The 72,089-nt window shown below is 40.0% G+C and overlaps 3 protein-coding genes across 3 annotated transcripts; all 3 read right to left on the minus strand.

Annotated features, from left to right (window-relative positions):
- Positions 1 to 1,469: 1,469 nt before the first annotated feature.
- On the minus strand, positions 1,470 to 3,408 carry LOC115818974 (fibroblast growth factor 4B-like). Its single transcript, XM_030782506.1, has 3 exons — positions 3,114 to 3,408; positions 2,098 to 2,201; positions 1,470 to 1,646 (listed from the first exon to the last, which is right to left on the minus strand). The coding sequence occupies exons 1-3, from the start codon at positions 3,406 to 3,408 to the stop codon at positions 1,470 to 1,472; spliced, it is 576 nt and encodes a 191-aa protein (XP_030638366.1).
- A 4,172-nt stretch (positions 3,409 to 7,580) lies between these two features.
- Positions 7,581 to 15,210, minus strand: LOC115824002 (fibroblast growth factor 3-like). Its single transcript, XM_030788108.1, has 4 exons — positions 15,182 to 15,210; positions 9,071 to 9,252; positions 8,292 to 8,395; positions 7,581 to 7,952 (listed from the first exon to the last, which is right to left on the minus strand). The coding sequence occupies exons 1-4, from the start codon at positions 15,208 to 15,210 to the stop codon at positions 7,581 to 7,583; spliced, it is 687 nt and encodes a 228-aa protein (XP_030643968.1).
- A 15,017-nt stretch (positions 15,211 to 30,227) lies between these two features.
- On the minus strand, positions 30,228 to 58,912 carry ano1b (anoctamin 1, calcium activated chloride channel b). The gene is made up of 26 exons (XM_030788226.1): positions 58,805 to 58,912; positions 54,510 to 54,860; positions 51,660 to 51,758; positions 51,380 to 51,531; positions 50,374 to 50,428; positions 50,231 to 50,282; positions 49,627 to 49,682; positions 49,296 to 49,337; positions 45,716 to 45,780; positions 45,451 to 45,585; positions 44,223 to 44,383; positions 41,872 to 41,954; positions 41,591 to 41,602; positions 40,433 to 40,504; positions 40,074 to 40,151; positions 38,912 to 38,986; positions 38,515 to 38,716; positions 38,012 to 38,123; positions 37,826 to 37,883; positions 37,264 to 37,364; positions 36,732 to 36,874; positions 32,817 to 32,969; positions 32,405 to 32,457; positions 31,065 to 31,249; positions 30,604 to 30,709; positions 30,228 to 30,467 (listed from the first exon to the last, which is right to left on the minus strand). Exons 1-26 carry the CDS (start codon positions 58,910 to 58,912, stop codon positions 30,228 to 30,230), a joined length of 2,949 nt encoding a protein of 982 aa, XP_030644086.1.
- Positions 58,913 to 72,089: the final 13,177 nt, after the last annotated feature.

Raw genomic sequence — 72,089 nt, forward strand, 5'->3', positions numbered from 1 at the left:
TCATTTTCAAATATAATGATTTTGAAAATAAAAGAGCAGTCGTGAAGTCATGCAAAGAAAGGCAAAATTCTCCATCAGCTGTCATTCCACTCCAATACACTCAGCACATTTAGGCTGCCTGTGTGTGAAATTTGGTTTTAACGCTGAAAAACAAAGAACAGTATTGCTTAACGGTTGAGAAAAAATACATAGTCCAGTTATACGCTGTTATTCTGATGATGTGATGGGTCCAAATATGCATTCTCAAAATACTCTGACATCATCCTATCCATAAACATATTCAGAAGATGTACTCTCCAAACATGCCAGTAAAGGAGATATAATCCACAGATAGAGTAAAATCAGTCATTCAGAAAAGACTGAACTCTTCTTCTATAGTGTGGGAGGTGTCTTTGTGATAATTCACAAGCGTTCAAATGGACCAATCGACTGATCATTTAGCATGGATCAAAAAGCATAAAACACACACGTGTATGAATCTACTCTATCATAACAATAAAAGCCTTCTTCTCTGACACCACTGGGTTTCCTTCTGCCCTTTTCATCTTGACTGTACATAAGGACAAAGCGCAGTGTACTGGAGTCTATGACTCACTGGCTAACCTACATAAGTAGCGCTTAACACAGATCTGCGGTTATAACAGATGAAAGGCAAAAATTAGAGGCAACACAAGAACACCCATGAAAAACATTCTCTGAAGCAGATCCTGCCCTGTTGAGGGATCTCCATGGTATGAGGTAGAAATAAATGAAGCTAAATAGGTAATGCTTTACATGGCAGTGCTAGTAACTTGTAAGGTAGAACAAGAACTGTTACTGCCCAACACTTGGCTACAATGCACTTACTTTTCAACCGTCTTATATCTGAAGATCAGAATAATAATCGGTGGTAAGTTGAAGCCCGGGTTTATAAGGAATACAGAGGGTGTAAGGGCAGATTAATGTTTTATCTTTCCTGTTAGTGTTTTACTAAAATTAACTATACTGGGGCCAAGTTAAAATGAAATGGAAAAGGGTTAACATTGATAAAAACGTATCCCCTCCAAAATGTATTAGTATGTCCTGATAGGCAATATAGCTCACAACGTTCAGAATAACACTGGTTTAACTGAAAAAAACAAAAAAACAAAAAAACAATTCATGAGTTACGATGGAAAAGATAAGATATGATTCAGCTATAAGTTCCATGGTTTGACAGTGCAAAATCCACCTATTAAAAAGTTATCCTTTTCTAGATAGCAGCATATATTGTGATAAATCTGAAGAGATTTTGTCCTTGCCCATTGCCCTCTCTTAGCTCTAGTCAGTTTTTCAAAAGTATTAAAATGAAATCAATGGCAATAAATAAACAACTTTCACAATATTAATTCTTAAATAAAGAAATTAAATATCCTGCTCTAAAAATCAGTCGTAAAGTGCTTGGTTTTTGTGCTCCGTCCACACTGGAGGTAAATGTCCACCGTTTGAGCTCAGATTCGTGGTAAGAAGTGTGTCACCGTCATTGCAGGAGTGACACGGTTCCCTCGCTTTGTTTTGCCAGTTTTACTTAGTCCTATATACATCCCTGGATATGCTGCTGATTCATACGCATTGTAGTTATTGGCCAGTAGATTCTCTCTGAACTTGCACTCGTCATTGTAATGGCCCTGTGAAAGGAGAAAAAGACAGGAAAGACAAGAGAGTATTAATTTAGCATTCATGAGGGAGAATGAATATGACATCATCCAACTTTGGTTAAAAGTACAACTAGTGTCATTTAGGAGATACCTAGTAGAAGACACATTTTCCCTTCTTTAATGTGTGTTTTCAGTTAAACTTGAGGTACAGTCAGTCTACTTTGTAGCTAATTAAGCATTGCTATTAAGTGCTGTGTCCCTTAAGGGCATTGGTCCTGCAGGAGGCATTGGTGTTGGCCTTTTGAAATGGTCAAATTGTAATCAGGAGATTACAAATTGAACCTCTGGTTGCTTGAATGAGGTGATTAAGACCCAGCTGGAGCCAAATCCTGACACCTGCTGCAGCCCATGCAGGCCCTGGAGGGAAGATTTCCACTCCACTGTCTCCTGAGACTTGTAGGCACATAACTAACATACTTACAGAGCCGTACAGTTTCCCTTTGCTGTTCATCGCCACAAAGAGTCCACTCTGAACACCAAACAGTGTCACAACACCTCTCTCTACCGGTGATATTTCAAGAAGACCTGAAAGTAAAACCACAATTCATATTAGTCTTTATCTCTCTGGCCTTTGATACATTTGTCATGTGGTTTGTCAAAGGTGTAAAGATTACTGAAGGAGCAGAGACAACTCAAACATTTTTAAATGATTCATCACCACAGGTTACTACTCCGTAGCCACTTCATGTTTCAACAGTAACTGAGTCAATAATTAGGTTGTATTTTGGTTTAACTGAACGTTTTTTTGGCTGAATCCAGCTGTTTACCATGGGGTTTGACAAGTCTGGTGTGGGGACTGATAGACTGATTATGACCACCCCTCACAACCCTTTGTAATGGTAATGTACAAATTACAAGTAGAGTCATTGTTATGAAAATCATTTGAAACGTATATATTTCATGATGTTTGTCTAAGACTTTGAACATCTGGCCAAACATCAAAGAAATTGTAGACCTACCCATATCCTTTTATATTATTCATCCCCATGACTTATTTGCTCAACATTGCGTCTATGCAAGTTACGAAACGATAAATCTTTGAAAGATACATTCCAACACTAACAAATATTTGTGTTAAACTTCACTACACTTGACAGTTCCCTCTAAAAGTTTCTCAGCCGAGGACATGAAAGATAACTGAACATTCAGTCGCCTATGTTCAAGCCCCACTTAATATTCTGTGAAGTAAGACCCAACGTAACACCTGAGAACATAAAGTGTAATTCTATCGCGCTGATACTACTCATGTAAGCGAGTCTTTACATTTGACGCAGAGCATGCACCTATTCTACAAAGGACAGAAGTAACACGTTTAAAACTATTCAAACAAAGCTTAAAAGAGCTCGTTCTATAGGCTACATGCGATTCAGAGTTCAGAGAAAAAGTTGCGTGTCTATAGCCAAAGAAGTGAAAGCTGCACTATTTGCGTGCACTTACTGTATCGATTTTCGTTGTGGACCCCGTTAATTTTTCCATCTGGTAAAACTTGAATATGAAAGCCAATGCCAACATTGCAGTACAGTCGCCGAAGTCTTTTTATGCCCATTAAATAGTCCCCGTCCCGGTTTATGTCTCTTTTTTCCCATGGGTTCCGAGCCAATGAGCGGGAGTACAGTGTTTCCCAGTGTTGCATGGCCGAGTCGCTCTGCCGACCTGTAAGTGGAGCGCTGCGTACAGACCACGACAACAGTCCGAAAACAATTACTGGCAAAACGGCCGACTGGACGTTCATCCTGACCAGTGAAGTTGATGTTGTGGCACGAAAATACTGCTGTGTCCGTAGAAATTTTAAATCAGCAAGACGTGTCACGGGAAAGGTTGGATCTTACATCCGAGCGCAAAAGCGAATTTCCCATTGACTCTGCACAGAGTTTCCACAGTGCACAAACGACTCCTCAAAAAAGTTTATTCAGAATCGTTTGAGTGTTGCTTGTCTCCAGAACCCCTTGTTCGTCTGAACAAGCGAAGTATTTACCATATCGCCTTTCAAAACTTGCAGTATTTATATCTGCTTCGAAATTACATCACATGCCCCCCTGCTCGCCTTCATCTACAACAATACGGTCGTCAGATGCGAATGCGTAAGAATTTTCGGCCACCGCCTCCAAAGCAGCGCACACTTCATCGGGAGAAGGCGTTCCGAAGGCGCAACTCATTTTGGAGCACGCGCGCTTTTAAGAATTACAGTGTGTATGTGAGAGGAGCATATTAGTCTTAAAAAGCAACGGTCAGACAAAAACTCTAGATTGAATCGCAGACGGAGGGATATAATGTTAAAGGTTTCAGCTGATAAATATCATCTTTCCTAAAATTCAAATGTTTTATCTAAGCTCTTTCAATTTCGATGCAGTTTTTAGGCAATGACTTTTGACCTCAGGAATTCTTCATATAGTTGAAATGAATAGTAATTATGTAGGCAAACTTTGGCAAAGTTCCATAAAAGAAGGAAATCAAAACATCCACACGTATAATACCCTCTCCAGATTAACAGTGGAGTATGGATTCACTGACGTTAATTTTTTGGAAGCCCTGTTTACCAACGCAACCACCCCACTAAACCAGTCACTAAATTTTCCAGTAGTCTAGTCCAGGAAAAATTTCGATCAACACCAGTCGACATCAAAGGTCTATTCAAGGTTTGAAACCAAGGTGTGACCTGCAACACATAGAACAGAGTACGGGGCGCATAATACACAACCTGACTGGCATGGAAGTGTCAAGTGAGGCACCGGCTTTTTTGCACCTGTCTCGTGATGTGCCGATATCTTTAAAGCTGGGCAATTATCCCTGGGAGGAATTTGAGTGATTGTTGTGAAATGATTTCTTGTGAAAAATACACTAGCCACGAGCACTGGTGTAACACTTTTATTTTCATTTGTTAAATCATTCTTGCTTCCCATTTTCTCACTGAAGTCGAAGAAATAAGGACAATTCAGACAAGATGATTTTTTTCACCTCACCGTCGTATGGTGCTTTAATTTATAAGGCAAGAAAAACTCATTTTGCATACATTTGGTGAAACCCTTGTAACCATTTATGCTGAACGTTTCATCCATTATCTGAGCTTCAGTTTGATTGTTATTGCATCTTCGCTTGTGTGCGACATTTCAGATGACAATATAATGAAAGGTTAAAAGTAAAACACCTACTTCATAATTGCACTGTGGATGGTGAATAGTGAAAATGCGCAATGACAAGGACCAGCAATCGAGAAGAAAGGTTATTCCTTTACAATACCCCATGCAAAGGAATGCCTTAGTCAACCAACTGAAACATGTTTCTTTGATCTATTTGTGAGGAAGAAATAGCTATTGTCTGTGCATAATTGGAGTTCTGTAGACAATGTTCATGAAGTTTGCATGTCACGTAATTACATGTATAAAAAAGTTTAATCAGTGTGGGGAAGACTCGCATGAAAACGTTTTCTCACGCTCACGTCTGGGCAACTCTGAATACTTCACAACTCTTCTTTTGTGCCATGACCGTGATACAGAATGTTGTCAGACTTTGAGTTTTACCCTGAATTACTCACCCTGTCGCTGAGCGACGGTCTTTAGGAGCGTTAACGTACTATCCAGAGACCACCGGAGCTTATAGACAGACGACCCCCGAAATTTCACCATCCTTGGAAATTGACAGCGTTGAACAAAAGAGGTCTCCTCCATGTTCTGAGGATGCTCAAAATCAAATATGAGTTCATAGGATTAAGCATACTACATGTATATAAAGGTCGGAAACATTAATATCAATAATAATACCCCACACATACCGAAAGAAATATCTCCTGAAATTTAACGGAGAAATGATTAGCTATTATTACTATTACTATTATACTACAATATACTATAAATCATCTATTTTATGCTATAGATTTTTTTCTACAATATCGTGTCGCTATCCATGGTGCTGTCTTTACATTGGAGTGATTTCATTTACCAAGTGAATCGTAATAGCAACAATGGCAGACAACAATTTAATGTTTGAGAAATGTTTCCACATTGTACATTAATTGTTGAACCGTTTTCTCTGTATTTAAAGTATATATTTTAAGCTGAACAGTAAGACGAATTGCAAAGCATGTATTTTCGAAGAGTTTTCTGCCCCAAGATTTCCTCTGTAAAATAAAATGATGTTTTGCAAATATGAAACAAGTTGTTACTAGTTGTTATTAGAACATCCTCTATATGTTATTAGAACATATAGAGGATGGACATTCGTAAATCGAATTAGAATCACCCACGCAAGTCTTTAAGTTGCAAGTTCATTTTTAAAACATATTTACAGGTTTCTTACCACGTATTGCACAGAACAATCACAAATTAAAGGCAAACACTGTTCGCAGCAACCAGTGAATCATAGCGAGGATGAAAAAATGTATACCTTCGAACGAAAAAAGTTACTATTTTTTGGAAACAGAGGAAAACGAGTTATGTTTCTGAAGAAATTACAGACTGGTCATCTCTTGCGCGTAATGACAGCCCATGGTTTTCTCGTGCTGTTTTATAGTGTCTTATGAACAGCACTTGGTAGTATTATATGTCACGGTAAAAAAATCAAATCCCATTCTTCTCTAAGGATTATATACTTCTTTTACTTGCCCTACTTGATCAGGTGTGTCACTGTATGGGATAACCTTGAGACATAAACAACTTAAAAAGAAGAAACAAATCAAGGCATCAGTTGCGTGGTATTTCAAATGAAAAAGTCTTTGTCTCCATTTTATTGAACTTATTGCACAGTGGGCTCAGAAAAGCAACTCTGTTAAATCAACTGGGTGTTAATCAGTCATATTACACCATGGACTCTGGAATAAAGCCTCCAGATATTTTACAGCACATATTCGGAAAACGTCTGAATTTAAGATGCTTCAACGGATTGAAAAAAAAAAACACTGATTCAGACTGGAAAGTATACCATGAAGTTATGATTACTCTTGAGAACAGGCCTAAACCAAATCGATTCTATTCGTTCCAGAAAAATCATTTGCAGACAGGAAAATGAAGAAGATATGTTGAATAAAACAGAGGACCCAGAGAGTAAGCAGAGTAATATTATTCGAAGTACGTTTGATAATCGCTCTGGATTATCAACTACTGATATTAGTATGAAACAATTTATCGAATGTGGAGTTAACGCGCTCATATGAATGTGTCTATCATCGCATGTAAGAGAATATTTTCTGAGATTTACACGAGTATTCACGGTGTTTCTTTAATAACATTATAAGCAACTTTTGCAGGCACCTTCTTTAATTTGAATTTTAAAGGAAGATGTTTCAAAACCGTTTTTCCTTGCCACGCTGTTATCAAGCAGCAGAACTTCAGCAATTAGCTGCATGCGAATCTCTGTGGAGATGTTCTCATTGTCACCGGCAGGAGGCGGGCTAACTCCCCTTAATGTGGAGTGAAGACCCAGAATTCAGAACTGTTCAGAGGAGAGAGTTCTATATGGAGTATGGCATAACAGCTTTATATGACTTTGAGTGACAAACTAATGTCCAGCCAAACCTTGCCTCTTTTGGGTGTTTTTTTAATAACCTTTTAGAGAGAGAGAGAAAAAAAAATACTCAGAGCACACAAACATTGCTGAAATAGACTATCAATAACAACAGAAAATATACAAATTCTACTTTATTTAAAAAAAAAAAACTTGAATCAAGCCTCACTAATAGTGTTCTAATATTTACATAAATGCCTATACATGAATGCATACAAACACACACACACACACACACACACACACACACACACACACACACTACAATTCCGAATTACATACTCAAATAAGAATACTAACATTCCCAGCGAGACATACTGCAGTATTTCTCGTGTTTGCTTTGATGTTATGGTATGTGTTCTCATTTCAGGCAGTGTTCATGACAAATAGGCGTTGGCCTTTTAGTCTTCAGTCATCTGTTTTGTTGACTTGGGTCACACTGGCTCCGTGTCTCTGCATCCTGTGCTGGGTCTGACCTGCTGTACTGAGAATGGTCTCTCGGTACCATGTGCTGCTACCAAACAAAAGCACCATGTCATGGTCTTCATTTCCCAACAGAAGTGGAAGGAAGAGGGAAGCTCTCTCCATCCCCCGGGTCCTAAAACCCCTCCTTGGCTGGCCTTTGACATTGATGGAAACATACCACAGTCTCTCAGTACTTGAACTGTGTGTAAAACCACCAGCCAATGGTGTTAGTGTATGGTAGTGTCGGGAAGCATAAGTATTGTAGCCCAGTTCATGTATCCGTTCCACAAACTCACACTCATGACTGAAGGCATCCTAAAACAGTATGAATAGACCAGTAAATACAACAGCTTATAAAAGCTTGTAAAAAATAACCTGATTAATGACATAATGCTGAGGGAGGGTTTTCCCCATGGTGCTAAACAACATGTTATTTGACAATCATTAAATCAGTGTATTGATACCATTCTGTTTTTACATTTTTATGCACATACATCACAACGATGTATACTTAGACCAAAAAATACTTACGTTTCGATATTTCTGAGTAACAATACTCTTCCATTACTCCCATATTGTTGATGAGCAAAAGAAAAGGTGAATGCTACAGTATGTTGATTTTCAGAAGTATGAGGCTTTTGTAAAAACACCTACTGAGGCATACAGCCGCCCTCGATGGTTCATGGCCAGATATCTGCCTGAGAGCAACCCTTTTATGGCCACCACACCCACATCTACTGTTGTGATCTCCAGAATGCCTGAGGAGAAATAATAATTACATCATTCATTACCTGTACACGTCATTCAGCACAAACGTTACTGTGGCAGGGACTTCATACTAGAGAGTGGATTTACTTAAGGCCTACCTTCCTCTGGTCTATCACTCCTTTTTCGAACACAACTGAAATGTGTGACAAAATATATCTTTTTTCCCCCAAACGTCAAGCTGAACAGAGTTACATAAACAGAGCTAACACCTAACTGACGGCCATATAAACTTAAATGCTGTTCAACATTCACACCACACATTCAACCACAGAACTGCTGAAAAGCAAAGGGTAATTTGCCAAGGTCTCACTCATTCTTAATTCCACTCTCTCCAGTGACACGCTTCAGAGATGTTTCTTTGATGTTTCTTTGATTAGAACAAATAGCCTACTCGTCTACATTTGTAAATTTCCTGTATTCTTGATATCGTTTTATGGTGTATGTTTAACCACAGGTACATAAATTAAGTAACAATCAAATACTTGACTACAGAAGAAAATATCTCGAACAGAGCACCCTCACAGCCCTCTGAAACAACAGCAAAACTACCACCGACACCACCACCACCACCATCATCATCATCAACAACAACAATAACAACAATAACAACATGCAAGAGAAACGTTATAGGAGGTATCGTATATACATACACATGGAATACTTACTAAACGGGTTATTTTCTTCAGCAGTGCCGTCAATTTTACCGTTGGGGTGTATTCGCAGATGATACCTGGTGGCACAGTATAGTTTTCTGTGCCGGGGTGCTCCTCCAAGATGTTCATAAACCCCCCCGCGTCCACTAGCGTCCCTGCGCAGTCTAGCGTCGCATCTCTGGCCGGCCGAAGGCAACATTAGTGCCTTGCTTAGCATCGGACTGTGAATTTTAAATTCAACGGAACATACCACATTCAACAAGAAAAAAATAAAAATTATCGCCATTGTGACATGGCCGAGAATCTTAGTCCTCTCCTCTGATGTGAGAAAACAATGACCTTCATTTTTCAACACCGGATTTTATGATAAACCTGTCTTAAACTGGTGACAGTCAAACTACTCACGCATCAGACGCCTCGTCTATGTCTTTGGTTTGGCTCCGAAATTTACTACCTCCTCCAACTGTTTCATTCAAGAAAAACATCCATCCTACTAAATATTTTTATATATTTTTTTAAGTAATTCCCTGAAAGAGTCCACAAACATAACCGAACATTCAAAAGGAACCGGGAGAGCGTATTCAGCGCGTATCTGCGAGTCTAAAGAGAGTCACTTTACACGGTGTACCGCTTGATGTCAATGTGGAGGACCGGTGGGTTTTAAAAGGGAGGTCTCAGAACTTTCTTGTCCTAAGCCTCGTGTTTTTAATCACTTTAAGTACTCAGTATCTGTTGGAGATTTTGTAGCTTTGCTAAGATGCAGAAAATGTCTAATAAAAGGGAGTCAGTCCCACAAATATTTTAGAGCTTTAATAATACTGAGATTTTTTTTAAATTGAAGGCTACACTCTCTCTCCCACCATGATCCTGCTCTTGACTGTTTCCTGTTTTCAACAATAAAAGCCAGAACTCGACGGTAGTCAGTTATTAACCTCCAAATGACTTTTGATCTAATTGCTTCCACCTTTTTTTGAGTGATGACAACAATTTCCATAATTAACATTATAACTTAGCTACAAATCTCTCTGGCGTACTTTTAAAGACAGATACAGCAATCTATGTATTTCTGTTAACTTAGTCCAGTCTTTAAGCCACAGTTTAAAGTCCAATCGTTAGATTGTTCTGCATTTAATGGCTGCAGCTGCAAAGTGAGAACATCTGTATGAGGGACTGTATCACATGGTGGCTGGAACTTGTATCTGCAGTGAATTTCAGTAAAGGTTAGGCATCTGGAGTGAATATATGTTGATATTAGTACATGTTGGGTATTTGGAGTGAATACATTTTCTTAGTAAGCAGTGAGCATCTGGAGTGAATATACAATTTTAGTAAGACATGGATATTTGGAGTGAATACATGATTTTAGTAAGTCCTGGGCATCTGGACTGAATATATGATCTTAGTAAGAGTTGGGCATCTGGGATGACTGCACGACCTCAGTAAGAGATGTGAATCTGGAGTGAACACATCGTCTTAGTTAAACCTTCATAACATTTTTGACAGTTTTTTTTTATCATTGTTCGGACTCAGTTTACCTTAACTTAAGAAGTGTGATATTGCCTTAGGAGTTCTAGCAGCAAAGACCATAGAAGACATTACTTATTCTGTGTTTCATGAGAAAATTATTCACATATTATATTGAATCCAGAGGGATTCCCACTACTGAAACTGAGGGAACAGTGTCAGGCTTGCATAGGAATTATGTAATATCACCAGCTCTTGCTGTCGTGGTAACACAGATGTAATAGAAGAGATTGCAAATATTTTTCTTATGCTTAAATTAGGTGATAAGACGGAGTTCAGAAGTGACAATCACAGTTACAGAAGTAGAATTATTGATAGACTCTTTATATCTTCGGTGTAGCGTTACAGTTTCTCAGACTCTTACACACTGCTTATCGCTGCTAGGTTTCCAGTCCAGACAGAATCCTTTACCAGGATCATTTCAGCAATCTGATGATACTTGTCTTCAGTGTCAGTTTAATAAATGTTTACTCTCAGTGTGTCAAGGTTCGGAACAGAGAATCGGACCCAAAAGCAGTTTCAGTTCGATGTTTTAATAAAGAAAAGATCTCTCAACACAAAAAGTCTTCAGACTCTCCAGGGAAAAAACAGGAACACAAAAACAGCACACAAAATGGCTGTAGAACAAAACTCAGGCAGACTAACTAAAAGGCAGGCAAAATGACAATTTCAGAACAGGTAGTATTCTAACAGGCAACTGGCAGGAAAACAAAAACAGGCTTTCAGTCTAGACAGACTCAGTCAAGATACTGGGACAATCTGACAAACCAGAGACAAGCAGAGGAAGGTATAAATAGACAGAGTAATCCAAACAAAAATGAGAAACAGGTGAACTCAGAAGGCGGGAAACGGACAAAGACAGGAAGTAGAAACACAAGTGAGGGGCGGGGTCGGAGTGACAGGGAAAACCAAAACAAACAAAAGCACATGGTAAAACAAAAACACAGAGTGACCACCAGGAGGCCACAGAGTGACAGTCCCAGTGCAGGTGCTGACAGTACCCCCCCCTCAACGGACGCCTCCAGGCGTCAAAGCAGGGTGATGAGGATGCAGACGATGGAAGTCGCGAATAAGGGCCTTATCAAGGATGTGGCGGGCCGGAACCCAGGTTCGTTCCTCTGGCCCATATCCCTCCCAGTCAACCAGAAACTGGAGGCCACGTCCACGTCGACGGACATCCAGCAGCTTATGCACAGTGAAGGCAGGAGCCCCATCAATAAGACGGGGGGGGAGGGGGGGACACAGTGGGAGGAGAGAGAGGGCTGTGGCAGACTGGCTTGATCCGGGAAACGTGGAAGGTTGGATGGACCCGCCGAAGAGAGAGAGGCAGCCGCAGGCGGACTGCAGATGGGCTGAGGACCCGCTCAATGACATAAGGCCCAATGAAGCGAGGAGCCAGCTTACGGGAGTCGACTCTGAGGGGCAGATCCTTAGTGGAGAGCCAAACCCTCTGTCCTCTCCTGTAGCGGGGCGCCTTGATCCTACGTCGGTCTGCTAACCGCTTGACCTGGGCGCCAGAACGCAACAGGGAGGTACGGGCACGTCTCCATGTGGACCTACACCGCCGGATGAATGCCTGGACTGATGGAACAGAGGTGTCTGGTTCCTGAGAAGAGAAGAGAGGTGGTTGATAGCCTAGGCAGCACTGAAAAGGGGACAGACCAGTAGAAGCAACGGGCAGGGAATTGTGGGCATACTCAGCCCACGCCAGATGTTGACTCCAGGAGGAGGGATTCTGGGAGGCCAGGCACCTAAGGACTCTTTCCAAGTCCTGGTTGGCCCTTTCTGTCTGGCCATTGGTTTGAGGGTGAAAACCTGATGAAAGACTGGTAGTGGCGCCAAGAAGCCTACAGAATTCCCTCCAAAACGTGGACACAAATTGAGGACCTCGATCAGAAACAATGTCCAAGGGCAGTCCGTGTATTCTAAAAACATGATTTATCATGAGAGACGCTGTCTCCTTAGCAGAGGGAAGTTTAGTCAGGGGAACAAAATGTACACACTTGGAGAATCTGTCAACAATTGTTAGAACAGTGGTGTTACCATCAGATGGTGGAAGGCCAGACACAAAATCCAAGGCTATGTGGGACCATGGTCGGTTGGGTATCGGGAGTGGCTGAAGGAGTCCTGTGGGTGGTTGGTTGGAGGTCTTGTTACGTGCACAGGTCTGACATGCAGCAATGAAGGCCTGAACATCAACAGCCATTCTTGGCCACCAAAAGCGTTGACGTAGAAAGGCCATAGTCCTCCTGACTCCAGCATGACAGGTCAACCGGGAAGAATGACCCCACTGCAGGACCTGAGAACGGACAGCACTGGGAACAAACAGACAGTTAGGAGGACAATTGTCAGGACTGGATTCATGTTGTTGGGCAGAACGGACCACAGACTCAATATCCCAGGTGATGGCGTCAACCAGGCAACGAGGGGGCAAAATGGTATTAGGAGCAGGGACATGCACAGGAGCACTAAACTGGCGAGAGAGGGAGTCAGGCTTGGCATTCTTTGAACCAGGGCGGAATGACAATGTAAAATTGAAACGGCTAAAAAAAAGAGACCACCTAGCCTGACGAGCATTGAGACGTTTAGCTGACTTTAAATATTCAAGGTTCCTATGGTCCGACCATACAAGAAAAGGAACCTTTGAACCCTCCAGCCAGTGACGCCATTCCTCTAAAGCCAACTTAACGGCCAGTAATTCTCTGTCTCCGACATCATAGTTATGTTCAGTGGGTGTGAGTCGATGAGAGAAAAAGGCACATGGGTGCAGTTTATTATCTGTAGTGGACCTCTGGGACAGGACCGCTCCTACCCCGACATCCGAGGCGTCCACCTCCACAATGAACTGGCGTGCTGGGTCGGGCATAGTCAGAATGGGGGCAGAGGTGAAACGCTTCTTCAGTTGTTGGAAAGCATTCTCTGCTGCCTCCGACCAGAGAAATCTGACAGAAGATGAGGTCAGACTCGTTAGAGGAGATGCTAAGGAGCTGTAGTTGCGTATGAACCTTCGATAAAAATTGGCAAAACCCAAAAACCTCTGCAGATCCTTGCGAGACTGGGGAGTAGGCCACTCCACGACAGCTTTGATTTTGGCCGAGTCCATCTCTACCCCCCCCTCAGAGATAACAAAGCCCAGAAACGATGTAGAATTCCGATGGAACTCACACTTCTCTGCCTTTACAAAAAGTTGGTTCTCCAGCAACCTTTGAAGAACAAGTCTGACATGCTGGACGTGATCACGTAGAGATCTGGAAAATATTAAAATGTCATCAAGGTAAACGAAAACAAACTTGTTAACCATGTCACGCAGGACGTCATTAACCAGGGACTGAAAAACAGCTGGGGCATTGGTCAAGCCAAAGGGCATGATGAGGTACTCATAGTGACCTGTGGGGGTATTAAACGCTGTCTTCCATTCATCTCCCTCCCTGATTCGTACCAAGTGGTAGGCATATCGAAGGTCCAACTTGGTAAACACTGTGGCCCCCTGTAACAGCTCAAAAGCAGAGGACATTAAGGGCAGAGGATATCTGTTCTTCACAGTGATGTCATTAAGGCCCCGATAATCAATGCAAGGTCTCAGCGAGCCATCCTTCTTACTCACAAAGAAGAATCCTGCACCCGCTGGAGAGGAAGAGGGACGGATAATTCCCGCGGACAGGGAATCCTCAATGTATTTGTTCATGGCCCTCTGCTCAGGGGGTGATAGAGAAAAAAGTCGACCACGAGGTGGTGAAGAACCAGGAAGCAGGTCTATGGCACAATCATAGGGACGGTGAGGCGGCAAAGAAGAGGCCCTGGACTTGCTGAAGACTGGTCTCAGATCCAGGTATTCATCTGGTACTTTGGACAGATCTGGAAATTCCTCAAGTTCCTCAGAAAAAACAGGTGAGGGGTTATGGGCAGATCTCAAACACTGGTAATGACAGAATGGGCTCCAGCCCAAAATAGAATTATTCACCCAGTTAATATGAGGGTTGTGTTTGACTAGCCATGGGTGGCCGAGAACAATGGGAATGTGAGGAGAGTCAATAACATAAAGAGCAATCTCCTCCTTGTGATTGCCAGAAAGCATCAAACTCACCGGAACTGTAAGGTGCGTCACATTGGCAAAACTGCTCCCATTCAGAGCAGAGGCAGTCAGAGGAGTCTGCAGGGTGGAAACCGGAACTCCCCACTTGGTGGCCAGGGACGCGTCAATGAAACTCTCCTCAGCACCGGAGTCAATCAGAACAGATGTAGTGTGCCGGTGGCCTCCCCACATCACAGAGGCTCTTAGAACAGTACGGAGGGATGGGGAGATCGTTGAAGGAATAAGGCTCACCAGGACTCCCCGCTTCACTGGTGAGCCTTGTCTTTTGCTGGACAGGTTGAAACAAAATGACCTTGATGACCACAGTAGAGACAGGCATTGGAATCCATCCTCCTCCTTCTCTCAGCTGGTGAAAGGCGGGTCTGGTCGATCTGCATTGGCTCAGGTTGGGCTGGTGGAGCAGACGACTTTAATCCTATGTTAGGAGTGAGGGAGAAGGGGACGGTCCCAAGGCGTTGATAAGGTCGCAGGGAATTGAGTGGAGTCTTGAATCTGCGCAGCTGACTCAGCCGGGTGTCAACACGGATAGCCACATCCACCAAGTCATCAAACGAATTAGGCAGATCGCGGGGAATCAGTTCATCTTTTATACTCTCAGAAAGGCCGTTAAAAAAAATGTCGTAAAGAGCTTCTAGATTCCAACCCGTAGATGAGGCAAGGGTGCGGAATTCTATTGCGAAGTCAGAGACAGACCTGTTCCCTTGACGGAGGTGCAGGATCTCACGTGCAGCTTCTCTACCCTGCTTTGAGCGATCGAAGACCTTCTTCATCTCAAAGGAAAATTGCAGAAAGTCATCCTGAATTGCCACATTATTGGTCCACATGGCTGTTCCCCAGTCTCGAGCCCGCCCGGACAGCTGGGTGATGACATATGCAACCTTGGAGCGATCGGACGGAAAGGTAGAGGGTTGTAGTTGAAAAATGAGCTCGCACTGGGCTAGGAACGACTGGCAGGAACCTGGATCTCCTGAGTATGTCTCAGGGGGCGGCAGACGAGGCTCCCGAGCAGGCAGGATGGGAGGTGCTGAAGACAAGGGAGCAGTTTGAGAAGAAGCCAGCTGGAGTTGTTGCACCTTAGCAGTCAGGTCCGTCACACGGGCAGCAATCTCCTCCACTGTCTTGGAGACAGTGTTGAGCTGTGTCTGGTGTCTTCCCAGCATTGCTCCATGCACATCAAGCATACTCTTTAATTGCTGAAATTCCGCTGGGTCCATGATGGTCAGATTGTTCTGTCAAGGTTCGGAACAGAGAATCGGACCCAAAAGCAGTTTCAGTTCGATGTTTTAATAAAGAAAAGATCTCTCAACACAAAAAGTCTTCAGACTCTCCAGGGAAAAAACAGGAACACAAAAACAGCACACAAAATGGCTGCAGAACAAAACTCAGGCAGACTAACTAAAAGGCAGGCAAAATGACAATTTCAGAACAGGTAGTATTCTAACAGGCAACTGGCAGGAAAACAAAAACAGGCTTTCAGTCTAGACAGACTCAGTCAAGATACTGGGACAATCTGACAAACCAGAGACAAGCAGAGGAAGGTATAAATAGACAGAGTAATCCAAACAAAAATGAGAAACAGGTGAACTCAGAAGGCGGGAAACGGACAAAGACAGGAAGTAGAAACACAAGTGAGGGGCGGGGTCGGAGTGACAGGGAAAACCAAAACAAACAAAAGCACATGGTAAAACAAAAACACAGAGTGACCACCAGGAGGCCACAGAGTGACAGTCCCAGTGCAGGTGCTGACACAGTGTTTAAGATTAAGCTGAATTCTTGTTTTATGCTGTGTTCAAACAGAATACCTGCACAGGTTTTATTCACAAGGGTCAAATAAGGACTTCCTTACAAGTTAGTGTGCATATTGTTCCATGTCCATTCCTTTTTCATGACGCAATACAATGCAGCCTCTTTTTTTACACCAGCCAAGCACTGAACATGCTGATTTTAAGAAAATAGCCATATAAGCAGTAGGTGATTTATAGGGGGATGAGGAGGGGGTGCCATCCCCCTTGTTAGAAAAATGACCAAAATGCATCCCCCTTGTTAACCTGCCATCCCCCTATGTACTCTATACAGTACTGTCAGTGACCATTGCCCCCCCCCCCCCCCCCCCCCCCCCCCCCCCTTTAAAAAATAACAAATCACCTACTGCATACAAAGGAACGTACCGGTGCTTGGACATCATTGGGGTTTTGCATAAGTGGATCAGTATGTCTAAGAGATTCATGGCATTCATGACCTTAGTGTAGACTAGGATGATAGATGAGTAAGGGACATTAGTCTTTGTCTCTTCCGTTTTGATGAACTTGCTGATTTGTCCAAATGGCTCTACTTCACAGGCATCACTGTTATTCGAGACAAAGTTTTGAGACCAATTGATGGCAGTTATGCCATCTGAAAAACAGAAGGAGAATGCTTCTCTTCCCTCCTCTCTCAGATCTTCTTGTGTTGCCAAGGTGGCCCCATTTGTAAGAAAATAAGGATAGAAAATGTATTACAGTAAACGGCTTTACCCTGCCTTAGATTTGTGAGTGAAATGGATCTACCTCTAACGGAGCTTGAACTTCTGCACTGGCGTAGTACCAGTCACAGGTGGGAACGAGAGCTAGGTTTGTGAGAACAGGTACTTAAAAGCTGGATTTTCCTTGAAACCTGTTGGCACCTTCCTTGGAAATATGTATGCCCTATGCTTGAGACCGTGCCTGAGATTGTGGCTAATGTTATATTACTCATAGAGAAATATTCTTTAGTTAAAGCCCTCCAAAGCTGATCAAAACTGATTTAACAACCGAGTTGTATCACTATGAATGAATGGACAGATTTATAGGTTGTCCTCCAGATCAGCTTAACTTTCTGTTGGAAAATTTCCATGGCTAATCAAAGAGTGTCTGATTGTCCTCTTGCAGGTAGTCTTCTACATGGTTGTTTTGCTTCTCAGGATCAAAATGATCACTGTCTTCAGCTTGGTGGCTCAAACAGCTTCAAACATGGACCATGAGTTTGCTGCTATGTTGTAGGTTTGTGTACTCAAGGGATGGAATCATCACTGTATCAGTGATTTGGCTCATAACACTCCCCTTGTTAAAGAACAAAGTAATCACAGGCTTTAGCTTCACCGCACCTAGGGTGCGATGAAAAGCGTAACCTGTGAATCAAAGAAAAGGTCCTCTTCGTCTAGGTGCAAAGATTTGCAAGAAAAGGTCTTCATCCTCTAACTGCAAAGCTTGCATTGTTGACCTCACTCATGTAGTGTTTAATCAGTAGGGTTTTTTCTCCAATCTTCTACTTTCAGAAGAGTCAGAAAAGTAAACCTCATGCCCATGCAGGGATGAAGATCAAGTGTAGATGTCCTGGCCACCTTCCTTTTTCCTTTTTGAGAGGATGACGTTAATGTCAGATGATCAGGTGCTTGTTGATGATGGCAGACCAAATGCCACACTGATGCATAGCAAGGATACTGGAGCTGACTGATAAGGTGTCAAGCAGCATGAGGGCACTATGATAGGAAGGGCTGGGTCTGTCCTCAAGGGGCTAGGATCACCCGCATGTTTCTTAGTCCCTCTTGGGCTTTTTTGGACTTCAGGTGATAAGTTTGAAGGGACTGGACGATAGCTGCTCTTTCTATCACAATGGAGATTGAATCACAGTCCTGAGAAGATAGAAGCTTGGACTTGTCTTCTGTTTGTGAGAGTGTGAAAACTGGTTTCCTTGTCCTCCTTCACCTGAGCAAGGGGAACTGCTCTTTCACCTGTGGTCATAGTGGCAGAGATGCTCCTGGGCTGTAATTTCATTATGCTCCATGTGGAGTTTCACTTCAGAACTAAACCCATCTTTATTCCTCTGGAAGAGGCCATTTTCATTACCCAAGGTTTATAACTCTGTGGCTATTTCCATTGGACAGCATGGAAACCTATCGATCGTATCTCAGATGCTTTCTGGGAAACCTGATCCGAGTTGCCGATTTTTAATTTGCATTTTTCAATGTTAAACTTCTCAAAATTTTGCCTCTCAGAGCCACACAGTTTAAGAAGACTTGAGCAATGGAGGTTTGCTGAAGACGAGGAAGGTTTTCTTCTTTAGTTATAATTTGTGAGAAGCTAGAGCTTGTTTTCACTATGTTTGCAATGAGTGGTTAGCTAGTGGAGAACCACGGTAATCTGTGAACTGTAGTGGTTCTGAAGAAATAAACAACACAACTTTAGGGCATTTAACTCAAAAGGTCCTGTAGACATGATACTGGCATGGCCAAACAACAACAGAGCACAAGCTTGTTAACAGATGGTTGAGGTGGTAACAGATTCGCAAAGACAAATATTTTGGTTCCTTAGCCCATGCAGTCCTCAGACTATGACAATACTCCATGGTACAGAACTTGTAATACTGAGCTAGTTACAACAGTGTGACAAACAGATTCAGATTCAGATTCAGACACCTTTACTGAACCCAAGAAGGACGATTCATTTGCAGCTTACCCAAGCCATGTACACAACCTCAAAACTCACAGACAAGGCAGTAGATCAACATACATGGGTCAGTACCAGGGAACAACGAGCAGCAGTGAATAAAATAAAATAAAATAAAATACAATAAAATAGGAGGGGATCTCCCCTGTATCCCAGTAAGGAAAAAATGAAGCGTTGGATAACAGTGGTGTCCAAATACCTCTGCGGTTCCTTAAAAGTGTGGGATGGGGGATACTCTGTCAATCCTAAAGCAAACAGAGAAGGACATTGGACAGTTCAAAGCCATTTTTGCCCAGGTATAACTGTCTTAGTCTTGGTGAAGAGTCTGTGTGGCACTTAGCAGCTGGCACAGATATTGTGCCACAAACATACACTGTCGCCTGTTATTTGTCTCAGGGAAAAGTGCCTTGATCACTGTGAAGCAAAATCAGAGTCCAGCAGCTGTGGCTTTCCAATTAAACTGTTCTGACCACAGTTATAAACTTGCAAATTCTTACTTTCTGCTGTGTCACTCAGAAAACAATAAACTGTTTCTTTGTCGAGATGGATTTGAGCGAAACAGCAACTTTGAATTTCGCCAACAAACAAGACCATAGAAATCTCTGTCAACAGCAGCATTCCGAAAGAACTTCTGAAACTTTGGCAGGTCAGGTTTGAAGTGATGTTTTCTGTATTTCCAGATGTGAATTCACAGTATAATCAGTGGAATGCTCCCTGCAACTGTGAAAGCAACTGTGGAAGACTGCAACAGTCTTCGTTTCTCAGTCTGCTTAACTGAAAATGTTATTTTGGTTCTCTCTGAAAGAGTGAAAGAACGCAGGATTTTACATAGTTAACCCAAAGGAGCATAAGCACCATTGATCCTATACAAATGAATCTATTCAACATTCTAGTCCTTCTGTTAACTTTTAATAGCTTCTTAACTGTGGCATTTCCCCTATTAATTCACTGTTGTCAAACATAATGAAAAGCTCTATTTGACGTAGTTTTTACCTTGCTTCACCAAAATCTGTCATTTTGTGCCATGGACCTTCGGACCATATATTTGTTGTCTAAAAAAAGACTCTGATTTTATGCCTCAGCAATCTTTAACTGGAAATTATGTTTAATTTTAAAGACTCTAGGGAGATTTATAACAGATTGTAGGTGCCATTTTTCTGGTGCTGGGACCCTGTTTTTGGTACAGCATATTGTTCAGAGCGTTAACGCTTAACATATTTGTCCCTGTGTGGACTGTGGTCCAGTGTCCCTTTGGAGGCATTGCTCTTTAATGAAGTTCTCAAAATATGCTTTGAGTTTAATACTCATCCATCCCCGAAGAGACCAATGCTCTTTAACAGAGTCATGCAACAGGCTGCAGGCTCTGAGCATGTTGAGCAGATGTTTTTTATTATCCATTACACTAACAATGTACACATTTATAATTTATTCAAGCCTTCCATACCACTACTGAAGAGATCAAGCAAAAGGTAATGAGATACTTTTTTTCCCCTGTGCCCTATGTGGTCTATGCAATTTTGTATATGGAAAAACTTCTATTATCTTACTTTATAGCTGCAACAGAAATTGCTATTCAACAGGCCAAAAATATGAAAAGGATATTTTGTATAGTGCTGTGGAATGTCATCATTACATCATCATTTGTTGCAGAGTTTACTGTGAAGGGAAAAAAAATCAATAACCTTGAGTCATTACAACATAATCACACATACAGACCACACATCTATAACAGAAATAGCAGTTTTACTTTAAATTCTGGTGCTTGTCTCTTTCAGTGCCATATAGCACTGTGTTTGGTAAGTGTGCAACAGGGAGACCGCTGACTTACATTATCTCTCCACTTTCAAATCAGGTTTGACCAGAGAACTATACAGTGTCTGTCCATTTCCCTGTGGGGGACCACTGCACTCTTCAAACTGGGGCGTTCTCCACATCGTGTGAATTCCCATATTTTGTGCTGCCACAACTAATGTCCATCTTTCTATTTCTCCTGCTTATCCAGGACCGGGTCGCGGCTACATCCACCAGCTCCTCCTGGGGGATCCCAAGGCATTCCCAGGCCAGCCGAGAAATATAATTCTCCCAATGTGTCCTGGGTCTGCTCTGGGGTCTCCTCCCAGTTGGTTGTGCCCAGAACACCTCCACAGGGAGGTGCCCAGGAGGCATCCTGACTAGGTGCCCGAACCGCCTCAACTGGCTCCTTTTCAAGCAGTGGCTCTACTCCGAGCTCCTCCCGGGTGTCTGAGCTCCTCACCCTATCCACAACTAATGTGTGTCAGGAAAAGCATGCTCATTTAGGCAGTCAGACATGGCTCAGATGCAATCACATACTGCTCGAGGTTGGCACGGATGAAAGGCAGCAATGTACGTGTCAACAACGTGAAAGTAACCTACGTTACTGATGTCAACCTGATTCAAGTGTCTGGTACTAGTGTTTATTTTGTCTACGCAGTAAATGGTAGTCAGAGTAAAACTCTGAAGATTTTAATTTTTAAACAGTTTCAATAGCTGACATATTTGTCTGCTACTGTAATGAAAAGTTTAGGTCTTTTAATTAGCAATCATTACACTAGCCTCCTGTTTCATATTTGCATAGTTAATACATATCAAACCACCAGAAAAGATTGGGAGGTCAGACTTGAAGGAGTATAATGAATGAGAAAAAATAGCTTAATTCTTTTTTTTTTGTTAAACAAGGAGGACATTTGACAGATCTGTCTTGGACGTATCTCTATCAGATCCTTGAGCATTGAGGGCTGTCATAGATATTGATCACTGCACACAGCATGTCTGCATAGATCTTGGGACCATTAACAAATTATTCTACTTACTGCTTAACACAGACTATATAAGAAGTTAAAATAAGGTGACAGAAGAGGCAAAGATGTCACAAAACAAAGCAGGATGAATCCTTAGTGCAAATGACACAACAGAACACATTAAGGTCAAATACATCCATTCATTTTTAATATGCGGGGGGGGGGTTATTTGTTTATTTATTTTGTTCTTTTTTGTGGGTGGGTCGGGGGGCGGGGGTCATTTTGCTTTATTCCATCAAGTCATCAAAAACACACTCACTGACCACTTTATTGCAAACACCTACCTTGGACCTACTGACACGTCTTGAGGTAGACGTACCTCACAGATACACTATATAGGTGTGCAATAACAGACTGTAGCCCATCTGTTTCCATGTGCAGTTTGTTTGTCACTCTCTACTCTATTCATCAATGGTCAGTTTCCAACCACAGGACCTCTGTGGACTGGATATTATTTGGGTGGCAAACTGTTCTCAGCACAGCAGTGACACTGACTGTGGTAGCGACATGGTAGTGGGTGCCACGCTGGTATGAGTGTATCAGGCACAGCTGACATGCTGGGGTTTGTACACACGTCAGTGTCACTGCTGGGTTGAGAGTTCTCTTCCACCCAAAAATATCCATTTAATAGTAGCAGTCCTGTGGTCAGAGACCCATCATTGATGAAGGGTGAGAGGATGACTCATACAAATTGCACAGGGCAAAAGACAGGCCATTGTCTCTAATTTTACACCAGTAAGATGTGTCTCCAAGGTAGGTGGTCTTAATAAAGTCGCTAGTCAGTGTATAATCCACATCTTCAAAAATTCCAGCCTAACTCAAAACTAATGTAGATTGCTTTATTCTGCCCTTTTCATACTGATCAAATCATGAGGCCATGCTGACCAATAAGGGGGAGAGACGGGCTGGTCCAGTTTATCAGGTTCGGGCCAACTGGTGGTACAGAGAACACTTACAACAAATGTCTTATGAAATGTTAGTGTGGGATGACCACTGGTGTTCTTTCGTTTATTTACTGTGTTTGGCCCATGGGTGAACCTGACCACCAGGGAGGTCAGTGCTCTCAATGGCCAGTCTTTGCCTGCTGGGAGGTGTTTGAGTAAATTTACCTCACTTTATTTTTTTCTCAGAAGAGATACATGTGCAGTAGAACAGTACAATAGTACAATAAAAACAGTAAAATAAAAAAAAGAGTCAGTAAGGATAACACCATAAGATCTCTCTCTCTCTCTCTCTCTCTCTCTCTCTCTGTAAGTGTGTGTATGGAAAATCAGTGTGTACCTTCACATTTCCTGCCAACAGCGCTTGTGATGTGATTAGATCAAGCTATCCAAATATAGAAAATTCGTGAGTCATAAACCTTTTGGCCATATGTATGTTCTTGGACCATCAAATATTGTTCAATGAGTTTCATTTTTGCAAACCTCCCAAAATAAGATGCAGTTGTGCATTACAGAATAGGCAACGACAGGTTTTTTTTTTTTAAAAAAAAGGCTTAACCTTTAAGCTTAACAAAGCTCTTTGCAAAGCTGTCTTATTGAGCATATAGAAGCAATATGAAATATGAATGTTTTAGTTTTTTTTTACTTTCGCCATATCTCAGTGACATACAGGAAGCGACTGCGCAGGAGTCTTCAGAGCCTGGGGCAAATCCACGTTCATTCAGAACAGTCAAGCAAATCTGCCACAAATTTGTATAGGTCAGCGCACATAGCATCGGCGTTCATCATTACAATGCCATCAGTAAAGCTATGCTGTTGACGCGGTGACTCACCGAAGATATTACTCATCCATGCCCAACATTTTGTCTGTGTGTCCGTGTTTATGTGTACTGTACCAGGTACTGTGTCAGGTTTTCCCTTCTGTTCTGAGGAGGACCCTTGTTATAGTGGCTGAGGGTTGACTCTCTTTAATTGTAACACCCTTTGCACCACCTTTAACTGGAAATATCTAGAAAGCTCCTTGTTGACACGGTTTTGCTTGAAAATGGACAATACAGTAGAGGAAATCTGTGGTAATTACATATCTGACATGCATAAAATTAGTGCAGGAGCTGGATGTATGTAACTCTCTCTCTCTCTCTCTCTCTCTCTCTCTCTCTCTCTGTGGTGCATAGGATCTAGTTATGATTTGCCCTGTGTAGTGTTTTTTCCTCACTTGTTTCCATGGTTACATGCATCCTGATGATGATGATTGCTACGTGAAGGTTCTAAATGAGGTTGACCACTAACTTTAGTTGTGTTTTTATGCAAGCAAGGGAAGGCAGTGTCTCTGAAGATCTACCGTCGTCACATCAGTGTGGGATCGCCCCCTATTGGTTCTTGTCCTATTCTCAGGTCTGTTTGATGTCATAACACAAAACAGATCCTCATACTGTCGACCTGTTTCCAGAGACAAAGCTCCCCCGTGTCATCAGTGAATAGAGTCCCTGGAGAGATGAGGACAAACTGCTGAGCAGGGCGCCTCTGTGACGCAGCCAGTGTCCATGAAGATCAGACTCTCTCTCTCCACCTGCTGCATCATCCTGCCAGCTGTGAGTGAATCAGTGAACAGGCTTTGCTTGGGCTGAGGAGTTTTGTTTTGTGCTCATGACAAAATGAGTCACCCCCCTCCCCCCAAAAAAAACCCAAAAAACAAAGCAAAACAAAAAACCCTGTCTTTATGAGGATGAATTTTCACAGTTCATGAGGAGGTGATATAGCTGGATAGCATGTGGTAAATGCATTTTATGCTTGTTTGTAAATTCTCACTGTAGCCACAACATGTCGCTGAACAATAGGTTTATGCATAGGTACTGACACACTCCTCATCATTGAGACAGATTTTTCATGGCATATTTGGACCACTTTCATAACTTAATGATCATGAGTTGAAAACACTAAGACTGTTGGGAGTCAGGTTAAACGTCAAGGGGGTTACCCCAAACAACTCCTTATGTGTCTCTACAGAGGAGAAAGGAGGAAGGTTGGGTGGATGAGGTCACACTGCGGGGGAGCAAAGGAACCTCCTAGGAGCACGCTGGACAGCAACAACAGCAGGAGGAGGTCCGCGCAGTGTGGAGTCTCCGAGAGGGTGGAGGAAAGGATTCGCTCTCTGACGCTGTTTTTTACGCACTGAGAGTACGGCCAAAGGGGGGAAACCTCTGTGATTTGACTTGCGCATTGAGAGAGTGGGTTGACTGTGGTGGATTCGTGGTAGGGAGCCTCCTTACGTCTGTCCTACCACCCGGAGATCCTTTCCAAAGTTGGGTTTTCCTTGCGTCAGAAGAGAAACGCTGCCCTGGAGGTCTGGCATTTTTCAAGTTTACATTGAAAATAACAGTCTGCCGAGAGGAGCACTTACATAATCTATTGATGACGATGGAACAGAAAAATAAGGGCAGCGATGACAATGGTGATGAAGACGTAATGGCCTATTCTTAAGGGAAGTTACCTCATGGGTTCAAAGATTCTGGGCTCAAGTGTTGCCCCTTGGAGCCCCAAAGGTGCTCTAGACGCACATGACCTCTAGCATAAACACAAAAACGAATTATTGTGAGTGACTTGGAATAAGACTGCCCTCTAAATGGACACCTGTTAATGATAATGGTGATAATGATGATGATGATGATGATGAAGACCATGATGATGACAATGATGATGATTAAGACCATGATAATAAAGGTAACTGTAGATAATGTTTTAGATAATGATAATGAGATTGATGAAGAATAGCTGAAATGATACAATATTTTTTCACTTGGCCCTTCTGCAATCTAACAGTGAAGAGGAATAACCCACTCCTACAGAACTGCATCTCTGAGCTATGTGCCACCACCATGAGTGACACAGCTATGGCCTTCCTAACCAGCCATAGGGGTTCACTTTTCGTACTCACTTTATGAGATGTTACTACCTAATAAACAATGGTATTCCCAAGCCTTCATTAAGGGAACCCACTTCCACCAGAGACAGCTACACCATCAAGTGGAACATGTGCCCTCTAGTGGCCAAAAATGTATCAAAAGTTATGAGTGTTAGCGGTTCCACATGAATTGCGTATAATTCCACATAAATATACAGGCAGCTACAGATTTGTTCACCATTTTCTTTCTTTCAATAAATCACAATGGGAAATGAACAAAATGAATATTGGAAACTAACAAAGGAAAGAATGAAAAAAAAAAAATTAATAGTGTATATATTACTTTAGGGATGTGAACAGAACAGCGCCAGCTCCACCTAGTGGTTCCAGGGAAAGATAACCTATACATGCAGAAGAAGACTGGACTGGCAATGCAGTAAGCGAGAGTGAGGGGGGGGGGGGGAGAGAGTAAGAGAGAGAGAGAGAGAGAGACAGAGAAAGGGAACAGTTTAGGGTTAAAATGGAAGTGTGACAATGTAAATATTGTGTTTATGAATTATTTTGATTGATTTTGGTTAAAGAAATTCCCATGGGACACAACATGAACCAATTAAGCTTATTATTACCGATTTACAATAAATAGTTAAATAAATTATCTTTATGACAAAATCATAAATAATACTTGTAACTTGTATTTAACAGTGTTCAGAGCATGACACATATTATAATAAAAAATATTGAAGATTAACTATCACACTGTGGGAGAGACTGATATAAAAGAAAGTTTTGACAATTTCAGTGAAACCAGGCAGTCTTCCGTGGAACCCAAACGTTTGGTTTCCTTTCCAAGAAACAGCAAAGGCAGACTAAATAAAAAAGATTAGTTTCAGTACCTTTTTAAAACAGTTTGAACCATTATGATCTCTAAGTGCGATTTCACATCAGAATGACTTCGTAGGATAACTTTTCTCTCATTCTTCAATCACGTCAATGCAGTCAGTGGAAGGAAGTGCAGCGTAGGATGAATGGAACATTTCACTTTATTTACACTGAGAAGTACTTTCTCTGCTCTACATTTCCTGGGGGCCTGGTGAAAAAGCCTCTGGTTCCTATCACATCCTTAAGGTTTTATATTGCACAGGCTTTTGCCACATGGCACAGTCCACGAACCTTACTTGTGTTAAAGTATTTTTTTTTTAGATTTGAAATGCACAGAATAAATGACATAGTGAGAGATACAGTGTTCTACCCAAGTTGGATGTGAACTTCCAAATCAATCTTGAGGTGTTAATAAAAATGTGGACAACTTAGGTTAAACATATTTTTTATTCTTTTTTGTAAATTGCTGAGACACTCTGACTGAAGAACCACACTGGCAAGTTTTTGTCTTAACTACTCAAAAAAGACAAATGAACTTATTTGTTTTTTATATCAGCTATAATCAATACTTTATTCATAAGTTCAACAAAATGACTTTTTTCTATAGAATTATTGGATACTCTCAGTACACGGAAATATGCTTCTATGAAATAATATGTTCTAAATATAAAAAAGGCCCAGTTTACATAATTTCTGGTAAGGCAAGCAAAGACAGAAACTTAAAGGAATATTATTATTATTTTATATCCAGTAGACAGAGATAAATGTAAACATAAGATTTAAAAAAAAACAACAATATGTAACTCCATATGTGACACAATGTCCTGTTTGACATTAAAGGCCCTATTAGCACAATGGCTGAGATAATTCTGTACTGTACATATTTCAAAAAATACTGAAATTCCTGTGCATGTCTGCCGTCACTTAAAACATTCGTGAAAACTGGAAAGTTTTAAAGCTGCACAATAGAAGATTTCCACAATTATTGCAGCTGCTGGAGTTTGTGACCTAGAAAAAAAAAAGATTCTGTGTATCAGATCTTCTAAGCTGTGGGTCACTGTGGGTGTCCCTTTATGACATAACTTAAAACATCCTTTTAAGATCTGTGGCCGAAATGACACAGGAAACAAGTTTGTGTGGATTATATGTGACATGATAAGAAACGGACTGTGTGCTGTTTAAAAAAAAAATGACAATGACTAAAACATTCGTAATTCAATGAGGTAAGAGGAAAATTTAGCACAATATACCACGCACGTAAGAACCATTGCAGCTGCAGCCTAAAGCATCATTTCATTCATTAAAAAAATAAAAAAAATCACCCATTTGTCTCGTTAACGTTCAGTTGCAGAATTTTAAATCGAATTACTCATCGTAGTGCAGTAACATCCAAATGTCATGCTGTGGTGTGTCTTCTCTGTTTGAGTTTTGAGAGTTTTGCCTTTCATTTGGGTCATGTGTACTGTTTGAAGTTATTTTACTGCAGAAATGAGAGTGAAACTTCAGAGAGATTTGAAAAAGCAATTAAAGTATCTGAAATACTTACGTCTTAAGTGAAGAGAAATTATTTCCATTATTTCCATAATTTCCTTTCATTTTCCCCATTTTAGCAGGAACAATTCAACAAAACCTATTACTGTACATATTTGTTGAAGTCTAGCAGATGAAACATTTTCTGCTAATTTGTCTTTTAATTTCAAACACCACAATATTTTCAGTCCATGTATTTGAATGAGAAAATATCCACCTATTTTACATAGATAGATGTAGAAAAGAATAGATAAGCATTTGTCCTAGTGTTAAAACTGTATGGTCGATCCTTACTGTTAAAATAAAACATATTAAAAGCAGATGCATTTCAGAGACACACTTGCAGACAAAATCTATCAATAAAAGCTAAAAAGAAAAAAAAAAGAGACATCCATTTGTGGCATTCAGCATATTTTTCAAGCATTCTATCAGAGGGAGCAGGATTGTTGTACCTTACATGCAGTATTTAAAGTTTAATATCAGGCAAGAGTTTTCAAATTTGTACTTTAAAATCTGTCTAATTTGGTTTTAGGAAGACCATGATCAGTGGCTGACTGTGTAACATGCATTTTCAGCTGTGAAAAAAAGAATTTTTTGAAAGGCACTATAGACGGCACCTCCATGGAATGATGCTGGACTTAGCTGTCTTACCCCTACCATACAGATTAGCAACATCTGCTCTCTCATCAAAATGAAATCAGTATGAACACATATGAAATAATCAATTTTGCCCTCTTTTCCACTCCAATAAAACTGGTTCATGCAACATCTCATGTAAACTTAACAGAATATGTCTTTTTTTAATTCTTGATTTGTGTTTAAAAACATTTGAAACACTGTTTTCTTTATGTTAAGCGCTCGTTTTGTTTTTTTTTGCTTTTTTTTTAACACACTAAAGTAACACTGGTACATTGCACTCAATGCCAACAGAAGGGTGTTATGAATGATAAAATAAATAACCTTACATTTACTTACACCTTATAAAAACACTGACACATCTGCTTTATGTGGATAAACTTTACAAATCCATGTAAACTATTCTGCAGTCAAGTTGGTTGATAGGTTTAAAAAAAAAAAGAGAGAGTATTTTTCTTATACTTTCATTAAGCTTAACTAGAGACAAGTTCATACTGCACCGTACATGATCTGAGTGGTCTGGGTGAGCTGAGACATCACTGGATAAGACTACTGAATAGCAGGTCTGACACAGCATGTACTAAACACTCTGTCTCCTGTACTCGAATGGAACCAGCGGCACTGGACTAAATACAGTTTGCTGAACAACATCAAATTTTTTGTACATTGTTATTGTATGGATAAGATACGTTTACAGTAATGAGAAAAAAAACCAAAAATAAAATAGAAAATAAAATAAAATAAAACAAAATAAAATAAAGCTACATGTCACAAACTATCAGGCTAAACTGTATGAAGGAAAAGTGAACTGAGCCGTAAAACACAGTGAAAAATAGGAGACCATTAAGAGCTCCCGTCTATTTCTTTCTTTCTTTCTTTCTTTCTTTCTTTCTTTCTTTCTTTCTTTCTTTCTTTCTTTCTTTTTTTTTGTTAACAGCCTTATGTTGGTGAGCAGTAGAGAGAGATCTTGTACTTGGCTCAGCTCTGAAAAGAGGTTAGCATAAAAAATACTTTGAATACCAAGACTCAGTGTGTGAAAAAAATGTCTGCAGCTCTGGGTTTTTTTTGGGACATTTTTGTGCAAAGAAATATAAGAAGAAAACCCCCTCTCTCTCTCTCTCTTTCTCTCTATCCAAAACATGGTCCGCCGAAGTGTAGCAGGATCCCGTGAGCCACAGAACGGATGGCTGTGAATTCTCTAGTTGGCAGTTACACTTGATAAACATATTGAATGAAATGGCAGGGTGCACTGGGATAGTTCATGATGGCGCCTGAAGGAGAAACCTATGGAATGTCGTGACAAGGAGAATCGCGCGCGCGCGCACACACACATACACACACACACACACACACACACACAAAGAGAAAGCCATGGCTGGATGCTAGTAGTTGTTGGTGTGTGTGTGTGAGACAGAGCGCGAGCGGGTTAAGGGACTGTGGCAGTTGCTGTGCTCCTTTCCTCCACTAGGGGTCATGTTATCCAGGACCTGCATTTTGCCTTGCTCCTCTTTCATGAAAAGGTCCACCATCAGGATCTTCTCTTTATGGATCTGTACGCTGATGTCTTTGGGGATGTCCGGGATCAACCAGTCCACGATGTCGCTCATTAACATCACCACATTCTAAAATACAGAGAAGAAAGAGAGAGACGAGAGAGGGGGTGTAAAAACACGCACACACACATACACACACATACACACACACACACATTCACATACGTATAGGCTCTACAGATATTTTGCAGACTGCCTCACTGACCTGAAAGACAATGACAAAGGCTAGTCTGGCTGCCAGCACAGCCCAGAACTCTTTGGAGATCTCATATGGTGTTGGGGACCATGGAGGCTCTCTGTAGTCTTTGTACCTATAGAAAAGAAGAATTTCACAGCCATTCAACTATTGAAAAGAGAGAGAGAGAGAGAGAGAGAGAGAGAGAGAGAGCGAGTAACATGACTGAGAAATACAGCCATCCGGAGCTATTAAAAGAGAAATTATGTAACTATGACATAAACTGATATTAGCTTCCTAATCGGTTTGCTGAAACATAAGTATATATCTCTCAGTTGTACAAAGTACAGCTGATGTATTCAAACTGTTCATAGATTCAAATGTGAGTGTTTCACTTGAGCTGTTAAGACCCATTTTTTGTCAAACGCCAAACGCTGTTGAAGAGCATTACATTACGCGAGAGTGTTAAAGGCAGAGAGGCAGTGGCGTACCTGCAGATTTCCACCTCATAGCCTAAATAGATCGGATCCACGGGGGCTGTACCATTCTGGAAGTGGCTGACATTAAAGTAGGACAGTGTGTGGTTGACAAAGCCATGCATGGAGCCGTCAGGGCTGTACATGTACTGGTAGACCAGCCGTGGAATGAAGTCTGAGGTGAAGGAAATGACAAACGCCTGCAGACATACCACAGGACAAATCATGACATCATCATGTCATCAACTAACTAAGTTTTAACTTATACAGATGGATATCAAGATTTTAATTTTAATTTAACATTTATACATAAATATATGCGCGCGCACACACACACACACACACACACACACACACACACACACACACAGAGGGTTCGAATTACGCGGGGTGGGGGGGGGGGTTCGACACATTTATATATCCTATGCTATATAGCCCTGGAGAAAAAGTTGACCCCCGACTGTCATTGTATAATTGGCACTCTGCACACACACATACACACATACAACGCATAACTGTAGTCTATGATAAAGAGACATATAATGCAAAGTGTTACATTGAGTCTGACAGTGTTAATATTGTCCAGAATGGGTCACAGGTGAATTTGCTGTGAGACATGTCCCAGAAAAAAAACCCAAAGCCATATTTTGTACTTAGAGAGTCAAAAGGAAGTCAACGATTTAGAAAATAGAAAACAACAACAACGAAATTAATTTCTTATAATATCCAAGAATATAACTGTCACTGACATCCTGTTATGGTGAACACATTGTAATCTCTGCATCAGCTGAGGTGGGGGTTGGTGGGGACGGTGTTGATACATGGCTTCCATTCTGACATAATACCCCCCTCCATTTAAATTAAAAATAAACCTGATGCAAATCTCACATACCACTGACGAGACTGAAGACGTGAAGAGTGACCTGAACTTTACAGGCTCTCTGATTGGCCGTGACAGGTTTACACTGAGTTAAGATGCCAGAGAGAAAATTTGGAGAAGCTTTCCACTAAATAGCCGATAGTGAGGTTTTACAAGCCACGGGACAAAGTGGAGACATAAATCCACCACATTGTGAGGTCACCGCTAACCTTAATGGAGGTTGTAAAAGTACTGGAACATGTTATTGGTGGGGAAAGCAGGACTGTCAGTGCAGGGATGACAAAGCAGCAAATAGTAATGGTTACACTGCACAGAACCGCTCAGAAACAATCAAAATAAACGAAAACGGAACCCCGCTAGACATCTGCATGGACAAACTGTGAGTTTTTAATTTAACGTTTTGGATGTTAAAGGCTAAGAGGGGCTTTTTTTTAAATCAAAAAAAGGAATTTTGAAATTCGTTTTGAAGTCTTACATTCACAATGACTGCAACTTTTGCCACGCCTCTGAGAATATTGTACCAGATACCTGGAAGACAGGAAGATAATGAACAGTTTTACCACACTTATTCATGTTTCATCTGCTTTAGACACAGAACATTTCAGCTTGATATGTTGACATGAAATCTAATAATAAATAATTTGTAGATAACAAATAATATATGGAAAAGAAGAATAAGCTATGTGTGAATTTGCATTTACAATGAAGTTATATCTGGGGACACAGCCACTAGTTGCAGTTATACCCAAAGCAAACATCCTTGCCGACAACAACCGATTAACCACAATGTAAACTGAGTAATCTGATTTGAACTTCATTTGCCAAAGGAGGATAAACCGTAAATGTGTTGAATTTGTGTTTGTCAGAAGAGAGATCAAAGCACTCACCAATGTCTTTAGCTCTGGCTGCCACCGGCCTTCTCAGCTCTGCCACAAACTTCTTGGCATCTAGACGGATCTCAATGATGTTGTTGAGGAGGGCAAACAATGGAGCCAGTGGGAAAGAGGCCACAAATAGGGTCACAAACCCAAACTGGATAACTATAATGGGGGATCGAGATTGATAGGTAGATATATATATAGATAGATAGAGAGAGAGGGGGGGAGAAAGAGAGAGAGAGAGATTGTTTTGTAACTCAGTCTCTGTTTTGCAGGCAAATAAAACTCACATCAAAACATATCACACATTAGCTCCACACAAAAGCATTCGCTACCCGATCCTCTTCTAGACTTGTTTACAAGGCCTTTTAAATGTTCGATTTTGTGCGGCATGAAATGTGAGCTGACCTTTGACCCTGGGATTTATATAAATCACAGAAATTATTTCATTACATAAATAGGCCAGGAATGACCTTCAGGTAAATCTGATCAGTGCTATGCTTCATTGAGCTTAATTTATTGAAGCAGCTGAGGTGAATTTAGGAGTGCAAAACAGTGAACCAGAGGACTCAGACCGGGCTCAAATGAACAGTGGGTCTCTCTGTTTATGTGACTTGAGTGGAGGGAGGAGGCTTTGCCGGGAAGGTGGGGAGGTGTGTATGTGCAGGGAGGGTGGGGAGGTGTGTGTGTGCGGGTAGGGTTGGGGTTGGGTGGTGGGGGGTTTAGTGGTGTATTATAGGTGAATTATACTGACAAGAGCCCAGAGGAAAACTGATCGGTCACGATCCCTCAGCCAGTAAGCTCTCTTGACATGATGCCAAGACTCACCCATGTCCAAAATACCAACCTTGCCACACAAACACACTTTGATCCCTCACTGGCAAGCCAGGAGAGTGTCGCTCACTGCTAAGGGAGTTTGATGGTGCAGACAGACAGAGAAAACACAATATACTTACTAAATGTCACAGCATTGTTCCATTCCCCTCTGTAAGCTACAGGAGGTTAACTGGTAACTGGTCAATACGTTCTAAGGGGCCAGCTAAGGCTATTGTTTTACAGGTATTATTGTATTGTAAGTGTTCCTTTACAGTTAAAGTACTGTGTACACACACATATGTAAACTTATGGGAAATCTGACATAATCTGTGTTTGTGCAGGGTTGAATTAAACTAAAATATATCACTGTGTGTCCACCATATCATAAAATTACAAAAATGTAACGAGACACAGATTTTAAGCATGTGATCTCTTGGTTTGGAGCGACAGGAGGTCCAGTGAAATGACATGCCAAGGGAAACCCAATGCCATCATAAGAAGCTCTTTGCAGGTTACAGAGGGATTACTTTACAAGTGCAAAGCAATTGCAGATAACCCTGTACACTTTAAGTTTAAGAGGGACAAGATAGGGTGCTGCTGTTTGACATTTTCCTCTGTTGTGTACTACATTTGCTTGTACTGTATCTATGGAAACTCAGCACAGTCATTTGACAAAAAACAGCTCAATATGTTCACTGTTGCCACTATTACTTATGAGGCTAATACTTTACTCAGAAGCCACTGTAACACTTTAACCAACCCATTTTGACTCGGATTAAATGAACATAACTTATACAATAGAAAACCTTCAGAACAAACGATTTGGTCATCCTGTGGGGGGGGGGGGGGGGGTGTTCCGCCTCAGTTTTTTAAAAGCAGAGGGGGTTTGCACATGTTTCTGAATTACTCAAATGCAGTTAATAGCACCTTGCCTCAAAGAGTACACTGTTATTTTGATTACTCCATTACTGAGCAAATCACTTCGGCAAACAACACCCACCTTATTAAGTTAAGTGTTTCATTAACATTGGTTTCCACTACAGGGCTTAACAGATCTTGAACAGGCCTAACAAAAAACCTTTCAGGATCGGAAAAGCCTCTTGGACTCAAATAAATAATTCCATTTTTTTTGGTCCCTGTTACTAAATCAGTGTTTAGTCCCTTTTTTTTCATCATTTCCTCAGAACTGCCAACTCTTCAGACTATGCAGGTTGAGCGAGGGCACGGTTTCAGAACGTCAAATTCATGTTGAGTAAACCACAGGACATAAGACGAATGAGCAGATCCAGATAAAAAGCTCACAATGGAAGATTTGGCATTGGATGGTGCCAAACATAAGAATGTCTGTAAAAGAGCTTAAGTGGAGATGACCCAGCACTGAGACACTGGTTTATTTCTCCTTTCCTCTCAGGACATAAGACTGCATCACAAAAGAATAACCTCCACTAGTATTTTTAACAACGTTAAATAACCAGGACTGCTTGGAGGAGGCACAAGGACTATTTATATTTAAGATTGTCTAGTACCCTGCTGTTTTTAACAGAATTATATTTGTGTCTGTGTTTACATCATGCTGTCTTCTGGAACTGTTTTTTTTTTTTTTTTTTTTAAATAAATAGAAGACGTATGAATAGACCAGGTGCTTTACCAATACAGAGGTTGACATAACAACGGTGAATTCTGGAATGACCAATGGGCTGGCAGTCTAATGATCATTTCAAGATGAAGCTATCTGATTAACATCAGGTTTCCCTCCTTGTTAGAACAATAGTAACAGTAATATATAAAAAAATAATATATACAAACAGTGATTGTAATATATTAAAAAAAAGGCAGGGGAGGGTGTTGTACTGTCATACAACATTTTGTAATTAATTTTTACTCCATTGTTGTGGTAAAACGGCTCATTTATATGGGACCAAATCTGTTATGCAATTGGAACTAGAGCTTTGTTAAATATTTGATCAGTCATGGATTCTCTTGATCTCTTTAGTTGATGCCAGCTGCAATTACGTACATAAAAACTCTCATGGCATCAAACTCTCACATCAATGACTTGCCCAATCGCTGACATTTACTAAGGTGCACCTCCTGAGGTTCGATAGTTACATCCAATATGACATAAAAGTCATACTGCATAATTTTTGAAGTATGTCAATGTAAAATCAATTAAATCATGTGCTACTCCCGGCAGGAGTCACATATGCTTCTCCTAATTGATGGATTTAACTGGCTCTCTCTTTGAAAACAAGTAGGCAGCCACATCAAAATTCAGTCACTTGAGAGGTTGCCCTTAATGTTTTCCACAAACGATCTCAAAGCCTTTGGAAATTGAACTTTTGGGGCTGGACAACAAGCCAAAAGAAACAGGATTTGGTATACTCAACAGGGAATGGATTTCCCAAGAGTTTCCACAATTTTAGCTCTCTCTTTCTCTCGACTTCCTGTTTACATGCTCCTGTCGGCTTTTGTGACAGAAATGTAAGTCCTCCACCTGTTTTGACACTTTCTCGGTATGGGAGGTGTCAACGAACCGACGCGTTCCCTCTGCAGACTTTCACATTTTACCGTAGAGACCCGTGAACCTGTAAAATATTTCATCTCTACATTCTCTCTGTCCACTCCACCGTGGTGTGATAACATTTCAAATGGAGCCCGATTCTGTCAGCCAGAGAGACAAATGTGAAGCCACCACACATTCTGTTATGGATTCACGTGTCTATATTTGACTGATGCAGCTACACTAACAGAGCTTTGATGTTTAACGCTGCTGCAGAGATTAAAAAAAGAAAAAGAAAAACATGGAACAGTCATCTATGCAACTTACATTATGATTAGAAGTTGAAACACACCTCACAGTTCATTTCAACTCCATTAAAACTGCTAACTGCTGTGCTGTATTTACACAAATGACCAATTTACACTGTAGGATATTTGATGTGCACAATTAGGAAATGTGTGGAAATTGTTAAATCTGTATTCATAATGCAGTGAACCTAGTAAACTGGTTTTAGAAGATAGCATTGTCAGTTCAAATAAGTATAAAAAGCTAGATTCATGGTTAGTTTGCTAACACACAGTAAGATTACATGTGAGACAAGGACTCACTCATCTCCATATATTCGGGTGTGAGGCCCGCAAAGGGCTCCAGGAAGTAGTCTGTCTCATAGCGTTGCAGCTTCTTGTCACACTCCTCCTCCTGAAAAGAGGCCCTCTTTGACTTGATGTACCTTATCAGTTTCTTCAGCTTGCTGCAGAGGCACGAGTACATCCACAAACACAAGACACTCGGTCATCTATCATATCCATATACCACACTGCTGCATTTCCTTAAAAAATGCAGTAGCCTTCAAAAAAAAAAAAACCTGTCCAAGGGACATGTGCATCCGTGATATGTGACGAAAATATCTGAGCATGCCCTGAATTATGAAGAATGTCAAATGGACAACAAGCTTGACAGAACATGTAAAATGTATATGATTTGTGTGTGTGTGTGTGTATGTGTGTTTGTACGTGAGTGTGTGTGTGTATGTATGTGTGTGTGTCTGCATACGTGTGTGTTTGTGAGAGAGAGAGTATGTATGTATGAGAGAGTGTCTGTGTGTTGTTTGAAAGTGAACAGGTATGTTGTTGCACTCACGGGATGCCTATCTCAAAGAGGTTGTTCTGGATTAGCTGCTTGCCCAGCATGGTTATACTGAGCTGAATGCACAACTCCATCAGACAACCCCCATGGGCACACTGTGACAGAAAAAGCATGACGCCATGTAACCATGACAGTACACCTATGCCCGCAATGCCACATAAACGTCACTGCACAAATAGAGCAACATACACACATCACTGTACAACTATAACTCCACATACACATGACTACACGAGTAGAACAATGTATGAACATCACTGTATAACTACAACTCCATTAAAACATAACTGGTGACCACATGTAAGCATAACTGCATAACTATAAAGATACTGTGCTATATGCTTAGATATACGACCATGACTCCAATGCTATGTAAGCATAACTATACAACTAATAATACAACACAACACAACATATACATAACAGTATACAATTAGAATGTCATGTAAGCATAACTTAAGCATCCATATTTTAATAGATAAGTCAAATGTTACAGAACAGGTGGTTTTTTCCAAAATCATGATAATTGCATACATGCCTGTGTAAAAGTGCTTACCTCCTCCATGCGGTAGGACTCAAAAACATACAGATAACTTCCTGGGCGCCCAACAAGCCTAGAATTTTTTAAAAAAAGGTCAAATTTAATATGAATCCCTTCCGTCATATTTATGTGAAAGTGTGTAGGTGTAAGTATATAATCATATCACGTAAGTTAATAAGAACAGGGACAGCAAATACTCACCTGCCACGGAAAAAGGCAATGTAAATAATGGGAGTAAAGGCATTCACAAACTTGAGGATAAAGGTCTTGAAAATCAATCTCTCCTCAAAACTCTTGTCTGTTTTTGGAACCTCTGAAAAGACAAAAAAAAGAACAATTCATTAGGATCAAATGAGCTCAGCAAAAAGTTTGAAATTAAAGCGAACATTTTTCATGAATAAGAAGAGGAGATGGCGTATTAGAAATTAGCCTGTCAACAAAATTTAAGCCATATTTAGAGATCAATTTCAAAATCAATGGCACATGAAATGAAGACGGTAATGAGTGTTCGCGTTTTGCAATTCAATGTGGACTCCGTCTGCCATAACAATATGTCACCGCATGGTGCAAACCTGACGACTAATTTGGACAGAGGATATTGGCCAATAACTCGTTATTAGAGGGTTGTATGTGCAGACGTAGTGTTGTCTGAAGAGAGAGGTGGGGAAAATGATAGCACAGGTGACTGGCACAGCCGGACTGACCGAGGACAGTGAGCCAACGGGCAACCGCTCCATACACCTCGTCCAGAATGAGGATGACCACCAGGTTTATGATGGCAGCCGTGGCTTTAACCGTCAGACGGACGTTGGATCGGGTGGTGGGGTTGGAGCTCATGTGCAGGGCGGCTTTGGTGGATATTCGGTACAAGATGACTCCAAAGACAATGGCGAATGTCACACCAATCTGGAAAGAAAAATGGCGAATATAGCAATCTTTTTTTAAGCTACAGTAGCTGTAAGAAATGGGAGCCAAAATCCACAGCCCTTGTTCTGTGTAAAATGCACTCCAAAGTTCAGGGATTTTTTTTTGTCTTTTTAGATTTTTAAAGATCTCTTAAACCTTGTAGGATCATAAATAGTATTTTATGAATGCACTTACCATTAAGAGCATCAGGACTATGTTTGTCATATATGCAGGGAATCTGTCCTTACAAGTCAGCTTCTCTTTCTCTGTCTGTAAGAAAAACAAAATGAAATATTATCTGCTTTGGCTAATTCAATAATGACACTTACTATATCCAAAAGGCCATTCCTTTGGGATTCTATCTAACAGTTTCACTGAGACTGTGAGATTTAATGTTCCAATTTAGCAATTAATTTGCTCAGGATCTAAATTTTAATGCTTTGTTAATTAATTCATAATTACCAATATTAAACGAACTGTGAGACTTTTAATTATGCTTTCAAAGGTCAATAACTCAGACAGTCGGATAAAACGTCAGATAGATTTCCTGTGCTCATGTATTAGGAGTAATTCAAATACAACGGGATGGAGAGAGAGAAAATTTGGTTTTGGTTTTTGATGCTGACAAAACAAATACAAGCAACGACATTTCCAAATGACTCATTCCAACTTTGTATTCGTCATGTGGTCCCTCTCAGTGTGAACACTCAGCCTTAACCGACAGAATCCAAAGGCATGTTAGTGACACAAGTTATGTAAATCAGCATCCCTTGTTCGACACACGCCAACATGCTGGCTGAACTGTCGAAAGCATCAGGAAAAATGGAATCTGTCATCACCCACAAGACGACATGCACCATAACCATCTCGAGAACAAGCTTGAAAAAAGGGAAAGAGTTCACATTCAAAGCACCGTCAGGCAAGGAACAGACAAAAGAGTGCACTGTTTTTTGTTTTTTCCAAACATCACAGAGATGCGATGAGGGAAGAGCTAGGAACATTACTCCTTATGACACGTTAAGTGGAGGGATCTGTCATTGATTTTATGGATAACGTAGAGTTCTGATCAATCAACTTAATGTTTTATTTTCTGTCTGTACTGAAACGATGTCATGAAGGAAATCTGAGGCAGCAGAGGCATCTCTTCATGTCAGTTTTGAACTATAGGAATTCTACAGGACCCATTTGTAACTAATAGAATTTATGCTGCAATTCTCAGAGGTGTTGCACTGCTTAGTTGTCTATATTTGGTCTTTTTCCTAATGACGTGGTAACGAAGCCCGTTCAGGTGATTGGGATGACTGCGTTTTGTGTAGTAAGGATCGGAGAGACGGCAGAGGGGAGACTCCGAATGTACCAGTTTTAGCCCGGCGAGCGCAGTTTGAACAGTTTGCTTCCATTTGTTTGTGGGTTCCTCTCCTATCTCTGATGGCTTCTGACAATCAGGGGGTACACACACACACACATACCCATCCCAGAAGAGTGGCACACAAAAAAAAAAAAAAATTATCAAAAGACATAGCAGTAGAAACAACAAAACACACAGTAGTCAAGTCAGGGGAGTTACAGTATAATAACCTCAAACAAACAGAATTATAAATTACAAACACTTGAAAAAATGTTTACTCATACTGCGCAAAAGAAAACAGGTTATCATTTACAAAAATGTCAAGTTTTAGTGGTAATACACAGCCTCCAAAATAAAGATCACGCTACCTTTTGGGACTTGTGCTCCTTTTTCATTGACTTCTGCATAACTCGGAACTCGTATTCTGCTCTTGGGTGGTCCTGATGAGACAGAACATAAATATTGAGGAAAGTAAAACATTCTCTGTTAAAACATATTAAAAAGTGCTACCAGTCTGAGGAAACATGCTCTCATTTGTGTCTACAACTTTTTCGTTAATCCCAAAAGAGTTATTTGTTTGTTTTGTCTTCTTATCTCTTTTTAACCAAGAAAACTGCTGTTTTCTTGAAATTTGAAAGCATACTTCCCCTGGAACGCTGGACGTATAATGGACTCAAATGGGCCAAAACTGTTTTTCTGGTTTTAAAATGACATTGTTTTGGCTCAGATAAACTCTTGTCTCCAAGACAGGATTAAACGTTCCTGACGCCGTATGTGACTTTACTGTAAAAAAAAGTTGTTTCACACTACTTGACCCAAACTCTCAAGAACTCTAGGTCCAGTACAAAGTTCTTTTGGATGGCAGCACTCCCATACAACTTTGTTCTGTTCCAAATCCAACACACCTGAATCTAACACTCAGAGGTTCATAAAGACCCAAGTAGGCTGAATCAGGTGTGTTTTTGTTAGAGCAAAACCAAGCAAATACTGCATCCCTACAAAATTACAACTGCAAACCCATGCCGTATATTGTAATACATGGAATATGTACCATTATGTTGAATTCCATTCATGAAAAATGAAAAAAAAAAAGTTGTTGTTTTTGGAAACCTCAATATCAGGTCAACTAGAAACTTTAGGGAAAGAGAGCACTCTACTTGTTCTGAATTCAGCATAAGTAAAAGTTATAGTAGCTACAGAATAACAAGACAAGAAGGAGATCAAGAGGTGACAGAACAGGTGGCCAGAAGGTGAAGTAACAGACAGCAGGATTCAGTCTGTAATGTTACTCAACAAGAAAAGCAGTGTGTTTTTTTTAGATGTTGTGATAGCAGAAAAAGCTTCGGGAAATGTGGGTGGGTTGCTGGTAATTGGTGGGTTTTAAGATGGACTACCGTGTCACTGGTGATAAACTTCAGGAAAAAAGAGCGATTGTAAGAGACAACAGAGGCAAGGACAGTCTCTGGGGGGGGGGGGAATTAGGTTATTTAAAAGAAATATTTGTGTAAATTAAAAAGGTCCCAAACCTTCTGCGCTTCCTGTAAAAACCAAGGGGGGTGGGGGGGTGGTACAACAGTAAAATTAAAACAAATTTGACACAAACAAACAAACAAAAATTTATATAAAATAGTGTCGGTGATTTTAGCAGTTACAAATTTATTGCATCATAATATGGGTGAATGAGTAGCATTGTTAAGTCACAGTCTGTTTGTTTGTTTTTTCTTTTTTTTTCATCTGAAAAACAGATAAACGAAGGCAAAGCTAATCTAAGCTAACAGATTTTTACACTGTAGTTCTTTCTTCTCACCTCCTCCTCTTCAAAACCTGTCAGGTCCCATTCATAATTAAGACGCATCTGTCTTCTCTTCCAATGCTCCATGAAAAAGGCAGCTGAAATACAAAAAGGATAATTCCATCATTTTGTCCTACTGAATGAATGTATCCCAAGTCAGTTAGATCTTGTGACATAATTTTATGATGTCTGTAGTTGAAAAAAGGTAACATTTTTGGTCAGGTATATTTGATGTATGAGGTCATTCTGTTCATATTAGAGAAGAGGAAATGGATGAACAGTGAAAACGGTGGTTCCAATTAAAGATTCTTAACCATCTCCAAGGATATTACGTAGAGGAAAAGGTGCTAAAATTAATTTCAATATGATCAATTATTAACAATTTAATTACCTAAATGATCAATTGTCAAGTGTAAAGGATGAAAAGGGCTATATTTGCCTCAATTTTCTCTTTAAGCAATGTATAATGACACAACCTCTAAATAGTCATTTCTAGAACAATGGTTAAAGGACCCAAGGAGAACATTTCCCTGCATATATTTTGGTCATTGAGGATGTAGACTTCCTGTTCTATCTTTTCTCAAACATACTGGTCAAATGGACACATATCATTAGATTAACACTGGCATCACGGAAGTTTTGAACTTTAATCAGAGAATAGTGATATATTGGGTATAGTTGCTGGAACAAAGCTATAGGATCTTTTACTGAAGTACTAGTATGAAGGAAGACATATGGCAAGAGCAACAGTTCTTACACTGCTAAGCCGAAGGTCCATTCTCATCATCACTGCAGCCATAATCAAAAAAGATGTTTATATTTCCTCATATAAAAAGCAAAGTTTTATTTACTGTTTTAAAATGCAACTTCTTTCCACTATTACTACAACCAATACCATTCCATTGTTCTATTAATTATGTAACAGGCAGACGCCAAAGCAGCTGCACAGATGAATGTTTCATCCACAGTCGGCCCTCTTGAATGATAACACTCACAATCATACAGAAAACACAAACAGGCATTCTGGCACAGCGAACCACAAATAAATCCTCAGAGCTGAACCCGTGGCCTGAAACGGTGCTTGAGTCAATTGCTTCCTGCTTTCAGTCTGAGTGCAGTGACACTGAGCAGAGCAAAGACATATAAAAAATAGAGGTGGCCTCTTTTTTCCCTTTTTAAAGTGAGAGCAGTCGATATTAATCCCTAGTATGAGAGAGACTGTGCAGGTTTAACTGTAGTTACAGTGATACAGAATAGAGAGCCAAACAGATGAGAGCAATGATAGGCCACAAAGAACAGGAATCGATGGGAAATATTAAGTGAACAGAGTTCTGCAGATGTTTGAGTTATAAAACAAAGAACAGGAAAGAGGAAGAGAAAGTTGAAATGAGATATAGACAGAAAGGGAAAACGGAAAGAAGGAAGACGATTAGGAGAAAACTGAAAAAGGGTGGGAGGAGAGAAGAGAAGAGAAGAGAAGAGAAGAGAAGAGAAGAGAAGAGAAGAGAAGAGAAGAGAAGAGAAGAGAAGAGAAGAGAAGAGAAGAACTTAAAGGTTCGCTGCAGGTCAAGCTAGGTGCTAGGCTAATGCACTGCCCTCTTTTAAATATTTATGCAAACTGTACATTCACACATCATTCACAAGATGTAAACACACATATATTTTAACTTTGACATAAATCATTTTATTTTCCCAATGAAAAAACTCCAGCACAGAGTTATCTCCGTTCCTGTAGATATATTCCATCTCTTGAACTCGACTTGCCCATGAAAGTCGGAAAACGAGTTTGCAAACCTGTCTCTTGACTGTACTATCAGAGCTATCATTCAACTAGCACAGAATTCACCCCACAAGGGTGGATGGGTGATGTGCCAGCAGCTTCTAAAGGGAACCTTCTAGAACTTCTCGAGAACCTTTCAGGTTGCTACTTGACATGTCTGTTTCAAACCAAACTAACAGGAGTCTTTTTTCAATTAAAGTACTCACATAACATCACACGTTTAAATGCAACAACAACAAAAGAGAAACAGAGATGACTTTGAGAATCCAGCTCAACCATGACTTGTGTTAAGTTTGTTCACAACATGTCTCCAAACTCCAGCTTGCTAGAGCAGACACATGGGAAAGGCAGCCTAATGCCTAAACTCCAGCTTGCTAGAGCAGAAACATAGGAAAGGCAGCCTAATGCCTAAACTCCAGCTTGCTAGAGCAGACACATAGGAAAGGCAGCCCAATGCCTAAACTCCAGCTTGCTAGAGCAGACACATAGGAAAGGCAGCCTAATGCCTAAACTCCAGCTTGCTAGAGCAGACACATAGGGAAGGCAGCCTGACTACAGCGTACTCTAAGGCGTAGATGCATCTCACCCCAAAGGGCCATGAATATGGAGAAGAAGACAGTGGCCGGGTTGTCAAACAAGTGGCTGGCTCTAGCAGTGCCACAGGCTGTGCTCAGATTCCAGTAGCTGCAGGCTCGGTCACACAGCGGACACATGGTAATGTTTTTTCTGGTGTCACAGATCTCCATACTGAGAGACAAGGAGAGACAAGGAGAGAGAGAGAGAGAGAGAGAGAGAGAATAAGGAAGAAATGAGAAGAGAGCAACACAGAAATAGATAGATAGATAGAGAGAGAGAGAGAGAGAGAGAGAGAGAGAGGGGGAGAGAGAGAGAGAGAGAGAGAGAGAGAAAGAGGGAGCCATCATAAAAGGTGAAGATTTTTGGTATTGTTGTATGTCTAAATGCTTCTATTTATGTCAAATTAGCTTGATAATGAACAGGACTTGCATTCCTGTATTGTCCAATTTGGCCTTTTCCTTCAAACTCAAAGCTAAATTTGTCATGAGACACCTAAAGAAAAAGTCCAATGAATCTGTCAGTAGTTTTCAATGTATAGGGCTAAACCATGTTTTCACTGGGTACATCTCACAGAGATGAGACAGAGGGGAGCACACAGTGACTTAATCCATTGGCTAACCGTAGCGGGCAAACGACTAAGCAGTGGTTCCAACACGCCACACCATGTCATAATATCCTGAGCTTGACAAGAACCAGAGGGAACTTCAGCCCTGTTAGCCAGATGTTTGACTTCACAAATCACATCCTTTCCTTTCAGAGAACTGTGGACAGTTTCCTTTTTTTCTTTTTCTTTTTTTTTAAACAGTCTCAAAGTGCTTCTGCTGCGACATGGACACTGACCTCTGACTTATTAATATTTTATTGTAATGCATTATTTATGAACCCGGGCAGTGTTCAGATGATTTACGACATTGTTTCCTTTCCACAGAATAGCTATAGAGGTACAGGTGTTCTGAAGTCCTCAGGTAATGGCTAAGCTAGAGACAGTGTGACCAAAGCCACCAAAAACTAACAAAAAATTTTTGAAGGTTTTTTTTTTTTGCCTGATGGCCTACAGGGTGTGCAGTTGCTGGCTGCAAAGGTACTGTTTTTTTCTTTTTTTCCCTTTTCCCTCCCTAAAAATGCGTACATGTACAAATTTCTCTGTATGAATGAGAAAGATCTAGTAATCAACAATCAATGACACCGTTACTCTACAATGCTGTATAGTAAACAATACTGTAAGTCAGCCAACTCACCTGGGAATATCATCATCAACAGTAACACAGCCATAAAGGAACACGATGACACCCACTAGAGAGGCAGGAATCAGCATTTGGGTATACACACCCAGCCAGGCAAAATATAGCCCAATCTTCTCCCCAAAGTACTTCCTGCAAATAGAAAGAGTTATACTGCTAAAGACACCATCTCACAAAAACAATCAAAACACTAAAGAAGAAAGAAATGGAAAAGAGAAGCCAGACATATTCTATTGTTGGAACCATCTTAAGTTTGACCCACCTTATCAGGCCAATGGGCTGATATTTGTAGAAGACACTGTAACTTGCCCATTCTTCATACAAAAGCTGAAATCAAATCAGAGATAGATTTATGTTTTTTTTTCTTATAACTTGTTTTCCTCTCTATCTCATTTTCACCTTCACACAAGAATCTGACGACATTAATTACAAATATGATTAGAGGAGAAAACCAATACACTCCTATGAGCTCTGTACACAGGGCCAGGTTGGTTTACACCGGGACTTCTCTCCCTTCTCAGCTGACGACAGATGTCAGGTTGAGTGTGTTACTTTGGAGATGACAGGGGAACCACCGAAGAGAGGAGGGGTGTGTGTCCTTGCATGAATGTGTGTGTGTGTGTGTGTGTGTGTCTGTGTCTGTGTGTGCATGTGTATGTAAGTGTGTGCGTGAGTGCCTGTGTGTGTTTTTGTGTGTGTGTGTGTGTGTGTGTGTGTATGTGTGTGTGTATGTGTGTGAACTATAGGGAGAGAGAGGTTTTGGACACTGGCTTGTGAAGAACACAGCGTACAGTATGGCACAGCTGTGTTTGCCATTTTCAATCCAACACTTGAACACGTGTCAGTACTGCTGTCCTCCCACAGAGTCACCCCACACACTCTCCAACAGTCTTTAACCTTCCATTACAGCGGCCACCACAGCACCAACAGTCATGTCATGTCATGTCTACAGTCTTTAACCTTCCATTACAACGGCCACCACAGCACTAACAGTCATGTCATGTAATGTAATGTCTACAGTCTTTAACCTTCCATTACAGCGGCCACCACAGCACCAACAGTCATGTCATGTAATGTAATGTCTACAGTCTTTAACCTTCCATTACAGCGGCCACCACAGCACCAACAGTCATGTCATGTAATGTAATGTCTACAGTCTTTAACCTTCCATTACAACGGCCACCACAGCACCAACAGTCATGTCATGTAATGTAATGTCTACAGTCTTTAACCTTCCATTACAACGGCCACCACAGCACCAACAGTCATGTCATGTAATGTAATGTCTACAGTCTTTAACCTTCCATTACAGCGGCCACCACAGCACCAACAGTCATGTCATGTCATGTCATGTCTACAGTCTTTAACCTTCCATTACAACGGCCACCACAGCACCAACAGTCATGTAATGTAATGTAATGTCTACAGTCTTTAACCTTCCATTACAACGGCCACCACAGCACCAACAGTCATGTCACGTAATGTAATGTCTACAGTCTTTAACCTTCCATTACAGCGGCCACCACAGCACCAACAGTCATGTCATGTCATGTCATGTCTACAGTCTTTAGGTGATTCTACATATACTCTCAGTTCAAAGCAACATCTCAGAAGAGTTTAGCTGAATGTTTCACCATGCACTACGTACACTACTCCAAAAATCTGGTTCACTGTAAATAGAACTTGATTACAGACAATTATCATTAACATGTTTCATTAACAAGGTGTGAAAGAGAGTGCAAGAGAGAGAGAGAGAGAGAGAGACAGACAGACAGACAGAGACAGAGAAAGAGACAGAGAGAGAGAGACAGGAAGAAAGAAAGAGAAAGTGAGAGAGTATTTTTGTGCCCGCTCACACCGTGAGACACACGCTCAAGCTGCTGAGATAGTTTTGCCAACTCTCAAGCTGGAGTAAAGTGATCTCCCTGGCTACCAGGACCAGCATTCACCAGTGCATTCCATTAACAACCTCCACACACACAGCAAAGAGTATTTCAGCAGAACAAACACACACACACACACACAAAAGCACAGCACAGCACGCAAACACATACACACAAACATATATACACACACAAAGCATGGAGTATTTCAGCAGAAAAATCATACACACACCCCACAAACACACACATACATACACACATGTATATATACACACACACAGCAAAGATTATTTTAGCTGAACAGACACACACACAAAAGCACAAGCACACACACACACACACACACACACATATATATATATATACACATGCACACACACACACACGCACACACAAGTAAAAACCAGAAAACAATCTACTGCAACATACATAGCTTTACAGTTTTATAAAGATTTGCTTCATAATTAATCACACTATTGAATCCAAGCACCCTAAGGTCATTCAAGTTCACAGACCTCCTTTATCCCCTACAGCTGTGTTTCTCCTGTGGGACTCTGTGGTACAGAATTACTCTAAAGACCTTGTTTGTCCATTGCAGCCTTATGAGCTCTGGGGCTCTGTTTTTCTCCCTTAGCTACGGGTTGCACAGAGACACCTGGTCAGAGATAGCTAACAGTACAGACTGCCCAAATACTATTCAGAGTGGCGAAGCCGTATCAATGACAGCGTGATCTTACACACAGCGGGGGAGGGAGCAAAGGGGAGGTGTCAGTCGCCCATTTCTCTCAAAACAAAAACCTCATACTCCAAATAACAACACACAAGATCCTGCTAATTAGCCGACCGCGTGAGGAAACGTTTCTGTTCTGAAACACTACTGTCAAGTTTCTCCATCCGAAACCCACTGTTCCACTGTTCCATGGTTATTAGTGTGAATATTGTAATGACATCTATGTCAGTAAGAGAGTACGCGGGCCTTTGGACAGACACATAATGAATGTGTTGCAGAGGCCAGAATGATAAATAAGAAAATGAGAAGAAGAAACCCATGGAGCAGCCACCAGGCCTGTGTGCATTCCCTTTCCTGCCAAGTAAAGCCAAATGCGACTGAGCCCAGGAAGCCGGAGATAAGACCCTGGAGATGTCAGATCTGGGAGAGAATTCCTCCATAGCGTACCATTATGCCCCACTACTAATTATGGGGAGGCCAGAGTAGACTGTTCACCAGATGGCGAAGAATCCAACTAACGAACAAGCCTGTATGATTTAAGTGTATGTCTGTGTGCATAGCTCTAAATGACAAAACTGAACCAAAACTAACCTGATTTGTAATTGAAATCTCAAGGTGACATTATGGTCACCTTATGATCCACCGTTCAAATGTTTTCATTAGGTGAGCAATCTACACAGTTGTTTTTGTTTGGAGTATGATGAGACACAACATTAGTGCTTTTTAACTGCAAACTCACTCTGAGATATATGAGTATTCATTCAGTTTTGAATGGATTTACATTGGTCTGTCTAATAATAAGAAGAATGTATAAATATTTCAAATATTGCACTTGCAAAGGAGCTGCAAATTTTAACTATTAACCCCCACATTATTGCTCTAATGTAATTTATTGTTCACACTAACACACTTCGCCCAAATATCACGGGAGTCACCTTGGGATAATAGCACAGTTTGTGGTGTCGATATCAGTTGACCAGCTGCAAGCCTACACATTAACATGCATACTTGGGCAAGACTAAGTGTGTGTGTGTGTGTGTGTGTGTGTGTGTGTGAGTGTGTGTGTGTGTATGTGTTTATGTGTATGTGTTTAAGTGTGTGCACGTGTTTGTGTATGTGTGTTTGTTCTGCTGAAATACTCCTTGCTGTGGTGAACTGAGTATGATGCAGTGAAACCATGGTAACGAGAGACACAGCATGCTGATGAATGGGAATTGATTATGCCTAACCTTCCTGTCGTTAGGCTCTACGTTTTCACCGTCTATATCTCCCTGCAACAGAAGACAAAACCGCATCAGCATAACGGGCACGAGCCACTTTATATCACAAACATAATGTAAAATTTACCATTCACCTACATATGTCTTGAAGTCAGCAGTTCATTAAAAGAGGCACCAGTTGGCTTTCCTTTCTCTATTGACAAACCACCTCTTATATTAAAGAGTTATAAGTTACATTTGATTGCAGTGTATTTACTGTCAACACTACAGCACAGCTCTGTGCTATTATTGTAAAGTGAAAAAAGACATTTATGTAATATTCACAGACAGTCCCACTTACATCATGTAAAGGGTAAGCAGCCATGTAAACTCCACTCCCCAGCAGACTGGTTATTCCTACAGAAAAATGACACAGCTCAATGTTGGGTAATTCCTTTGATTATACTTATTGCTTTTGGCCCATCTCTGCACATTCTTTCATGCCCTTAAAAGGTCCGACAGCCTCAAAAAAAAAATCCTCTGGTATTTGTGATTTTTCAGCATGGCACTTACTGTAGACTGTGTTTAACATTTTCATTCCTTTAAAGCCATTCTAACATACAGAGGGTACTTGAGTAATGTTTCACCTACAGTTCGTGTCCATAGTATGATATGACTTATTACTCTTCCCTTACTCTTTTAGAGAAACATGTAATAAGATTACTCTACTTACTGTCTATGATAATTGATTGTCATAGTTACCTCAAAATCTTTATCCTGTTTTCATGCAAACAGTCAAACATAAAATGTAAAATTGTGAAAGTCTTTTGTGAGTAACACTAAATGCCATATTAAGCATAAAGAACCTTAGTGGTGTTTTCTCTGTTCAAAAAAAACCTGTGAAAGTGAGCTGGTAGAGAGGATTTTTAAAAATGCATGACATGAACCAAACAACAATGACTTACCCATGCTATACTTAGCTTTAGTGCATTTTGTGCGTTTCAGTACTTCAAAAACCTACCAGGAAATTGAATGAAAATTTACAAACGCTTTAATATATTCCAGATACATTAGGTTAGAATTAAAATTTAACTGGCACAACACTTACTATCGAACTTCTTGTTTTGCTATCGAAAAAGGAGTCTCTGTCTGACAAGTCAAATCTATAAGGAAACAAAAAATGTGGTGAGTCATTATTCCAGTGACACAGTCACATCAAATACTATCGTCTGCATGGGATTACATGTCTTGTAATCTCATTTGATAACATATATGTACTCAATCTCATGGTTTGTCATACACTGTTCCAACAAGAACACATCTAATTCATCCTACTGGATTCCTTAAAATAGAACATGAACTGTTCAATTACTAATCAAAGTTTGAATAGGAGTACGAAACTGAGCAGTCATGAAGTAAAGAATGAATGCCATCTTTCCAAGATTCCTGCCCATTTCCAGGGGAAATGCAGTCTCTAGTGTCTGGACAGCCACGATGATTAATGTCCAAAAACCGAGATATGGAGGCATGGAGTTTTCAGCATGCAGATGACGTTGGGCTACACTGATGGAATAAAACTTGGTGAGCTCAAAATAGCCCCAACACAATCTGTCATTAAAAAATATCTACGGTATGTGCTCTACATGTTTTGTTTGGTTTTTTAGAGAGATAAACTGATGAGATTTTTCCCTCTTTTATTGACTTAAATCCAAAAATAGCTTCCAGTTTTGTTTGTCTGTCCAGTACGGTTAATGCAACTTCTAGCTATTGCAGTAGGTACTAGTTTCTAACTGTGGCTGCTGGAACTATAAAACGTGATATCCAACCAAAGGAATTACGCTCTTCGTTCCACACGTGCCCCCCCCCCCCCCAACCAACACACACACACACACACTTTATTTGAGCAGTTTTGGGGAAAGTCCTCAAGAAATTAGTCTGGACCTCTGTCATGATTTAAAACATCAGACAAGGACAAAACAAAGAACACACCAGAACGCTTCATTAGCGTCTACATCATCTAAGTGCTGTACATCTTTGCGGCAAGTCCGAGACCAGAGAATGTTTAAAGATCCATGCCAATGGCAGAATATTTTGTGTGAAGGTTGAGTACTCACAGGTGCTGTTTCTCTCTGGAGAAAGGATATGAGAGGTGCTTGACGTTGTGTATTCTGTTCTCTTCCACGTTTGGGTGAAGTGGGTCCGTCACTTTGTGGATGAACGTGTTAATCTTTTCCACAACGTTACCACTCTGCTTGACCTCATACACCTAAACAAAGACCCGACAAATTTAAAAAAAAAGCACCACGTGACGGGACGATATTGTGGGTTTTTTTTTTTTAAGTGACACTTCATCATGCAGACTTGAGGTGAAAGTTTCTTTTTTTTTTTTTTTACTTTTTTGGTGGGCATTTTGAGCTTCATGAATTCAGCTTCCCGACAGAGCACGTTCCATGGAGCGTGGATCTTCACAAACCCAACACCGGGAGTTTTGGTCTGAAATGTATGAAAAATGACACAATCGGTGAACGTCCAAAACTGTATGTGTTAGAGTGAGACAATAACTCACCGACAGACAACACCATTTCTGAGCAGATAAATGTTAGAACAAACAATGTCATATTATGACATTCAAACGACAGACATTTCATTTGATAAGAGTAAGAACAATCAGAGCAACATGCTACCTCAATCTGTGCATCCAAAATTACATTAATACAATGCCAAAACTGCTGTGTTTGTGATGGTGGAAAATACATATCATGACATGGTAAGAATCTGGAATCTCATGAGAAGTATCCAAAAATAGTTTAGTGATAAAAAAGTGTACGTAGCTCAAAAATGTGACCCAGAATTTGACCCAAACATTTTCAGACATCTGTAAATAGTGTGTCTCCAATAGTTGATAATGTTATAACACAGCCACAGGTATGTATGGCTTAATCTCTGGAATTTCAATACAGTACAAACATTTTTATCTGTGTCATTCAACTTCATTTTGGGATGCTATAATTCAAGAGGTCCGTCAGAAGAAAAGAAGCTTGCTCTTTGATTCCAACAGGAATCTGACACACAAATGCTAAGCAAGGTCACTGTTTCAAAATGAAACCTCTTTGAAACCAACATTAAAATCCCAACAAAAGAGAGAAAAAAATGTTTAGGTCACGAGAAAAAAATACACACAGAGAGAAAGGCATTATGGGGGATGACAGTTAGGTAAACAGCTGTATTGCAATAACAAATCCTTCTTCTTAAGTAAGTGCAATGAAAACTAAACACTGGGCGGCTCAGACTCATCATTAAGGGAGACATGGGAAAGCATGTGAGAAGTTAATTTAAAAATGAGCCGAAAAGGAAGTGGAGCATTCAGCAGAGCAAACATAAACATGTGTCATCTCAAAAGGGGAACATGTACTATAGAACAGGGGGGAAAAGTCTCTTTTATTATTGGACACTGCCAAAAGAATGCCTGTAACTATTGGTTCAACAGAATGCTATTACTATGGAAGTATAACTGATACTCACTTTGATTAAATGCTTCAAAGAATCATTTACTGATTTCAAACACTGTACTGAATGGCTAAACAATTAAAAGAACAATGAAACCTACTGTATGTAAATATCTTTCCTCACTGATTGATTTGGTGTGTTAAATCTTATTTGAATTTCAAAATCGAGCATAGATGTGAATCGGTGCCTGTAGAGTGTGGTGCCGGTTCGGTGCCGGTCCTCTGTCTGCAGATTAATCTGCGTCAACAAGTGTTTTAACGCACTGTAATTCACAGGCCGCCTGGAACAGTCAACTACTTCCTAAAACATTGGATAAAAAACAGGAAATGATGAAATACATCAACAGCCCTTCTTTGCTTCTGCGACAAAATTATTTCAGGAGATTAGCTAGTAACCCCCCACCCGCCCCCTCACCCCAAGTCCCTTTCTAGTCATCCCCACCCCTTCCACCACCACCCCTACTCCCATCAGAAAACATAAACTTGCTTTGATAAAACGAAGCTGGAAAAAGACGCCAAGTAAAAATGACAGCAGAGTCGCCACTGATGAGTAAAACAGAAAAAAAGAGTCAGAAACAGTAATATAGACATCAGAAGATGTCTAAACAGGATTTAGATTTACGATTTTTAAAGGACATGTCAGGGGACATCAAAGTTCTTGAAATAAACTTTTGCGGACGTTCCCACATTTGATGGTGACACAGTGAATGTCTCAGCTGGTGTTACAAACACACACACACACACACGTGCGCGCGCGCGCACACAGACGGTAGGCCTCACAGTGTCATCCGTGGGAGAAACTGATCCCTGCGGACAGCTGTCATCTTGCCACGATCAGCACTTGGAGCAATGGACAGACTGGTATAATTTCACAAGGCCCATCTCGTGGCAAGCCACAGCACGAAAGGACAGTTTCCCACAGATTCTGGGAGAGCAATATCTGTCTGCCCACCTCCTCACCAAAGCCACATTACTGTGCACTAAGTGAAGAGAAATGTGTCGAACCAGCACTAGAGAAGACTTTTGTCCTGTTGAGTCTTCATCACATAATATAATGATTCATCCTATCGATTCAGATTTGTGGCCAAGACAGCAAGGGAAAAAAAAACAAAAAACAAAAGAATCTAACATATTGGGATAGATCCATTTAAAATTTTGATTTACTACCTTTAGAATTACGTTTCAGGATCGGAGGTTAAAAAAGGAAAGAAAAAAAGAGGTCAGCTCTAAAGCATAACAACAGCAGCAACAACAAGTTTACTAGGACAACTGGCCAAACATAACTTCTTAACACTGAAACAAGCTTTTCATGAGTGACAAATTACCAAACCAATTATGACAAGCCGTCGACAAAGAGAAGGTTGAAAGGTTACCCCATCCTTTGCGAGCTCATTATAGGCCCAGCGGAGCCACTTCAACTAATGCCTCATAGTTGGTGTTGGGCCAAACGACAATGTAACCTTTGTGCACATTTTCACAATGAGAGCTCAAGGCAAGTGAGCTGAGCTCAGCTAAAAGACAAAACTAGCCTGATCCAACACCACAGTGAAAAACAAAGGACATAGCACTGCAGCCGTGTGGTTTTTTGGAATGTACTCCCCAGCCTAATGCCGCTAGCCCCCCCCTTCACCTCACCCCCTGGCCGGGGCAGACCTTAACAATGTCATTGCTATCAGCCATGGAGGGGTCAGAGAGGGGGGGTGGAAGAGAAAGAGAGAAGGGCAGACAGAGAACTCACGTCCTCATCTTTCTCCAGCTCCAAACCCATCTCCCTCAGGTTGCCTTCAAACTCCTCGCGACGGAAACGTTTATCGTCCTCGTGGTAATCCATGTTGTGGTGGTCCGGTGACGCGGCCTCGGGGTCATTCTTGGCCGGCGGAGGCGGAGGGGGTGGCGGCGGCGGTGGAGCTCGGGCTCTTCGCAGACTTCGGGTGAGGGCATTGTCGGTCAGACGGGAGGAGTGACGACGGGAGCTGCTGGGCTTTTTAATGTGGTAGGTGAGGATGTAGTCCACCCTTCTCTGGCCGTCCTGGAAATACAGCCCGTGCCGACATCGAGTGTTCTCCTCGGGATTCAGGGAGTTCAGGAGCTGGGAAGAGAGGGGAGGGATGTGCATGAGAGAGGCTGGGGCTAAACGTATGTACGTGTGTATGTGGTGTGTGTGTGTGTTCTTTGTGGTTTGTGTGTTTAGCGTGTGTGTGTGTGTGTGTGTGTGTGTGGGTTTGCATGTGCAGGAGGAGGGATTGTAGCTAGTGCACTCTAGAGGGCTGGTGTGTGGTTGGTTATGAATGATTTTAAAGTGTCAAGATGGGAAAGAAACCAGGTCTCAGACAGAACTCTGGGAGATGGACAAGTCTACGGAGGTGAGCAGTCTCACTCCTCTAACCTGTCTCTTGAATCACAAGCATCACTGTGGTTTTTCCACAAGTTTCTGTTATTAGTTTATTTATTATGATGTCTTGTCAATTTGTCCTGAAAACAGACTAATCAGCACTGATAGCATAACATAAGTAGAAGATGCTTGTGTGACTTCTTTGTGATAGCGTCTGTCATTTCTTTTTTAAAGATTTGACTAAAAGATAGTCCAGACACAAATGTATTTTTGAATTTATGTTATGGCTATCTTTTATCAATACTATCTAAATGCAGCTTCTTTGTCAGTTGTTCTTTGAAGACATTTTCAGTTGATCGATTTCTCGATGTTCAGATAAAAAGCTCCACACACAAGTCATTATTATCCGAATGTTGTCTTTTGATTTGTTTTCACATAAAGCACAATAGCTGTTGTTCCAGATTACATCATGTTGAGCTGATAAAAAAGCCTTTCATGTTTGTCACATTGAGTGTTTGTGTGTTTCTTTCAGCTGAAGATAAGTACTTACATTTGTCTATGTGATAAGAAATTTTGGCATAAATTTTGAAGTACCTTTCATCTTATCAACAGAAAAACAAAAAGTAAAGGCATACACATATAACATGCAACATTCTTGAGAATTAAGATCAGTGAATCTTGTGTGTGTGTGTGTGTGTGTGTGTGTAATGTTAAAAAAAACCCAACTAAATATATAATTAATAATATATACAAAATCTTGGCCCAAAAAGTGTAGAGCAGATGCTGGCACCTCATTAGCTCTGCTCAGTGCAGTAGCTTGACAAGAACAAGACCCGAACACCTATTTACCTCTGAGGTGAAAAACAAGCAAGGACCCTGAGGTAGAGACTAAGCTGAACCACTCACATGTAACTGGCCTAAGGGTCATGTCATGATGACTGATGATCTTGTAGTGAGATCTCATGTTTCATTCCACTCTTCTCCTCACATATGGAGATCATTTGCACCCATGTGTCTGACTAAGGCAATGAGTGGGAACACGAGTAAAAGTCGTCGAAGAGAACGCCAAAGAAAAGTGATAAATTCCTATTTTTCAGTTATTTCATGATAATCTACACCAAGGCATTTTTAAAAAGATAATGTACAGTTCACTGCTGTCCTAGTTCACTATAATTAATCACTACTAAAATAACTCACAGATAAACACAGTTCTATCATAAAAGCTTTAGAAATTGATTTGGGGAAAAAAAAGTTTTTTCAAGAGAGTTACAACTGATGAAATTTAACCAAACTAAAATGATTTTAACCAAACTGAAATGATTCTAACACTTCTTACATTTCAGTACATTATATGTGCAGTCAGTGGTATGGCTCTGGAGAGTTTAAAGAATCTAGAAATTTACTAAGACATGCGTACTAACAGATAGTGATAGATATCTCTCACTCACTTGAAATTTGCCATGAAAAATCACATCCTTCAAGAAGTGTGGCTTGTATGTAACACTGTTTGTTGCTTCAGATCCACTGCTTTCATTTTCCTCTCCAGCCATCTTCACATCACTGCAAGAGAGCTGTCTCAAACTGTTGAAATTAAACAGCCCTCTCTCTATATATCTCCACGTTTCTCTTTCTCACTCTCTCTCTTTCTGTCTCTGTCTCTCTCCGGCTCGACGTTTTCTCAGCTGGACTTGCCTGATACTTGAGAAGATGCAGGGAAGCCAAGAGCTAATATTAGACAAAATTATAAAGCCACGAATCAACTCCTTCATGATGCCCTCACTCACATCTTTTCCCCTCCCTAATTCTAAGGAAGTATTCTGCATCTCCTTAGGGACTGCATATCCTTGTGGGGTCAAGGTCAAGATGTAATATATAGCAATATTGGCCACAGGGACGTAAACATCTCCCCAAGAATGCACTTTATGAGGGAGCAACGCATCACATTAAAATGAAGAAGCACCACTTAAGCGCATGATACAATATGTACCGAATACTGTGATGTAGAAGTGTTCAATGAACTTAGAAATATTCACAAACCAAAGTTACATAACAATCTAAAGAGCAGAGTATGTGTTTGTGTTTGTGGGTGGTTTGTGCGTGTTAATGCATTTTTTTTTTTAATCTTTTTGGACAGTTATATTATTTACAAAAAAAATGTTTTGCCACTCCTGGTGTGTTTGAAGGAAATTTACTAGTTAAAACAGCAGGAAAAGACCATATGGAGTGAACATTTACACAAAATCCCCATAAAACGTTCAGACGCTGCTCTGTAATATGCTAAAAAAAAGGGTTTGCGCTGCAAAACCTGATGGTGCGTACATAAATTGTGTTCATCAAAGCGCGCTCAGTTAGCATTGATTACACATCATCATTCTATTTATTAGATAGTTTATAAATTACAGGAACCAAATGCTACGTTCCACAGACAACACAGAAGGTCACCGAAAATCTGGAATTCCTTTAGTGACAAATGTCAGCAGATTAGGTAAATTTAATAGGCAGAAATGGGGGGTGGGGTGGGGTGGGGTGGGGGCAGTTATTTTTAGTGCAAGGCCAGAAAATACACAGCTAGCAAGGAAAAACAAAAAGTGGCCTTGTAGACCATTGACCAAATCCCAGAGGAAAACATGTGTCAGTCTGGCCCTAAGCAGGAAGATAGAGCAAAGTTCATTTCTCAGTGGGAGCATAAGGATGTGGTAGAACTTACCATGATGGCTGAAGCTCTGGGTGCTAATAGACCTTAATGTACTCAGGATTTTACCAAACACATTCAACATTGATAGCTACTCACCAACATTTCGTATTTCATCATTTTTAAGCCAGACAGTGATTGTTTACACTAGACTATAACTGAAAAACATATTTTTCAACAAAGCATTGATTTTGTAAAACTATTTGTAAAGAAAGTATCATTTTTCTCTTTGGTCCCGACAAGATTCACTCCATCTAAACGTACTCTTGTTCTGGGAGTTCTTGGTTGTGTAGTGCTACACCAAGTCTGCTTTACTTTGAGCTTTGTGCATGATAGCAGCAGGATATTATTTCCTTCATTTCATATAATATCAATCACTGTGTCAGCCATTCAAATGATCACTGAGACCTAACGAGGTTTTTGTATCAATGAGCTCCATCATAGGCTGGCAATCAAATTCCCACCATATTCAACCAAAACACCTCATGAACATTCTGCTGAATATGGCATGTGAACGGTTGACTTATGGAGAGAGTGTGAGTCAGATGTGACTTTTACTCTGATGCAGGAATAACATCTTACACCAAAATGTAAACATGGCCTTAAACTATTTCTTGTCAGAATGCCAAGTGGGACATAAGAGAAAAATTATAGACCAGCACAAGGATAAACTTAGCTTTTTTGTGTGAAGTGTTGCAAACATACGGTAAAGTAAACCCAAAAATAAATCTCCACTAAAAACCCAGAGGACCCCCTTGCTCCCTGCCCCTCGCCCCCCTCCCATCCCCCTCAAAAAGCTAATTTAGATGTAAACCATAAACAGAGAGGAAATCCCATCGTCGCCCACGCTTGCGGGAACAGATCTGAGATCATTTTGAGACAAATTCTCATTGTTGTGTCAAAGTTTTCACTCCACAGTATTTTCTGTTTTTCTGAGAAATACAAGGCCATTACGCAGTAATGGGTGTTTGACTTTGGGTTGTGACTGGTGACACAAAAAGTGACTTACAATGGAATCCTGGTGGTCGTATCCAATGTCTTCGATGCCTTTGATATCAATAATGTCCACCTCCTTCTCTTTGTTTGGAACCGGGCTGTACCTCTCATTTTTCATCATGGCAAACTGTGAGCCCTGCAGAGTTGAGGAGTCTACTAAATGGTTGTGGAGCAGTGTTTTACCTAGGGACACAGAAATAGAATGAAGAAAGAACACATTATACATACATTTGCTTACACTAGTTCAACTGCAATTTTATGGAGAGAGTTTCATTTTAACTTCAAGAGAATTTTACAAATAGTTTTGTCCTACACTGTGGTGACTACATGTTATGTCTTTTTTTGAAGGGTAATTATTGGTGCTCCTATCAAATCACCACTTTTGGAAGGCGGGATGTGCTCCAATCAAGCTTTTGGAAAACAAAAAAAGTGACGAATGACCAACAATAGTGAATCAACCTTAATACAAGACAAATATGATTTCGCTACTTTACTTTAATGGACTGAACTGTGGTGCCACAAGAAGAGGGTAAGTGTTGTGTTACAAGAGTGAACTTTCAAGGAGAAGGACATTTTTTGAGTACTACAGTCCCATCAAACAAAGCTGTCAACAAATGAGGGAAAATTTACAAGTATAGTTGTGGTGGCTAACGCCTTCGTGTGTATGTTCGTCATATTTCAGGTCAAGTTACAGCAGTAATATTACAAACTGACAGTGACAGATGCATACTATAATCCTAAAAATGATCTCTAGCAGGGATGTTTAAATATAGGACTTTTGCCGCTGTCGGGAATATATCAAAATTGTTTTTGAAGAGCTGATTCAGGAAGCCCATACATACTCTGTCAAAGTTGATGGATTGTTCATTTTATTTTATTTTTTTACAGGTCATAGTTATAGCCAGCCCTCTGTCTCACTACAGTGAAGTCATGTGAGCTACATTTTCTTCATTTACTTTGCTAATCAACTACAATACAATTTTTTTTTCATTTATTTCTCATTAGTTTGTGTTTTGCATGCACTGTTTTCTGTCTGTAATAAAACGTATATTGTGAATCACAGCGCTCTTGTGTTCTCTCTGTGGTGATTGGTGGAGGGTTGAATATAGGCAGCAGACATCTGTGAGAGAAAGCCAATGCACACTGTTTGTTTTCGCAGCACGCTGCGGCATGTGAAATGCTCTTTCTGACTTCTCGCCCGGATGGAGCGTTTCCTCCACTTAAAGAGACAGAGATGTGCGTGCATCCCCACTGCCTTACGCTACTGTCCAGCTCCAGCTGTTCTTCATCAAGTCCCTATTCCTATCTGTGACTCACTGATCACTTCTGTGCAGCTCCAATTCCCTGTTAGGTTTAAGACACTGGGCTTCCATCCAGTTTGTATGTTTGACTAGTTTAAATAAGCAGACCAAAGGATTAGAAAGAGTCTCCGTGGGAATCAATGTTTAGAAAAAAAAAAAAGAAAAGTCTGAGGAGGAGGAAAAAAAAAAGACTTCCTTCAGTCTAATATTAGACTTGTTTCATAAGAATTTGGACAAGATTAGCAGAGCTGACAAAAGCATGTAAGTCAGCGAGGTGAAATGGGTCAAAATTAAATTTGTAAATAATAACTAACATTGTTTTAGTGGAAAAAAAAATTAGGCTACAGACAGTTTGGTGCACTTTTTATACATGAGGAAAACCAGTGTACCATGCATAGTTCAACTCACACCACTGCTTCAGAATAATGGTTATAATAAAATGTATCTTCAGTTTCATAGATAGTAAAGAACACTTCATTTTATAAAAAGAATCATACAAGAGCCTCATTTTATCAGTAGGTAATACATGTGTAAAAAATAATAACTACTTATGAACTTACATTACAACTTTCTGTAGGTTTACACTTTTGTGTACTGTGAGCCAATATTCTCACAGTAATAAACAACGCTAGTTTTGAATGACTAATGGCCTGTGATTTTACATCAATGAATGTAACAACAATAATGCAGCCACACCATTCTTGGAAAATTCTCAATGAAACCATTCAGAAGCAAATGTGATGGTATACTATGATTCCTACCCGATTCGTTGCAGACGAATACATTGCTTTCGTACTCTTCCATTCTCATCTGTGCCTAATTCAGATCCCTCTCAAAAAGCAACATCCTTATTTTGATACACAGCTTAACACAACCATACTAGAGCACATTTTTAGTACTGTCAAGGGACAGCAATATTTTGTCATGCTTTCCTTTGTGTATAGCCACACCTACTAGGGTGAAATTGAGAGTGACAATCAAAAAAAAAAAAAAAAAAAAAGAAAGAAAGAAAGAAGAAGAAAATTTCCCCCCAATTTTGAGATTCATGTATTTATTTTAAATTTATATTTGCATATTGGTTGTGTGTCAATTTAGTGATTTCATTATTTGAAGAAAGTTGAATTAAGCCTTAATTCATCAGAATTCACAATGACTAGAGACAATAAACATTGTCAGTGAAACCCAATGAGAGAAACCTAGTGGTCAAATATCTAAATGAGCAACTTTGTTCTTCTCCCCACCCCATTCTACTTATGTCTTACATCAGTATAGACGACTCAGATTTTCCACCATGCACGCTACGCTATTTCACTGCAATGAAACCACTTATACTGCTCGTCAAATATCTAGAAACCACTTATACTGCTCGTCAAATATCTAGACAACATAAAAAGGTTTTCTGACACCATTTTATGGGTGAGTTTTCAATGTTTTCTGGTTTCTGCTTTGCCGTTCTAAAATGCAGGTGTATGGGAAAGTAGAGCATGCGACAAAATCTCAGATAGTTCATTCATAGATGACCTTCCAAGAGTATCCCCAACACACAAGCACAAGACTGACAAAGACAGGTGAGGTGAACAACGAGGGAAATCACTGAACCAAATGTCACAACATGATCGTCATCCGGCTGTACTGGAACACCTACAATGTCTTTAAATCGAAATGGGCTTTCCCCGAGACTCATTAAGTCATGTCACACAAAAAGATAAGCAACCTTTCACTCAACCTTCAGATTCCATTCGACCATAAATATAACGGTCCTTTGGACAAGAGGACTTCGGGAGTTGTTTTTCGCCACGTGCAGTTTGTTTACAAAGCATTTTCCCAAGTAAACTCAAAGGTGTACGTCAAACAACCGTCTCTCTAAGGACTCTCAAGTGTCACACATGCTTTAAGTGACCACAATAAATCTATCAAGCTAAACACAGAAGCTGTCTCGAAGTCTGCAGACTTTAGAAAGCAATGCATTGACACACCGATAGCTTCCACTGGACAGTTAACTGTCAAGCTGTCCAAAAAAACTTTTTGTGCAAGTGACACTTTCCTTCACAGCATTATACTTACAGCATTAGGCGACGCTCTGTTGTCTTATTTAATACGTGTGTAAACAACACAAAAGAGAGAAAGAAGATAATAAACGAGCGAGTCGATTTATCGCACTATTTATTTTTCGCCTCATAAATTCTTCGACTTCACATGAAAACTATTAAACATCAAGCGATACAGATTTTTGAGTAGACATTATTCACTGTCGTTTGTGCAAATGAAATTCACAGTAGCCTACCCCGCAACATACACCGTAGACTAGAGAACAGTCTAATACTCCAAAAGCACTTTTTTTTACCTAAAATGTGAGGAGTATCCGAAGATTCCGATGCAGTTTACAGGTGATTTAAATCCATCACGGCTTGCCAGTCTGTACGTCCTCAGAGGACACCGCGCGCCCTTATCAAGCCAGTGGTAATGGTCCTCCTTCTTTCTTAGAGAAGGAGACACACGCGGGAAGGGTGGGGGCGACTGAGAGCTCCTAAACAACTGACGTTAACTTTCATTTTAAATGTGACAAGCAATGGAAGAGCCTTTACTGCTCCAGAAGAAAACAATGCATTTTCTCGGCAATTCAAAGTGTTTGAGCCATGTCGATTCAGGCAGTCTATAGCCTATGAATATCGAACACTCTTTCAAATTCGCAATGCGATCATCACTGTCATATTTTGTCAGTTAGAGTCAATGCTTGCTATAAATTTGATGTTCTTGTCAGAACTTAGCATAAACTGCAAAACGGAAAGTATGCCCCCTAATCAGCTGTCCAGTCGAAGTCTTAGGCGTCAGGTGACGATGAACTTGAAGTAGAAGTGATTATTTTATCAGTGTATGTATGTATGCAGGCTATGCATGAATAGTTTGGAGACACTCTTAAAAATTTCAAAGCCAAAAGGAAATTAACAACGCTATAACAGTGGAACTTAATTAAACCTTTCTACACTGAAGTTTACCAGTAGACATCAGATGGACTAGTCATATTCACAATGACTTCACCAGCAAAACTTCAGGAAGACATTCTAAATGTCACATCACTCATCAGAATTTTATAACATAAAATGCACATTCCGCAAGTCAGTTTGAAATATGAACACTGTTTCAAGGAGACTATTACAGAGGTCATACAGTGAAGTGGGCATCTTAATGAGAAAAATAAGATCAAGGAAATGAAGAACGTATTAGAAAATAGATGATGCGGGATTCCCTACCAAAGAACGATTCAAACTACAGCTTGTTTGTTGTTCAACCTTGTTCTAAAATTAAATCACCCTTGATTAAATCAAGAAATACTATGTCTCATGGTTACTATTCTTGTACCAACATAGGATTTGACATTTGATTCTATCTTCACTCAGTGTTCAGTCGTAGTACCGCAAACTGCTGTTACGTAATTTATCACTGTAAATTCCTCGTACTCGTCTAATTTATTCCAGTTTAATTTGTCATAGAGTATAGGCTGTACGAAAAACATTTTTTGTGACAAAGATTGCTTGAAGCACCTTTCAGCCTTCTGTGTAAAAGGAGAAAAGGTGTTCGCTAGTGAAGACCGTAAAACATACTTTGCTGAGGACGTTTCACTTGAGATTAAATCAAGAACAGTGGAGCCAAAACGTTCAGGTATAAAGCGTATAAAATGGACTTTAAAGTTAAAGACTGAAGTTTCAGCAAAGTGTTTCCGTCCTGGTCAAAAAATAAATAAATAAAAAATTGAAAATTGAAAATGTGAAAAGTTGAGTCAGGACGTGGATGCTGTTTCAACCATTCTTGCGATAATAAATTAGATTTGGGATTATTGACTATGCAGGACACATGATTTGTGTTTATTAAAGTGATGGCGTAGTTCTTTGTTATCAAAATTTCAGAAAACATTAAATTAAATCTTGAGTGAACTCTCACGTGGAATGATATTATTGCTCGCTGTCATTTTAAACTGCTATTCAGCCCGCAGTCCGGTGAGGTAATAATTTTCAGCATATGCAAAGTGCAGAGACACTTAAATCAAACTTGTCCCTATCCTTGAGATCATAAATGAAAAATTGAAAAAGTGGGGAAATGGGGAAAGGAAGTTGTAACAGAAATATGACAAGAAATCATCTTAACTCAGCCATTGATTCTGCGAGAGCTTGCATGAGTTATGACAGCTTTTTGAGGGAAGAGAAGTCATGGGAAGCAGTGAGGGTTTCCCAGCCAGAGCTGAGGCTCAATGCAGCTCTTCTTTCTCTGCTCCCTGAGGATCAGTGCTGGCCAGTACCGCTTCCTGCCCAAATCAGCATCACCTCATTGTGCCCATAGCCCTGTGGACCTTACATAATACACGGATGAGGCTTGATTCCATCGCATACATAAAAACAGATGTAAATATAGGACGACAACTGTACAACTTGTTCTATTTTGAGAAAGAAAATTTCAAATATTGGAGGAACAGTTATGGTTATGACCCCAGCTAAGCTATCTAGAAAACAGATCAGTTTTTTTTTCTTTTCATGTTTCTAGGCCCTACATGTGCAAAACTACTTCCTGACACATCTGTATCACCTGACAGAACAGCTCAAAGAAATGTGACTTACTGCCAAATTAGGTTATGTACGTTGTTGTTTTGAATTTTGCCAAGATGCAAATGAACGTAATTAACAGGAAAGTGTAAGTTGGTGGTATACTTTCAAACTTTAATTTGAAAATTGAAAATGAAATGAATGATGATACAGGATCAGCAAGATTTTTAGACTTGACCTCTGACCCCACTTCCACAATGTTTGCACCGAGGACTGTTTCTTTACCTGGAAAGAAAAAAAGGAACAGAAAGTTGAGCTGCTGCCTGAACTTGATTCCCCTGTATATTCACATCAGCACATTGCATTTTGTGCTAAAACTCACAGAAAAAAAAAATACTCATTGCCTAAGTGCAAATTTTATCCTCTTTGTTTCCTATAAATAGCAATTGAAAGTTTCCATAAACAGTCTTTAAAGTGTGTTTTGCTTTTTCACATGTAAACGCATGGCCCTGCTGCAAAAGCAATCAAACAAACACAGGAAACTGACACTTGTGAGAGAAACGACTTATGATGCTTGTATATGACTAATCTGTTTTGGGTTCTTTTCGGTCTACCAATGATCGATACATCAAGCAAAGAAGACCGTGTCTCGGTGACCGTCTTGTGTCCTGCACTTCCATTTTTCAAGCTTCCTCTGAGAGTGAGGGTCAGTGAGGCAGAAGACCCTCAGCAGCTGGATGTGAATGGAGGAACACACAGGAAGCTCCAGCAAAGAGTTCATCCAGTCTCCAGGGAGCAGTGGTAAAGTTTTCAGTGCAAAGAGCACACGCACAGACCAATCGCTAGCACCGGTCGGCGGACGCTTTGTAAAAACGACTCGGCGTTTAACCATTCAGCAGTCATTTCCTGAAAGCAAGCATAACTATTTCCAATTAGTACTCTCATTTCAGAGACCACTGTCTGTACCTTTTCTTTCCCACGTGGCTGCATCACTTTTAGGGGATTCATTTTGAACACTAATGTTACACTCATTCTCTTACCACTTTCTAAATAACTAATGGTATTCCTGTTTTGTGACCACCAAGCTCTTCTCATGAGAACAAAGCAGCTCCATTACAGCTCCATTTGAACATTTTGAAAGCTCTAAACAGCCAAATGAGCACTTTACTTTAAACACTCTGATGCACTCAGAAGTGATCTAAATACAGAAATAGTAATCTCTTGCAAAAAATATTCTCAATTTTAGGAATAGTTAATCTATTCACACGTGTCATTCAACTTGTACAATGCAGTCATGATGTCAGAGCCAATGAATTTAGTTAGACATCATTATGTTACTTTTAGAAATGACCAAAACAAGATACATATCAGTGTTATACTTCATGTTACTTTTAATCTCAGTTAATGTTTGATGATCTTATAACCCAAAACATTATTCCTCTGAGTGAATACTTCAGCTCAGTTTTAACTCCATCCATCCAGCATGTGCCGGGAGAACAAAATCACAGTAGTCTTCCCCACATCTCTCTCTCTCTCTCTCTCTCTCTCTCTCTCTCTCTCTCTTCTCTCTCTCTCTCTTCTCTCTCTCTCTCTCTCTCTCTCTCTCTCACTGTCTATCTGTGTGTGCATGTGTATGTGTGTGTGTTTGTAAATCTCAAGAGTGGATGAAGGCACTTTCTCACAGTTTCACAGTGGCCAAGAGGTTTAATGAACTCCAGCTGGATGCACTGCTCTCTTCAGAGATCTTGTGATAATACAATGTGCGCTTCTAGGGTGGGAACAAAATTCTCCAGTAATTCTATCACTTAAAACAGGATAACAGGGACACCCAGTGGCTCCAAACGAGGTAGGAGGTCTAGAGTGATGCCCTCTCAGCGCTGCATGGGGTGCTCAGACAAAGGGTTAAACATATCAGGGTTAGTAGAACGGATTCATGAAAGAGAACAGAGAACAAAGGAGCAGTAGAAGGGCATTAGGTCAAGAAACACACACATTTTTATGTACATTTTCACAAATGTTAAAACCTTGTGTGGTCAAAAGCAGAAATACAGCGAACTGTACAGAAGAACTGCGTAAGAATAGGAAAAAAATATGCGCTGCACCTACTACAGCATATCAAGTGATAACCAGACGTCATGAATAAAAGCTTAAATAAAATACATTGCATCAACTGAGTGAACTCAACCTGTCCTTCATAGGCTTAGTAGATAATGTTCTACAATTCTCTAACACTCAAAAAGTTATTCCCCAAAGAATGGTGAGTCCCAATTGTGCATTAGAAGTATTTACACTGGTTGTAAGTCGCTTTGGCTAAAAGCGTCTGCTAAAATGTAAATTGTAAATTGTATTTGACTGTGTCAACCATATGTAACATGACTAGACAGCAATCTCCCGATGAACAACTTCGAACACTGGCTTCACCTTCAACATAGTAGGTTTTAGTGAGCTCTGCTTTCAATGAAATGGGTGGGGATAGCTAGAATCCTGTTTTATGAATATAGATGAAGCTGATTAGATCATGGCTTGGGGGGGGGGGGGGGGGGGGGGGTTCTAAAAACTTTTGTTAGTTTGAGGCTGAATGACAAGGCTTTGTTCTCCAGCTGTTTCCTCAATGTCATTAAACAGAATGCACCTGCTAGAGTCTGCACTAGATCTAGAGAATCTAAGCATTTTCTATTTTGCCTTTTACATGGGTTGTACTCCTTACCTGCTTTGCTAACAGGGTATGTACATTTGTATGTACATTTTTCCTAGTCTCTGTGTATCTAAAGAATTCATAACCCTGTCATTGGTAATTATTCATATGAGATCTGATGCTAATTCTCTTACCCCTACACCATCTACTTTCACCCTAAATGTCTGTCTCTCTGTCTATGTGCTTGCTGTCTGTTAGGATCCCTCACCTGTTGTGATGACTACCTTCCTTTCCCTCCCATACCTGACTTCCTTCCTGTTGAACTCTTCCTGAGTTCAGTCATTGTCTGCTCCTATACAACAAATGTGTTAGGAAGGAATCTTGCAAGTCATTCTGGTCCCTTTCTCCCTTAAATAGACCATTTGAAATGGTGCCAGCCACGGGAAGATGAAATCTTATGTTCCAAGTGTGGGTTCTTTTCACAGTTCTCTTCTATTATAGTTAAAAGGAATCTTACCCTAAGCCTGAGGACTGGGTGTCTGAGGTGTGGTATTTTACAAAAGTGCAATATCTCTTGCAAAAAGTGCTATCCAAATAAATTGAATGTGATTGTGCGAAACATACTGCTTCTGTTCTGGGGAAAATGCTTCAATGAAACATAATTTATCAGTAAACAGTGAGGATTCCACCTCTGAACATTTTGAAAAGGATGCATAATTGAGACTGCAAACACAGGGGGGCAGTCTTCTTCAAGTTATGATCTCTCTCTCTGTCTGAGACACACACACACACACACACATACGCATGCACACGCACACATATACACACACACATATCCACACTAGTATTTACATACACTGGCTCAAAGACACATCCTCACATACCTTACAACGTCAAAGCATACATCTATGGTATCTATGGTAACGTCAATATAAACCTCATGTTTAATGACATATAAAATCATAAAGACCCACACATTGAAGCATGGGCAATCTTTTGCTCACATCATAAAAAAACAGTACTGCTGCAAGAATGCAAAACCCTACCCTCAAAATGAGTACTGACTGCTACACTTTGTCTGCAAAGCTTCAGTTGTAAACTTGACGTGTTATGAAAATCTACAAATGCTCTCATTCACTCACTCACTCATTATCTAAGCCGCTTATCCTAATTAGGGTTGTGGGGTCTACAAACGCTGATTTAAGGAAGCTCACATCCAAAGGTCACATTTACCTAAGCTGTGCGTAGGATTTCACAGTTCACACATTTTAACTTAGTTTTCATTAGGCAGATCTGAAAACAGTGGGCAAAACAGTAAGATGACTAAAGATGTGGCTTTTGTGAGATTAGGCTTCATCGCTTAAAGTTTCAAATACATTGTTGTCTTGCGTGTTCTTTGAACACAAATGTGAATGACTTATGACGTAAAATCAAAATAGAAAAAACAGAAACAATGAACCAGATGATGGAGGAGTCAAACTGTAAAACAACGACAATAATAATGAAGGATTATTTGCTTGCGTTCAGAGATATGCACAGAAATGCACACACACTCACTTACACACATACACACACGTTCACATTCACATGAGTGCACACAGACACACACACACACACACACACACACACACACACACCCTTATACATTGTCTTAAACATGAAAAATGATGAGCAAATTTGAAAAATGGAAAAATGAACAGCACAAGCAAGAAGCTAAAGAGCTCAAACAAATGGGAATATTTATTCTTTTACAGAAGTGTACAGTTGCTAAGAATCAAAATATTTTGTTTAACGGTAAATGATCCAGAACTGATATGCCCTTATTTTTTTTTTTTTACACATCTAATCATTCTATTAAATAAAGTTCCACTATAGAAAATCAGTATTTACCTTCTACATTAGTATCTTTACTTGATCTAAGTGTTGGAAAAAAGTACTGGAGTATCTTATAGCTTCCTGTCTCATGTGAGGTAAGACACTAATAACACACATAAAATCCGTTTGTCAACCACTACCATGGGATCAGGCCAAAACCTCTCAGGAAAACTAAAGACAAATTGGTGTTGTCCATCCCCCATCAGGAGAATTTAACTGCAAAAGAAAAAAGAAAAGAAAAGAAAAGAAAAGAAAAGAAAAGAAAAGAAAAGAAAAGAAAAGAAAAGAAAAGAAAAGCAATAAGTAAAGTCAATAATTAGGGAGTCTATAGAGATTTAAGAGATAAAGCCTGATAGGTTAGCTCTCATACATACTGAGGCACACAGGGAAACTAACTACATAAATAGATAAAAATATGAGACTATAGATGAGCCGGAGACTTACAAATCGTGGTTGCATGTTTAGGACAAACATTTACCACCTACCATCAAAATTCACTGCAGTATCTGCAGGGTTTTGGAGAGATGTACATAAAAAAGGTGTTGTAGAGGGCAACTAACAAATACAAACATCTGGAGACTGCTGCTCTGCACTGAGACTTCAGTTAGAACTGTGTTTATCTACTGGTCCTGAGGCTCGTATTAGAGTTAGTACAACCAGGAACTCAAACAAGTACCGAGACAAAAACAAACAAACAAACAAACAAACCAAAAAGTCTGGTTCTTTCATCCACAAATATAAAACTTGGCCACAGACAGATCATTCAGCAAGATAGTGATCCCAACAAGTCCCAAAAATGTGTTACTTGAATCAAAGAGGGTCTCTTACAAGTGCAGATAAGAGAATTTTGAAGGATCTTGAATATCCATCAGAGCTAAATGTTGCTATCTTTGTGAAAAAAGTGGAGTGTGGTGCAAGAAGTACTGAAAAAAATAGGATTGATAAAAATAAAAAAATAAAAATAAAATTATACTTTGGCTTATTCCAATAATGAATTACTAATGTAGTACAAATCACATCTCGTCCAATACTAAAATACAGCCAAGAATATGTACTATTTATTTCATATAGTGGTTTTATTAATCTTCATCAAAGGTGTAAATCATTTTGAAAGGGGATGTGAAGAAAAAGCTGGATGCCTAATCTATTAGAATGATTTTGCTAAAGACTCAGTGGGACAGAAATGCAAAGGAACCCCACAATAAAATGTACAACATGTTGTGCAGTGTCATATTTATTTCTTCCAATAAATTTTGGTTTCCATACATAAGTATTGAGGATTCAGAGGAAAGTGCAGTCACAGAAAATTCTCTCTTCGATCTTAATAATTTACTCTAAAATAAAAGTATTTGTAGCACAAAATTACAGCAACATAGATCAAGTGAATGCATTCCTCACCAAAGGAGTGAGACACACATCTATGAAGAGTAAAATAAGGAAGAATATATGAAATTTGATTAAAATAAAGCCTTTTTTTTTTTTTTTGGTGTGTCCCACAGTTTCCAAACATCTTTAGGATTCTGATGCATCACTATTTCGATGTTAATTGAACAGGTCTTACACATGATTCAGTGCTATTTAGATGGCACAAATCTGATTTGGAAACATTAACATTCAGTGTTTGTTTATTTGTTTGTTTGTTTTTTTATTCTGATATTCATCATACAATTCCATATCAACTCCAGGTGAGACTCTCTTGTATCATACAGTGTTTTCGTGGCCCATAGGTTCGTGTAGAACATCACAGCCTGCTTGTGTTTCTCTTTCTTTTTTTATGTCAAATTACACTCACAACACAAAACTAAGCATTTTCAATTTCAGTATTTAATTACATAGTCTAAAAGAAGCGAGTGACGAACATTAGCTCAAACTTTCAATATTTTTCTATTTCATTTATACCTAGATATAAATTTTAAGTACTGATTCAGATGTTATCAGTTTTACTGTACTGTGGAATACTGGCAAACTTGCAAAGAAAAACCAAATAGATTCTTGAAGATCGTGTATTGCTTCTTAACCGATACCACATAGATTTTTTTTTTTGGCACACCACAAATCCGAGTTAATTATATAATAAAAAATAATATTTTTTTCTATAAATCGTTAAAATACTGTGCTGTTTCCTATATCTCTTAAAATAATATATATATATTTATATATATTGTGATGATAACTGTATTTCTTCTAAAGTGGAGATTAGTAACAGTTTTCTAAATCTCTTTACAGAATATTAGGGTCAACATCATCTGTTCACAAAAAAAAAAAAAATCGTTCATTAACATTTGTGACGTGTTACCATCAGTTCCCCCTCAGTTCATAAGTTCAGACATACCCACAGTACTACAAACTGAATGGTTCACAAAGCTGCCGGATCTCTGCTCCTCCACCTCAACTCATGTTTAAGTGCACTGATTATGTGAATGTGGCTTGTGTTTCAAGGTAGTGCCCCTTGGACTTGATGGACCTGGAAATGGGCCGGTAAGAATTCCATGTCCCCAGTCAGCCCAAATAAACGAATAAATAAATAAACACTGTAGTGGTGTGCATCTGGCTACTGTGAATGACCTAAAACCACATTCATTTAGAAAATGTAAGTGAAGACAGAGTTAACCCAACAGGATAAATAGTGGAATTTATTTATTTTGATGAGGGTGGCTCTATTCAAGAAGTAGAATCAGCTATCCCAATAGCAGCTTTAACATTACAATAACTCAAGCTATGCCTCGGTTGCACCTATTTATTTTGGAATAAATACTCACATCCAAATGAATCTTTAATTAAGACATTCAATTAAGTATTTCTTAATGATGTTGAATGCTAATTTTGAATATCAAATCAGAAATTTTCAGAAAAGTTATCACCCTAGTAGAAAGGGGTGATATATTAACTGGTTTTGTTGGTAACAACTAATAAAAGGACTTTCCATTGAGATGACTACAAAAGCCAAACAGA

The sequence above is a fragment of the Chanos chanos genome, chromosome 1, assembly GCF_902362185.1.
Source record: "Chanos chanos chromosome 1, fChaCha1.1, whole genome shotgun sequence".
NCBI lineage: Eukaryota > Metazoa > Chordata > Actinopteri > Gonorynchiformes > Chanidae > Chanos > Chanos chanos.

What these genes read in the sequence shown, in the direction of transcription:
- LOC115824002 (XM_030788108.1), bottom strand. Translation starts at nt 15,210, where the DNA reads ATGTGGCTATCCGTGTTGACACCCGGCTG. An exon ending in TCCGTGTTGACACCCGGCTG is followed by an intron (nt 9,253 to 15,181) that starts AGTCAGCTGCGC and finishes GGCACTAATGTT; the next exon opens with GCCTTCGGCCGGCCAGAGAT. An exon ending in GAGGGCGGCTGTATGCCTCA is followed by an intron (nt 7,953 to 8,291) that starts GTAGGTGTTTTT and finishes ATACTGTTTTAG; the next exon opens with GATGCCTTCAGTCATGAGTG.
- ano1b (XM_030788226.1), bottom strand. Translation starts at nt 58,912, where the DNA reads ATGATGAAAAATGAGAGGTACAGCCCGGTTCCAAACAAAGAGAAGGAG. An exon ending in TAGAGCCTAACGACAGGAAG is followed by an intron (nt 45,781 to 49,295) that starts GTTAGGCATAAT and finishes ATTTGATTTCAG; the next exon opens with CTTTTGTATGAAGAATGGGC. An exon ending in AGTCCTACCGCATGGAGGAG is followed by an intron (nt 37,365 to 37,825) that starts GTAAGCACTTTT and finishes TTTCTGTCACAG; the next exon opens with TGTGCCCATGGGGGTTGTCT.
- LOC115818974 (XM_030782506.1), bottom strand. Translation starts at nt 3,408, where the DNA reads ATGAACGTCCAGTCGGCCGTTTTGCCAGTAATTGTTTTCGGACTGTTG. An exon ending in CCACAACGAAAATCGATACA is followed by an intron (nt 2,202 to 3,113) that starts GTAAGTGCACGC and finishes TTTTACTTTCAG; the next exon opens with GTCTTCTTGAAATATCACCG. An exon ending in AAGGGAAACTGTACGGCTCT is followed by an intron (nt 1,647 to 2,097) that starts GTAAGTATGTTA and finishes CTCCTTTCACAG; the next exon opens with GGCCATTACAATGACGAGTG.